Genomic DNA, 70,611 nt, shown 5'->3' on the forward strand with positions numbered 1-70,611 from the left:
CCTCATGTGCTGAAAGGCTGGGACTGCCTCACCAGGCTAGTCACACTGGCTAACATTTGGGATGATAGGGGCCCATGGCACTAGCTGAGGTACCTAAACTTAGATACAAGATGACAAGCCAGGCGTGGTGGCAACACACCTTTAATCCTAGCACTAGGGAGACAGAGGCAGACAGATTGCTGTGAGCTCCAGGCTAGCCTGGTCTACAAAGTGAGTCCAGGATAGCCAAGGCTACACAGGGAAACCCTGTCTCAAAAAAACCAAAAAAAGAAAAAAGAAAAAAAAAGAAAAGAAAAAAATGACAGTCACCAGATTCCCAGGATCACAACACAAGCACGTTTTTTAAATTTTGTGTGTGTGTGTGTGTGTGTGTGTGTGTGTGTGTGTGTGTGTACAAAGAGGTCAGAGGACAACTTTGCAGATGTCTGTTCTCCCTTTCCACTATGCCCTGGGGAATCTACCTCAGCCATCATATTTGGTAGCAAGCATTTCTCCCTTCTGAGCCACGTCACTGGCTTGATTTGTGGTTTGGTTGGTATTGGTTTAGAGACAGGGTCTCATTAGAAAGCCCAAGCTGGCCGCATCCCTCTACCTCCAGAGTATTGAGTACTGGGTTTTCAGGAATACGACTCCACACCTGACCAAGCACAGGTACTTACATCTTGTTTTGTTTTTTCATTTTGGTTTTACTGAGACAGGGTTTCTCTGTGTAGCCTTGGCTGTCCTGGACTCACTTTGTAGACCAGGCTGGCCTCGAACTCACAGAGATCCGCCTGCCTCTGCCTCCCGAGGGCTGGGATTAAAGGCGTGCGCCACCACCGCCCAGCTTGTTTTGCTTTTTTGAGACAGGGTTTCTCTGTATAGCCCTGGTTATCCTGAAACTCGCTCTGCAGACCAGGTTGGCCCTGAACTCTGAGGTCTGCCTGCCTCTAGGATTAAAGGAGCGCACCACCACTGCCCAGCTGCGCAGGAATCTTTCAATCCTCTGCTTTTATGGCTTGTTTATAATGACTCACCTGTCAAAGCAGGTTTTGTAGATGAGTCCGAATTCAAAGCTGGAGAAGCCGACTTTGTCTCTTAGGCTATGAAGATACCTGGGTTCTGCCATTCCCCCCACATTAGAACTAGGTCTCTTTGTTATATGACTCCCCAGTTAATGGCTTCAAACAATTAACACTTATTGTCTCACACTTTCTGGGTCAAATGGTGTGGCTTCCTTGGGTGGCTTCTGACCTGGGGTCTCTCAGATGCCTAAAGTCTCCTAAAGGTCCAAGGGGGAGGACTCAGAGGTAAGGGCAGATTTATGCACGCCGGGCTTCCTTGCCGTGTGGACCCATGATATGACAATAACTGGCTATCACCAGAGCAAGTGACCTCAGACAAGTAGAAACCACAGTGTCCTTTACAAACTAACCTTAGCCATCACATGCTGTCAGGTCTGCCGTGTCCCATGGTTCCATGGGGCAGGCGTGTTCATTCAGTGTGTGAGTAAACTGTATCATAAAGGAGACAGAGCTCTTCAGAGGCTGGCTGCCGTACAGTCACACATGATGCGTGCTGCAGAAGATACCTCTACTTTATTGGCATGTGGGACCAGTTATTTGGCTGTGGATGAATTCTTTCAAACTATTTTTTAAAGGTTTATTTATTATGTTGTATATAGTGCTCTGCCTGCATGTACACTTGCAGGCCAGAAGAGGGCGTCAGATCACATTATAGATGGTTGTGAGCCACCATGTGGTTGCTGGGAATTGAATTCAGGACCTCTGGAGGAGCAGTCAGTGTCCTTAACCTCTGAGCCATCTCTCCAGCCCCACCTTTCAAACTGTTGAGGAAACACAATATCATTCACTCTCCTACTTCTCTATGCATTCTAGATCATTTGGGGGAGGATTGAGGTAAGGTTTCTCTGTGTTGTCCTGGCTGTCCTGGACTAGCTTTGTAGACCAGGCTGGCCTCGAACTCACAGAAATTCACCTGCTTCTGTCTCCCCGAGTGCTAGGATTACAGGCATGTGCCACTATGCCTGCCTCTAGCTTGTTTTTTTTTGGGGGGGGGGGTTTGGTTTTTCGAGACAGGGTTTCTCTGTGTAGCCTTGACCGTCCTGGACTCACTTTGTAGACCAGGCTGGCTCGAACTCACAGCGATCCGCCTGCCTCTGCCTCCCAAGTGCTGGGATTAAAGGCGTGCGCCACCACGCCCGGCTCTAGCTTGTTTTTATTTTTATTTTTTTAATCCTGTAATAAAAACCGTGACCAAAAGCAACTGAAGTAGGTTAAGGGTTAATATGGAACTTTGGATAATTCCACTCTATATGGCTCCCCTCCCCCATGTAGCCTCATATGGTTGAACGTTTGGTCCCCTGTTGGAGGAAGAAGTTTTTGAGGATTAGGAGGTGTGGCCTTGTTTGAGGAGATGCGTCACTGGGGCAGGGCTTGGAGATTTAAAAAACCCATTGCCCATTCCTAGTAAGCTTTCTCAGCCTAACGTCTGTGGATCAAGATGTGAGCTACCAGCCACTGCTCCAGCACCATGCCTGCCTGCTGCCACGCTCCCATAAGTTGCCTTCTTCATGGTGTCTTATCACAGCAATAGAAAAGCAACTAAGACCCTTGTCATCACTCTTGCCAGTTAAGAGTGTCTAGAGCAGGCCAGGTGTAGTGGTGCACACATTTAATCCCGCACTCGGGAGGCAGAGGCAGGTGGATCGCTGTGAGTTCGAGGCCAGCCTGGTCTACAAAGCGAGTCCAGGACAGCCAAGGCTAACACAGAGACCCTGTTTCAAAAAAACAAAAACAAAAACAGAAAAAGTGTCTAGAGCAGTCACTCATGACGTTTATTTATTTATGGAGGCAACACTACTGTGTATGTGTGGGCTCAGAGGACAATGGACAAACTGCTCAACTTGGTTTCTCCCACGCGGTCCCCAGGTACCAAACTCAAGTTATCAGTCTTGGCAGCAAACCCTTTATCTGCTGAGCCATCTCATCGGCACAAGTGGGAATTATTAAAGACTTTAGGACTAGCCCTGGGGTGGGTAGGAAATGTTTCCAGGCTTTTTCTTTCTCCCATTCCCAGGCTCCTCTGTAAACGTTTCCATCCTTCAGGGACAGCCAAGTTTATGTGCATCTTTCTCTTCTCAGGGAAGCTAAATAATGGGAGCTGTATTGTTTTTTCTTTTTCTTTTTCTTTAAGATTTATTTATTTATTATTATGTATAATGTTGTGCTTGCATGTACACCTGCAGGCCAGAAGAGGGCACCAAATCTCATTAGAGATGATCATGAGCTCAGGACCTTTGGAACAGTCATCAGTGCTCTTAACCACTGAGCCATCTCTCTCCAGCAGCAACCCCACCCCCCCCTCTTTTTATTTATTTATTTGTTTGTTTGTTTGTTTTGGTTTTTCGAGACAGGGTTTCTCTGTGTAGCCTTGGCCATCCTGGACTCACTTTGTAGACCAGGCTGGCCTCGAACTCACAGCGATCCACCTGCCTCTGCCTCCCGAGTGCTGGGATTAAAGGCGTGCGCCACCACACCCGGCCCTCTTTTTATTTATTTATTTATTTATTTGAGACAGGGTTTCTCTGTGTAGCCTTGACTGTCCTGGACTCACTTTGTAGACCAAGCTGGCCTCGAACTCACAGCAATCTGCCTGCCTCTGCCTCCCGAGGGCTGGGATTAAAGGTATGGGTCACCACCAGCAGCATTTATTTATTTATTTATTTGGATGGTTTTTCTATGTAGCTTTCACTGTCCTGGACTCACTTTATAGACCAGGCTGGCCTCGAACTCTCATCAGTCCGCCTGCCTCTGCCTCCCCATTGTTGGGATTAAAGGTGTGTGCTACCACGTTCAGCTTTACATTTTAAATTTTTTGCTGAGCATGGAGGCACACACGTATAATTCCAGCACTCTAGGAGGCAGAGGCAGGCGGTTCTATGTGAGTTCAAGGCCAGCCTGGTCTGACAGTTCTGACCCTTTGCCTTGCAGGCAAGAGCTACAGCACTATTTGTGGCAAACTCAACTGAGTAGTTCTCAAATATTTGATTTTTAAAAATTTTAGATATGGTGTCATGTAACCCAGGCTGGTCTGAACTCATACTCCTCAGCCTTCAGAGAGCTGGGGTCACAAGCTTGCATTTCTCTCTTTATACACAGAATATCCTCTCGACAAAGCTGAAGCTGTCATGACCTAGTTACCTCCAAATGCCCTGCCTCCTAATGCCATCACGTTGGATTTTAGGATTTCAACATCAGAATTGGTGGGGGAGGGGAAGAGGACACATTCAGGACAAAACCCTTCTGTTGCTTTTTGTTTTTTAATTTATTCTCTCAAATATTACATTTTGACCACAGTCTCCTCTCCCTCCACCCTCACCTTCTCCATCCCCTGCCTCCTCCCTCTCCATCCACTCCTGTTTCTCCTCAGACAAGGGCAGGTCTCCCAGGGAAACCAACCAAACATAGCATATGGAGTCACAGGAAGAGTAGGCTGGACAAGGCAACCCAGTAGGAGGACAAGGGTTCCAATAGCGGGGAAAAATATCAGAAACATCTCCCCCACTCCCTCCGATAGGAGTCCCACAAAAACACCAAGAACACAACCATAACATACATACAAAGGGCCTAGGTTAGACCCATGCAGGCCCCCTGATTGTCAGTTCAGTCCTGGCTGTTGCTTTTTATGTTTTGTTTTTTGAGACAGGGTTTCTCTGTGTAGCCTTGGCTGTCCTAGACTCACTTTGTAGACCAGGCTGGCCTTGAACTCACAGCGGTCTGCCTGCCTCTGCTTCCCCAAGTGCTGAGATTAAAGGCATGTGCTACCACGCTTGGCTTTTTTTTTTTTTTTTTTTTTTTTTTTTTTAATCTGCACTCTGGGTACAAAACATGTAAACATGTGTGAGTAGTTTTGGGTGGATTTGAAACTTGGATGCCTGAAACTTTGTTAGTTTTTGGAGAACATTCAGACAATAGTTGTCACAGAAAGGTAGGTCCAAGCCGGGCAGTGGTGGCACATGTGTTTAATCCCAGCACTTGGGAGGCAGAGGCAGGTGGATTGCTGTGAGTTCCAGTCCAGCCTGGTTTACAAAGCAGTCCGGGCAGCCAGGGAGACTGGTGGAAAAGAGAAATGCTGAGATGACAGGCGTCTGCCAGGTGCCAAGTCACATAGGGGATTCTGTCATGTATCAGGTCCGTGTAGCAGACAGAAATTCTCAGTAATGACTGTGGCCTTGAGGCTTCATTCTGAAACCACTGGCTGAGTTGTGCCTGCGATTGAGGAAGTTCACATCATGAGAACAGGGGCTTTGCAGTCACGCAAACACAGCACTATTGCCCATGACAAACTCTAGGGACTCAGGCTCCATCCCAACCTAACCTCTCCATAGACATGGCACTTGGAATTCCAGCACTTGCAGAGAGGAGGATAGGCGGGGCAAAGACAGGTACCTAACCTAGCTCAAGGCTCATGAGAGACCCCATGGCAAGGGGACACAATGGACTGGGATAAAGCAAGGGCATCTGAGATCCTCTTCTGGCCTCCATGAGCACATACAGCCTTGGCTGTCCTGGATTCGCTTGGTAGACCAGGCTGGCCTTGAACTCGCAGAGATCCACCTGCCTCTGCCTCCCGAGTGCTTGGATTAAAGGCCTACGCCACCACACCCCTTGAAAAAAAAAAATCTTAAGTACAGAAACGCCTATTGCTTTCTTTGGGACAGGGACAGTAGGGCTGAGTACATATGCCTAGACTTGCTTTTGTAGACCAGGCTGGCCTGGAACTCACAGCGATCCACCTGCCTCTGCCTCCCAAGTGCTGGGATTAAAGGCGTGTGCCACCACACCCGGCACTTTAATGCTTTTTTAAAAATATTTTTTTATTTTATTAATTTATTCATATTACATCTCAATTGTTAGCCCATCCCTTGTATCCTCCTATTCCTCCCTCCCTCCCGCTTCCCCCCTACTCCCCTCCCCTGTCTGTGACTGAGGGGAACCTCCTCCCCCTATATAGCTCTTAGGGTATCGAGTCTCTTCTTGGTAACTTGCTATCCTTCCTCTGAGTGCCACCAGGCCTCCCCATCCAGGGGACGTGGTTAGATATTGGGCACCAGAGTTCGTGTGAAAGTCAGATCTCATTCTCCACTCAACGGTGGAGAATGTCCTGTCCATTGGCTAGTCTGGGTAGGGGTTCAAAGTTTACTGCCTGTATTTTCCTTGGCTGGTGCCATAGTTTGAGGAGGACCCCAGGACCCAGATCCGCCTGTCATAAAGTTCCTCTTGTAGGTTTCCAGGACCCTCTGGATCCTCCTATTTCCCCATTCTTCCATGCTTCTCTCACCTAAAGTCTCAATAGGATGTCCTCCCCTCTGACCCACTTTCCTGGTAAGTAAAGTTTTTCATGGGACGTACCCCTTGGACTAGTGTCTCGATATAAGTGAGTATATACCATTTAACTCTTTTTGCTTCTGGGTGAACTCATACTTTTTAACACTTACTATGTTGTTACAATGAAAGAAAATCCTAAATCATTCAATTATACCAATGAAGATTCAGGAGCCAGATGCTGGGGTGAGAAGCTGCTAGCTCAGAGCGGCAGAGAAAGCGCTCAGCTGACCTTCATACTCCTGTCCCAGAGGAAAAAGCCAAAAGCTCAAAGCTCAAAGCCAAAGGCCTGCTATCTCAGCCAATAGCCTAGGAAGAAAAAGCCAAAAAGCTTTCTTATCCGCGTTGTCTTAAATACTCCCAAAGTCCTTCCTTTCTCCTACTTCATCCCTGTCAGCTGGCGTCTTGTGCCTTGTCTTGACCTAGGGTTGACTGTATTACATCCTTTATACAGATAGCTCTTGGATTAAAGATGTGTGCTAGGGCTGGCTGAGCCACAGTTTTTGGATTAAAGGTGTGTTAGGGCTCAACCACACCAAACAAAAAACAGGTTTTTACAGTTCACAATCTCGGGGATCACTATCAGATAAAATGTCCCGCAAAATTATTATAAATCCAACAGGCTTCTGTGCTTTTTATTTGGAAAATGGCTGGTTTATGAATAACTGCCACTGTAATAATTTCCTATACTAATATATAATTAATTAATTCGTTCTACAAGGAGGAGAGGGCTAACAGAACTGGGTGGCTGTGAGCTAATGGCCTGAAATGGGGTCTGACCCAGCAGATGTATACAGAAGTAGTTCCTCTAGCAAAGGCTGAAACTTGTGTGGCTTAACCAGAAGCAGCAGGGCAGGCTCTTACCAAGTCCTCTAAGATCTCAGGATGATAAAGTTAGATTGAGACTTACCTGGCTGGGCCCTCCACACCTGCAAGGAGAGCCCAAGAGACAGTGGGGGCTCAAATGTGGCCCAGCAACCTGAGCCTCAACATCTTTCATTTCTGCCTCTTGTAGCTATTCCCAACATGGCGATAGTACCCCACTTCTGAGTCACAGTTCCTAACAGTACAATGGGGTTACTACCTGGGCCCCAGGCCTTCTGAGTATCACATCAGACAGCAGCGGCCCTCAACAACTGCTCTTTAAACACAAGTCCCCTTTTTGGTTGTTGTCTCTGAAACTTCCTTCTGGTCCTGCCTCCCCAAATCCTTTAAGGCTAGGGCCTGAGTGAATGTATATTGTTTGACATGGACAAAGCCATGTCAAGGACCCTAATGCATCAGATCATGGAAATGACAAAGTCTCCCCAGGTGAGGCTCAGAGGATGGCAGGCTTCCTTTGTGTGAATGTTGACGGTATACAGAAAATGTCCATCTTAGATCCATCTCCACCTCACTCCACACCCAGATGTTTGCTACCTCAAGACTGCTCCCTTGCTGAGCAACACGGCACAGGTTTGTAGTCCCAGCACTCGGGAGGCAGAGGCAGGCAGAGACGAGTTCGAAGCTGCCTGGTCTATAAAACAAGTCCAGGTTAGCCAAGGCTACATAGAGAAATCCTGTCTTGAAAAACAAAAAGGAAAACAAAACAAAAAAAGATTGTTCCTACTGAGCTAAAATATACTGACCTTCCAGGGTGCCTTAGCAGCTCCATCAGTGAGAACACAGCCCCCGAGGTTAAGGAAGCAGGCATCTTGTAACTGATAACTCTTCCCTTACACAATGAGGAAGAAAGGCTCAGCAGGCACTTTTTTTTTTTTTTTTTTTTTTGCTTTTTATTTAGATGTGGGATTTTTCCTTTTTGTATAACTTATCTAATTAAAATATTCATCTTGTAGTTACCACAAAAAAGTAACATAGAAAATTGTATTTACATTTTGGGACCAAAATACAAATGCAGAGCAGGACGGTGCTCACGCCTGCCCCTCCTGCCTCCACAACAGAGAAAGCAAGCCCCTGAGAACCCCTTGTAACACCGAGGATCGCAAAGGACTACTCCATCGTTTGTGATCTGTATGTAGTGTAGCACAGAAAGAAATTGCACAAGTTTTCACAAATGTGACCAAGAGTTGGACATCACCGTGTGTCTGCTTTGTGGCCACTGTGCACGTTGGTGAGGGGCTGTGGAGACAGTTGGCTTCCTGGGCCCCTCACTGTTCTCACCAATTATATCCCTGATGCAGACACTCTTGACGGGGTGGAGGATCTGGCTCTAAGCAAACTGGCTGCATCAGAAATCTTTTTTTGTGCCAAACCGGATGCTGACACTGGGATGGACAAATGTGTGTCCTTTTTTCCCCTAGGCCTACAAAATCCTAAGAAGGGGAATTAGATCATACACAACTGAATCTGCAACAGGAAAAATGGCAAAGGAAAGACTTGGAAACACAGCTAAGGCATAAATCTGAAGTGGTCAACCCCTGGAAGGGGCTGTTGTAGGTAGCAAGGGTCTGGCTCCTAGTGCAAACGTCCCCTTGACTTTAGGTAAGAGACCTGATGGTAGATTGAGAGGTCAGGCTAAGAGAGAGGCGGTATGGTGAAACAAGCAATCAAGAGAAACAATGCTTTCCTCAATCCCAGAATACAAATTAAAATCTCAGCAATACTTGTGTCCTGTGGCAACAGGTGCTGTGAGCAGTGCCCAGTAAGGTGGGCCCAGCTGTGGCTGCGCAGGCTGCCTGTGGGGCATTGGCATCTTCATTAGCCTGAGGTCTCCAGGTTGATTTTATTAAAAAGTTTAGATAGGAGGAATGGCCCAGTTTAGCGACTGTCTGTCCCCTCAAGTTCACAGCATCTTTCACTTGGCTCATAACCAAGTGAGTCCTCCCAGCTCCATGTTTTCTGACCACAAGGAAGGAGCTGGCACTGCCCTCCTAGGTCTGATCTTGTCCCCACATCAATTGGGAAGAGCAAGCCTTCCTCAAAAACTGGCTGACTGGGACCTGGCTTCCCATCCTGGGGTACAGCCCACTGCCCCCAACGGTGGCCCTTTCCTCCTAACTCTGGCTTCCCATCCTGGGGTACAGCCCACTGCCCCCCCCCCAATGGTGGCCCTTTCCTCCTAACTCTGCCCCACACTCAGAGTGGAGGGCTTCAGCAGCAAGTTCTCTGCCAGACCCAGCAAGCTAGTGTGCTCTTCCAGTCACATGATCTCTCCCTTCAAACAAAAGCAATTTCCAACAGGACACCACAATGTTTTTAAATCATTCACTCCTAGTAGTAATTCATAGGGAACAAGAGATTAAAGTGCTGGCTTTTCAAACCCCCAAAATCACATTCAGAGCTACAAAAGCTCTGCCATGCCTGTGTTTCCCCGTGGTGTGGGGAAAGGAAAAGTAAGGGGCAGGGTGTGTGTGTAAAATACTGAACCAGAAACTAGAAACTATAAAACTGCTGAGGTCCTTCACAGATTGATCTCTTAAGGTTCTGCCTTCTAGTGAGCCTTAAAACAGGGACGAGGAGTGTGACGTGAAGATACAGGAAGGACTCTAGACTTTGCAAACAGCTTTCCGTAACAAATACTACTGACAGATTAGGAAGAAAGGTGCCTGCCCAGGAACTCTGAGGGGCTCAGAGGGAGGCCCTCAAAACCGTGGCCATGCCAAGGCTCTCCTGGAGGACAGGCATTCTGGCACTCACTCACTCCTGGCCCCATATGTGGGTTCGAGTGACACATGGGCTCTGGGAGACCAGTGTCTATGCAGAAGAGCGGACCTAGAGAAGAATGGCTTTTGCTAGGCTCATCTGACGGTAATAAAGGACCTGGAAATAAAAGGCTAAGTATACAGTAGAGGACAAAAAGAAAAAGAGAAAGAAAAAAAAAAAAAGGAAAAACAAAACCAAAACCCTGGGGGTATTATAAATACATCTGGGGACAATATTGATTAATTAAAACTATCTCTTATAGTTTACAAAGATGCTAATTAGCAACAAAAGTATGACTGATCTTAAAGTCCTCAGTAAGACTGAGGTGCATACTGTCTTCAGAAATCTGAAGTGTGCTCCAGGCAGGGGTGCAGGGTCCAGGTGCACAGACAGGGAGACACCTGCAATTGTGCAGGAAACAGAGGCCAAAAGTTCCATAAGCAAAAAATATGGTTCTTCTGTAGACATCCTCTTCTCCTGTTTCTACTGTGCCTGTATTCCTGTTCCCCAGACTCCACCTCCAAGGCAAGCCCTGCTTATCGTCGGGAGAATCTGTTCTTGAATGCTTTAATTGTCTTGGCCATCATCGGGGCAATTTCTGTGAAGAAACAGGAGGCAGTTGTTTCAGATGGGTGACAGCACAGATGTACACCACAGTCGTTTATAGCAGAAAGCAGGCTGAGTTTGCTCCCCCTGGCTGTGTACCCTCCTGCCCCCGCCCCCACAATGGACTAACTAGCAGGAACTATCTGCTAAAGCTGCCAGAGAACCTAGCATGAGGCAGACCCTTGCAGACGCCGCAGGTGCAGAACCAGCATCCGACACCACAGCTTTTGAAGACTGGCTGCTGTGCGCACAGATGGTGTGCGCGGCAAATCAGAAGTCTTTGCTGACTCTCAACATACACATTCAAAGCAGTAAATAGTCCTCCCAGTCTCCCAGATAAGCTAAGCACAAAACACATGAGGAGGGCCAGCCTGCCCTTGGCTTGTGACCTATGCTCAGTTGACACCAGTGTGAGGCTCGCCAGCCACCCCCAGCCCTTGGTCCCACTAAAAGTGCTTACTTTTCACAGCTGGTTTCCTGGGGTCATAGGAAACGGAACTGCTGGCCACTGGAGCGGAGTGGGCACTGCTGGTACTGGGCCCATCGTAGGCTGGCTCCTCGGGGCTGGAATGGAAGCTGCTGCTGTTGTTGCTGGCAGGAACATGGCTGCTTCCTGTTGTATATGGTGCTGGCTTAATCCTGCAATACACAACAAAGCTGACCATTAGCTGGCAGCACACAATCTGAACAGAGCTGCTGCCGCGTGACCCTGCTGTGGCTCTGCGCATGGGCCTGGCACATTGGGCTCTGGAGAACACTCAGGGGCAGCTGTTAACCCTTAGTGAGAATGAACTTTGCCTGTTAAGATGTCAATCTTCAGGATTGCAGAAAAGAAACAAAAACATGAGCGGAGAGACAAATATGAGCGTTTCAAAATATATCTCCATTCAGCTCTCAAAAAAAAAAAAATGTCAGTCTATAATTTGAAAATGCTCATGTAGCCTAGAAAAATCTAGTCACCCTGGAAATTTGTTATTTTTGTATGTGTGTATACACAGATGTGGGTCCCAGGGCACATGTTCAAATGGAGGCCAGAAGTCAACTTGAGTGTGATTCCTCAGGAGCCACCTAGTTATGAGGGGCTCTCTCACAGAGGCCCAGAGCCCACTGCATTGACAGCGGGTCACCCACCTCCCCAGCACAAGGATCACAAGTGCACATCACCCCATCTGCCCGTTAAGGTACATGCTGAGGAGCAAACTAGGTCCTCAAGCACTCTATTGGCTGAACTGCATCTTCAACCTTAGAAACAGTGTTGGTGTTTAAGTGAGGAAGTGAAAGCAGAAAGGTACTCTCTTCAGCCAGGCCCTTTTCCACATAATTGACCTGGGTCCCTGACCAGGAAGCAGCCTCAGGGGCAGAGAGGGAAAGCGCAGGTCCAGGAAGCACTCAAGAGCACACAGTGCTTGCCTCTGCCCTAAAATAAGTCACTTCCTGGCCCCTGGCTCTGCTTCAGGGTAAACCACGAGGCAGCAGAGATCTTGCCTGACTCTCTCGGGGACAGCTGCTCCTCCTGTTCCAAACTTCTCCTGCCTCCGCCGGACATCACGAGGTGGTTTGGCCACAGAGTTGACAAACGCCATCTTTGCTTGTCGCCCTGAGGAGAAATACAAACATCAAGATTTACCTTCTTAAGAAGTTACTACAGCCAATTAATAGTCTAGAGTAGTGCGGGCATAGTGGCGCCCACCTTTACTCCCAACACTCAGGAGGGCAGAGGCAGGCGGATCGCTGTGAGTTGGAGGCCAGCCTGGTCTACAAAGTGAGTCCAGGACAGTCAAGGCTACACAGAGAAACCCTGTCTGGAAAAACAAACAAACAAACAAACAGTCTAGAGTAGTGGGTCTCAACCTTCCTGATGTGTCCACCCTTTAATGCAGTTCCTCATGGTGTGCTGACCCGGAACCATAAGATTATCTTTGCTGCTACTTCACAACTGTAATTTTGCTACTGTTCTGAACCATAATGTAAATATTTTTTGGTTTGTGTTTTCCAATAGTCCTAAGCCCTTAAAAGGGGGTCACAATCCATAGAACCACTGGTCTAAAGCTTTCAAAAGCAACAGACAAGGGCTCATCGGGGCCCATAAACCCACTCTCTGGGAATAGCCTGGGAAAAGAAAAACTACCCCTGTCTGTGTGTAAAGAGACAGAGGACAATGGCCTGATTCCACCAGACCACTGAGACTTGGCGGCTGACTACAGCACCCACCTGGCTGCCCCTGCCCAGCCCCCCTTCCTTTACCTTTTGGCTTGTTGGCGTGTGCAGACCGGATGTTGTTTGTTAGCAGGCGAAGCCGCTGCTCTCTGGCATCCTGAAGCCTCAGGTACATCTCCCTCCAGGACTCATACTCTTCTGGTCTTTCTTCCTTAAAGTCCCGGTGACAGTGAACTTTCCACAGCTGATCTGTGTCCTCAATTAATACCTGAAACCAGGACCAGGACATCACTTTTGTTTTGTTTTTTGATTTTTCAAGACAGGGTCTCTCTGTGTAGCCTTGACTGTCCTGGGCTCACTTTGTAGACCAGGCTGGCCTCAGGACATTACGTCTATACAAGCTCTCCTACGTATCTCCCTTCTACCTAGGCATGACCCACTGCCTATAGTATGGGGCAGGGGCCTACGTAGTACTATTACAGTACCACAATACTAGGAGGAAGGCAAATCACTAGGAAGAAAAAAAAAGATAGCTGACAGGGGTGGTTCACGCCTTTAATTCCAGTACTTGAGGGGCAGAGGCCAACTTCCTCTACAGAGCAGTTTCCAGGACAGCCAGGGTTACAGAGAGAACCCTTATCTCAACAAACAAACATGGCCAGGTGGTGGCAGTGTACTCCTTTAATACCAGCCATGGAAAGAGGGCTACTTCAGGAGGTCCTGCACAGTGTGATCAGATGAATGTATCTGCCTTAAAGGAGGGATTCTGGAAGGCTCCAAACATCTGGAATGTGCTGTCATTTTAATTAGATACCCAAGAGTCAGCACTAGACACATCTCCCTGGATCCCAGAAACTTTGTTGCCAAATCAGGGAGACCTTGAAAGTCCTTTTCCCTGTATTTAAATCCTAGCCTACTGCTTAAGATCCCAGGAGAAAGCTGGCAAGACAGTTCAGCTAGTAAAGGAACTTGCCACACAGCAAACCTGTTGACCTGAGTTTGGCCCTGGAACAAGAGAAGCAGCTCCACAAAGGCTGTCCACTGACCTCTGTGCACAGGGAACACCCACAATGCAACACACGCATGCCTCTATATGTGCACATATGAAAAAAAAAATTTAAAGCACCATAGTGGCGTACATGCCTTTATCCCAGCACTCGGGAGGCAGAGACAGGAGAATCTCTGGGTTTGAGGCCAGCCTGGTCTACAGAGTGAGTTCCAGGACAGCCAGATCCTGTCTCGAAAAACCAAAAACCAGCTAAAACAAAGAAGGAGCCCAGGAGCGGGCACAAAAAATATGCTTGTTTGCAGGCCCAGATGCAAAGCAAACATGCCCGGATCAGTGATCTAGCTTTCAGCACAGCAGATCCAGAGACAGCAGAGCCAGGAAGCTGCACTGTTCCCATGGAGGACACTCACGTGATTGCACTCCTCTATTCGGTAGAGCTGATCAGGGGTGCACCTCTCCAAGACAGGCTCAAGAACAGAATAGGGGACTCCTCCCACTTCAAAGATGGCTGCAGAGAAACCAGAGGTGAGAAGGTGAGTGCTGAATGGCAGCTAAGAGCCCCAGTGACGAAGTCCCCGCGTAGCAATGTGCTTGAGAGGTTGGGGACTCACAGTCAATATTGTTCTTAAGCACCCGAAGACACTGCTGCTGCAAGGTCATCATTTTGGGGAGATAGGCACACTTGGAACCTGAATACACCTGCATCTTAGAATTCATTCTGCGTCCTGTGAATCCCGCTTCTTCTTCTTCCTGGGATGAAGAGAATGCTGTAGGAAGAAAAACCAGCCAGTCACAACAGGTCACAAAAGGCAGCACATGGCTGCCCACCATGTTCTGTAACTCCAGTCCCAAGGGCTCCAACTTCCTCTTCTAGCTCCTTGGGCCACACATGGGGCACAGGCATATATGCAGGCAAAATTCACACAGGTAAGATAAGAAAGTATTAGCCAGGCACAGTGGTGCACGCCTATAATCCCAACACTCAGGGAGGTAGAGGCAGACAGATCTCTGTGAGGTCGAAAGATAGCCTGGCCTACAAAGCACATCCAGAAATAGCCAGGGCTACACAGAAAAACCCTGTTTTGAAAGCAACAAAATAAATATACACATTTCTATATATTTATGTAACCTTTAATCTTAGCACTTGGGAGGCAGAGACAGGTGAATCTGAGTTTAAAGTCAGCAAGGTCTACAAAGTGAGTTCCAGGCTAGCCAAGGCTACACAATGAGACCATATTTCAACAATAAAAATAAATAAATAAAAAAAAATAAGCGAAAAGATGTCCAAATTACCTTTTCTCTTTGGCTGGAAGGAGGAAATCAAATCGAGGGAAGGAAGTGGACGGTAGTTGCCGTGTATGGCAGGTAAGGGGATGTCTGGCAATGCTGGCAGCACATCAGGAAGGACCTGCAAGAGACAGAGTGCAGAACCCATCCTTAAACACAGCGTTCCTCCCTGCAGTTGAGTTAACCAAGCATACTTCACAAGCAGATAGATCCAGGCTAGATGGGCATAGAAGTCATGAATGACACCATCCAGGTAAAAAAATAAACACGGACAGGGCAAAAGCAATGCTTTGGGGAAATATTTTTGAGGTAAATCTAGGGTCTCATACACTCTCAGTGAGCACTGTGCTACTGAGCTACCTCTCTAGCCCAGAATAATTTTATCCTGGGTCTACCCATGCTAGCCACTAGTGAGGCTCAGAGAATATTACTAATATTCAAAACTCAACCGGTTGTACTACGCACGCCAAGCAGCAAGGCAGGTGGGCTGTGTGCGCTCAGCAAGCCGGACGCTGAGTGCAGAGCTTACCTTTCGAGGCTTGGTGGGTTCGGCTCCAGCGGGCTGCAACTTCTCTGATTTGTTTTCATTCACCTTGGGTAATTTCTGAACTGAGTTCAAGTTTTTACTAGTGCTTTTAGAATCCTTTTTTTTAAGTCCTTTTTCTCCAAGTGCAGTGCCTGTAGTTTTCACAACCTTCTTCTTTTTCTTCCGAGGCTGGTCATAGCTGAGGTATGACTCAAAGGACATGGTGGGCTGCTCAAACTCGTCATCCATGTCCGTCTCCTCTACTTTAGGGAGAGAGCCTGGTGACTTTCGATCTGAGTTAGTTCTTACTCTCCCTTCCTGAGCCTTCAGGTGGTTGGGAACTTTGTCTTTTGCTTTGGGCAACAGGTCTCCTGTCCCTCGCCCCGAGTCTAAGCCATCTACACTCTGCTTGTTTTTGTCAGGTTTGGCTTTCTCAGAGTCCTTGTGTTTGGGCTTTCTAACGTGGTTGTCTGAAGCAACCTCCAAGGCAGGGGGAAACTTCTTGACACTGTTGCCCTCTCTGTCTTTCTCTTTCTTGACAACACTAGAGGGCGGCTTCTCCTTGGCACTGTTCCCTGAGAGTAGCCTTCGGCTTTCCTCTTTGGAAGAGGTCTTGTGTGACTTCTCTCTGCCCAGGGCAGAGGTCTGCTCATCCCCTCTTGCACCCACAGGGCGTTTCTCCTTGTGGGGAGACTTGTGCTGCTTGTTTTGGCTGACAGTCCCTTTCCCTTGGTGCTCACCCAGGTGTCGTTCTTGACCAACCCCTAGTCTGTCCTGAAAGGTATTACTGTGAACTTTAGCCAGCTTCTGGTGTGAAACGATGGGCTCATGGTCCTCCTCGGGGGACCTGTAGTGGTCTGTGTACAGTTGATGAGGACTGGAAGGTGGAGGGGATTGAACATGGCCATAGTCAGAAGACTCAGGATCTGAAGAATATGGTGGTGACACTCGGTGACACCGCTTCCTTTCATCCCTCCTCTCGTGACTGTGAGACACTTTGTGAGGCCTTTCAGGCTCGGAGAGTTTTTTGTGTTTTTTCTGTCTGTGCTCAGGGCTGTAGGAGCGGCTGCCAGAGGCTTTCCAGCTTTCCTGGTAGTCCCCCTCCATTTCCTCCTCCCTCTGAAGAGCATCTCGGGGACGCTTGCGGGAACTGTTCTTCTCGAAATCCTGATCCTCGGCCTCATTATTTCTAAAATAAAAGCAAAAGCAGAAGGAGATCTGAGCAAAGACCTCTTCAGACAAAGTCCCAGACCCTGATCTCAGGCATGGAGGGTACAGCTGCAATCTCAACACTTGGAAGGTGGGTAAGGAGGACCAGAAGTTCAAGGCCACCCTCTGCTACAAAGCAAGTTCAATGTCAATAGGCTACAGGAGACCCCCCCTCACCACAGAACAAAACAAGCAACAACAGAGCCCAGGTCAAGAGTGGCGGCTCACACCTGTAATCCCGGTACCAAGGAGACTAAGGGAGGACTGTTGAGGGATCAGATGCTCAAGGCGCTACACTGCATGCTCAAAGCCAGATCGAGCCACAGAATGAGAGCCTGTCTGAAGAAGAGATTAAGGCCAACATGATGGCTCAATAGGTAAACACACTTGACACGCAAGCCTGAAGACCTGAGTCCAGTCTCATGGTGGCAAAAGAAAACTGAATCTCAAAATCTATCCTCTGACCTCTGAGCACCACCAGCCCCCCAAAATAATAAAGAAAGAGAGAACAATCAGAAAGGCAATTCAGTGGTGAAATATGTGCTTACTATTTGACAAACTGTGGGCTCAACCCTCAGCATCAAGCCAAACAAAACAAAAAACACCCAACAAAATGTTACCCCAGCACCAGGTGGCCCATTTCATTAATTCCAGCATTCACAGGCAGATGGAAGGAGAGAAGAAGGAAGGGAGAGGGAAAGAGAGGGAAAGAGAGGGAAAGAGATGGAGAAGGAGAGGGAGAGGGAGGGAGGGAAGGAGGGAGGGAGGGAGAGAGAGAGAGAGAGAGAGAGAGAGAGAGAGAGAGAGAGAGAGAAACAGAGACAGAGACCCTGTCTCAAAAAAAAAAAAAACCAGCATGCCTGTGCACATTTGGAGGTCAGAAGACAGCCTTTGGGAGCCAGATCTCTCCTTTCACCACATAGGTTCCAAGAATCGAGGTTTTCAAGCTTGGCAGCAGGTGCCTTCACCGGGCTATCTCCCTGGTCCCCTAAGAAAATATTATTTTCGAGACAGAGTTTCTCTCTGTAGCCTTGGCTGTCCTGGACTCACTTTGTAGACCAGGCTGGCCTTGAACTCTCAGAAATCTGCTTGCTTCTGCCTCCTGAGGGCAGGGATTAAAGGTGTGCACCACTGCACCCAGCGCTTGAAATTTTTTTTTTTTTTTTTTTTTTTTTTTTTTTTTTTTTTTTTTTTTGGTTTTTTTCGAGACAGGGTTTCTCTGTGTAGCCTTGGCCATCCTGGACTCACTTTGTAGACCAGGCTGGCCTCGAACTCACAGCGATCCGCCTGCCTCTGCCTCCCGAGTGCTGGGATTAAAGGCGTGCGCCACCACGCCCGGCTTGAAATTTTTATTCTTAATACTTTATCATATATTCTAATTATAGTTTAGTTTTATAATTGAAGCAACATAGTTATTTGACATAAGAAGCAGAACAAGCAAAGAAGAAACTGTTCTTACCTCTCTACTGGAACCAGCTTCTTCCACTGGGCCACCAGGTCTCTGGCAAAGTTTCCCACTTGCTCATGTTTCCGAAAGCTGTTTACTGTTTTCCCTACCCCAGTCTCCTACAAAGTTAAGAAAGGAATTAATTGAGGATCCTGAGACTAGGCAGAGTTTTCTGCAGAAACAAGGCTCCTGTTTGAAGAAAGCAACGAACACCTTCTCTACTCAGACAGCTGAGTATTATACTGAGTTATTTTGTTGCCTATGCCCAAGATATCTGACACAAAATCACAAAACTCACTGGATTAGATATGGGTATCATCAAACCACCTCAGAACCGTAACAATGTAACAAGGTGGGGTGGGGTTAGGCCCTGGGCTGAAGATCCTGACTCTCTCTGAGTCAGTGTTCATCCTAACCCTTGAGGAAGGAATCAGCCCAAAGCCATAGAAGCTAGCTGGGTTTGATTCCACCACCACCCCACCACCCCCCACCACCTCCCACCACCCCCCACTACCCCCCACCCCCCACCACCACCGAGACAGGGTTTCTCTTTGTCACCCTCACTGTCTTGGACAGTGACCAGGCTGTCCTGAAACTCACATCAATCCACCTGCCTCTGCCTCCCAAATTTTGGGATTAAAGGTGTTCAGGTACCACGCCTGGCTGATTTTCTTTTTGTTTTTAAGGACAGGGTTCACTATGTACACCAGGCTGGACTTGAACTCAGAGACTCACCTGCAAAGGCACACACAATCATGCCGACTAGAAGTTGGATTAAAATCTAGGAATAGCAGATGCCAAAGCCAATATTCTTTTCATGTACTAAAAATTTTAAAGTTGGCCTCAGAGGCCAATTAGAGTTAACAGGCAGTTGTGCGTTGCTTAGTGTGAGTGCTAAAAACTGAACAGTAAGCACTCTTTAAGCATTCACCTATCTCTTACGTACCTCATGGATTTAAAATTTGAACTGAGTTTAATCCTATCACTTGGAAGGCAGAGGCAGGTGGATCTCTGTGAGTTTGAGGCCAGCCTAGTCTACAAAGGGAGTCCAGGACAGCCAAGGCTACACTGAGAAACCTTGTCTCAAAAGAATACCTAAAAACCAAAAAATAAAATAAAAGTTGAACTGAGGGCTAAAGTGATGGCTTTGCACTTAAGAAGAATTACTGCCCTTGCAGAGGACCAAAATTCAATTCCCAGCACCCACAACACGAAGTTCCCAATGGCCTTAACTCCAGTTCCAGGGAATGTGAGGTCCTATGCCCTTTTGGGCATTTGAGAACTCATAAGTCACATAGGCACACACACATATACATAAAAGAATAAATCTTTAAATTTTGAACTAAAGTTTACATAACAGGGATTGGCATGTAATTCAGCTAAGGGCACTTGAATATCTTTGCTCCACAGCATGCCGGCGCACCTTGGCACATGACATAAATTCACAGTCTTACATAGTGATTTCTAGAACATTCTTTTTAAGAATTACCACCACCTAATTCCAGAACATAAAAAGAAGCCCTGTTCCTTCCAATTTCCCCAGGCACTAGAACCACCACACATCTCTACTTCCTGTCTACAGCTTTCCCTATTCTGGACATTGCATATAAACAGAACCCTACAGTATGCAGTGTTTTGTGTCTGGCTTCTTTGGCTTATAAAGCCTATCCTCTAGGTCTCCCTCTACCCTCTGTCTAGTGGGAAACATTTGCAATACAGTCACATAATATTTACAGTTTAAAAAGTTCGGGGCTAGGGAGATAGGAGATAGCTTAGAGGTTAAGAGTACTGGCTGTTCTTCCAAAGGTCCTGAATTCAATTCCCAGGAACCACATGGAGGCTCACAACCATCTATAATGAGATCTGGTGCCCTCTTCTGGCATGCAGTCACACATAGGGGTAGAATACTGTATAAATAATAAATAAATCTTTAAAAAAAAAAATCCTTACCACAAGAATGTCTACTGTGATAGGCAAGATGGAAAGTTTCTTCAAATATTTCAATAGCTGCAGAGAGAATGAGACAAATATTAATGTCTATAATCACAACCAGCTTCTCTGGAGCAGGTGAGACTATCTGATGATCAAGTGTTTGCTTGGTGCTATGCTTTTCATGCTAATGACTGTGAGCGCACTTATTTATTTAATTATTGGTTTTTCAAGGCAGGGTTTCTCTGTGCAGCCCTGGCTGTCCTGGAGCTCTCTCTGTAGACCAGGCTGGTCAGGTGAGGAGCAGTGATCAGCCTAGTCTAAATAGGGACCACCTCGTCTCAAAAACAATCACAGCCACACGTGGTGGTGGCAGGCCTTTAATCCCAGCACTCAAGAGGTAAAGGTAACTCTCTGTGAGTTTGAGGCTAGCCAGGTCTATAAAGAGAGGCCAGATTAGCACTACACACAGAGAGAAACCCTATCTCAAAAAACAAAAAACAAAACAAACAAAAACAAAAACAAAAAAACCACCACCACCACCAATCACAGCCCACCTCCTTTGATGCTCGGTCTAACACTGGCCTGGAGCTCACCAATTAGGCTAAGTTTACTGGCTCATGAATCCTAGGGCTGCCTCTGCATCTCCAACTCTGGAATTACAAGAGTTCAATGTCATGTCCAGCATTTTTACATGGGTACAGGGGATTGAACCCAGGCCCTAATGCTTCTGAAGTATGTTACCAAATGAGCTCTATCTTCCAAACCCTCTTTTGTTGTTTTTAGGCTTTTTGGGGGGGGGCGTTCAAGACAGAGTTTTCTCTGTGTAATAGCTCTGGCTGTCCTGAACTCACTTTGTAGACCAGGCTGGCCTCAAACTCACAGGCATCCGTTTAACTCTGCCTCCTAAGTGCTGGGAATAAAGGCAAAAAATTTTTTGTTTTTGTTTTTTGAGACAGGGCTTCTCTGTGTAGTCTTGGCTGTCCTAGAGATCACTTTGTAGATCAGGCTGCCCTCAAACTCATAGCAATCTGCCTGCCTCTGCCTCCTAAGTGCTGGGATTAAAGGTGTGCACTACCACGCCTGGGTTTTTTTTTTTTTTTTCTTCTCCCAATACTAGAGATTGAACCTATTTGGTGACCCATGCTGACAAGTGCTCTATCACCAAGCTTCTTTTTACTTTTAGAGACTGTCTCACTCACTTTCTCAGGCTTGGCCACTGGAACAGCAGGCCTACTGGACTGTGCCACTACCCTGGCTAGATTCTGTGGTTTCAACTGCTTTTCTTCTCCAAAAGGAAAGAAGAGACAGAGAAGTGAATTAAAACTCACTAAGTTGGGCTGGAGAAATGGCTCAGTGGTTGAGAGCATTGGCTACTCTTCCAGAGGATCTGGGTTTGATTCCCAACACTCACATGGTGGCCCAAATCATCCATTACTCTAGTTCCTGGGGATCCAATGTTCTCTTCTAGCCGCCCAGGGCACCAGGCATGCATGAAGTACATAGACACTCATGCAAGCAAAACAACCATATACAAGCTAAATAAATAAAATTTTAAAACCCTCACTAAACTGGCCTGGTATGGTGACTCATGCCTATAATCCCAGCTCTTAGGAAACTGAGACAGGAGGATCACTCGAGTTCAAAGGTTATCCGCATTTCAGAGAGAGAGAGAGAGAGAGAGAGAGAGAGAGCGCGCGAGAGAGAGAGTGCACCCCTGCCCCCTCCCCACAAAAACAAAACAAAAAAGAAAGCCACCAACAACTATCACTTTTCAGAGGACTGTGAAAGTTTAGGGAAATTCTCGACAGAGCTGACACAAGGAAAAGCAGAACAAGGACTCCATAGGAAGAGAATACCTACAAGCTTCCTCAAGGGCTACAGTGCTTAACAAGTGTTTTAAACACAAGTGGGAAGTCAAGACCAATCTGAGATGCTGGAGTCAGAGCTTTGGTGTTAATAATGATCAAACACGTCTGGGTAGATCAGAAAAATCTGGGTTCGCCCATTTCCTTTCTAAAGTCTCTAAAACTAGGTCAAAACAGGTAGAACACAGCTCAAGATGGAGTCTCAGACAGGTCATCTCAGTTTCTTGCCTGATCTTGTGCAAGTCAGTAACCTCTCTGAACCTTCCTACTTCATCTGCACATCAAAACTAGATTCTCCATTTGCTGCACAAGCTGTGAGGACTCACTGAGACAAACCACCTATAGTGCTCACTCACGGTGTCTGCAACACTATGAAAATTACACATGTTCCTTCATAATCATTTCATTCATCAGTCAACAGCTCTTTCCATGTCCTATCCCTGAACTGACCAGAAACTGCTCAGTCAATCCCTACTTAATTTCTTTCTTTTTTTTTTTTGGTTTTGGTTTTGGTTTTGGTTTTGGTTTTTCGAGACAGGGTTTCTCTGTGTAGTCTTGGCTGTTCTGGACTTGTTTTGTAGAGCAGGCTGGCCTCGATCTCACAGCAATACACCTGCCTCTGCCTCCCAAGTGCTGGGATTAAAAGCATACACCACCACGCCCGGCTCTTACTTAATTTCTAACAGAAGCCAGGATCGGCTAAGCCTTTTTCTAAGAATGGATATGTGCATAAACACTTTCCATACAGGGAGTGCAGTGAAGCACAGCAGTGTACAACAAGCAACTGAGCCAGCTATGGTAGTATACCCATTTAATCCAGCACTCAGAGTCTTGTGCCGGCCTGGGCTACATATTAAGTACCAGGCCATGGTACATGGCAAATCCTCACTCAAAAAACCAAAACATGGGACTTGAGAAATGGGTCAGTGGTTAAGAGCACATGTTCCTTGTCCAGAGAATCCAAGTTCAGTCCCCAGCACCATCTGGCACTTCACAGCCACCTGCTACTCCAGCTTCCGAGCACCTAATGCCCTCCGCTGGCTTCTGAGGGTGCCCACTAACATGCACACAGACATGTGCATTAGCAAGTGTAGTTTTTAAAAAGCCAAAACAGAGATCAAGAGATGGTCCAGTGGCTAAGAGCACTGGCTACTCTTGCAGAAGACCTGAGCTCAGTTTCCAGAACCCATCTGGTAGCTCACAATTGTCTGTCTCCAGTTCTACAGGACCCAATGCCCTCTCCTGGCCTTCATGGCCATCAGGCATGCATTTGGTGCACATACATATAAGCAGGTAAAACGCACACACATAAAAAACAAAAATAAACATACATTTATTTATTTATTTATTTATTTATTTATTTATGGTTTTTTGAGGTAGGGTTTCTCTGTGTAACAGCTCTGGCTGTCCTGCACTCACTCTATAGACCAGGCTGGCCTCAAACTCACAGCAATGCACCTGCCTCTGCCTCCCAAGTGCTGGGATTAAAGGCGTGCACCACCATGCCCAGCTAAATATTTTTTAATAGCTATAAGAAAATAAAATAGATAACTGGCTGCCTTTACATTTAAATATTAGACATCAAGACTTGTTCTCTCTTCATTGTAGCTTAGGCTATAAGTGGTATGTTACATTACTACAAGGTGGAGCAACAGGTATGTTTTTCTGGTCATTCTACTTCCATAATTACTTAACATGGTCTCTAGGCAGAGCAATTGGATCACAGGTGACAATCTTGTTTGACTGGGAATTAGAGGCCCAGTGGTGTATCTAGGGAATATGAAAATTAATGGAGTAAAAATTGTACTTAAACTCCACTTCCTCTATTATCCAACTCAGGAAATACTCTGTCACATAGGCTAGAAGCGAAAAGGCTAATGCCAATAACATTTTCTGAAAGGGAAATCTGGAATTATTGGAAAGAGTTAAAATGAGTAGTTCAGCTCGGCAGTGGTGGCTCACACCTTTACTCCCAGCACTTGGGAGGCAGAGGCAGGCAAATCTTTTTTTTTCCTCCAAGATAGGGTTTCTCTGTGTAGCCTTGGCTGTTCTGGACTTACTTTGTAGACCAGGCTGGCCTCAGAACTCACATCGATCCACCTGCCTCTGCCTCCCGAGTGCTGGGATTACAGGGGCAGGGGAATCAAGGGTAGCCTGGTCTACAGAGTGAGTTCCAGGACAGCCAACCTACACAGAGAAATCCTATTTGGGGGGGGGGGGGGAAGGTGGTTCTCCCCTAATGTGGAACCCCTAGAAGGGGAGATTTATATACCATCTACTATGTAAACTGTGTGCCTGGTATGGTAAGTCTCATTTGACCCTGTCTAGTGGGTATTATCATCCTATTTTACTGATATTGAACCTGGGTCCAATGAAGTTCCATAGCTTGCCTAAAAAGCCATAAAGACCTAACATAATTATCACTGTCCTTAAAAGGAAAGGAACATAGGCCTAGCTCATCTGCCCGGCACTTAGCAGAAAAGAAGACAGCAGGTACTTTCCCTCAGCACCATGCTACTTGCTTGACAGCTTACAATCCACGTGGCAAAGGAGGTCACAAGGACACAGAGTTACAGGATCTCTACACAGCCGACCTAGAAGGATGGAGTCAGAAGTCACCAAGGATGTGTTTATCCCAAGCTTAACACTAACTGGAAAAGTGACAGCTGCCTGTCGCTTACCTTTGGGCTGGCGTGCAAAATAAAATCTTGAGATTTCCAAGCTTATTTGGCCCAATATCAGAGAAAAATACTTCACCATCCCCAGTTTTCAGCAAATTCCAAGAAAGAATGAAGCAATAACAAGGAGTGAACACTATGGGCATCCTCAAGTAGATGGGCTCTTGTGTTATCAACCCAAAGCAGCATCTACAGAGCCAGCAAAAACTCACAGCAGGTGATTGAGAAATAAAGAATTTGCACAGTAGCATGCTTAAGACTCTCTGGCTCTCCTACCACTGCTTCTACCCTGAGAGCCAAATACACTCCCAACAGCGACCTCCTAGTTCTCCATCTCCATCAACCCACACGCGTCTGATTTCCACACTCAAACTAATAAGGGAATGTTCACTTTATCAGTCACAAAAATCATTTCCAACCCAATGGGAACAAAAGCTAAGTCATCCCCCAGTACCATCTCTAACAAGTGAGCCTAGAACTTGGACAGATGTAGAGTGGACACATGGTTAATTTACACTTAAAATACCAAAATCCAGCAGGGCGTGGTGGTGCACGCCTTTAATCCCAGCACTCTGGAGGCAGAGGCAGGCAGATTTCTGAGTTCTAGGCCAGCCTGCTCTACAAAGGAAGCCTTGGACAGCCAGTGCTGTTACACACAGAAACCCTTCCTCAAAAACCTAAAAAAACAAAACAAACAAAATCAATAGCAGGAATCTCAAAAACCCAGGTGTGGAATCAGGCTTTTGACTAATAATGGTCTGGAAGCAGGATTTGGTTGCACATTCAATACTGCTCTATAATCATCTTGCCATTTCAGGAACCTGTGAGAGCTTGCCGTGTTAAACGGAGGCTGGAAAGCCAGTGTGCCGGCTTGCAATTTTCCCTCTGCAGTCAGCTTGTTTCTGAATGTCAGCGCTGTGAAGCTCTTTGCAACGGGGTCGATTGACAGTCTCCTCACCGTCACCCTGCTCCCTTCACAACACAACCAGTTCTCCCTCCCTAGTGAGCAGCACAGGTAGCTGCTACTGAACTACACCTCCAGCCCCAAGGTAATTAATTTTCTATCTTTTTCTTTTCTTTCTTTCCCCCCCACCACCACCCAAGACATGGTTTCTCTGTGTTCCTTGGCTGTCCTGGACTCACTTTGTAAACCAGGATGGCCTTGAACTCAGGAAGATCGGTCTGCCTCTGCCTCCAGAGTGCTGGGATTAAAAGTGGTCTTAATTCCTTTAAGCTCGCCTTTAAGCACCCCACTTTCTAAGCACCACACTTTCTATCTTTTTTATCTAGGAAAAGAAAAGCCAAATACAGCTTTCAGTGGTAGAGTGCTTGCCTACTAGTGTTTGCATATGAGTCTCTGGGTTCAAATGCCAGTACCATAAGAACCAAACAACAATAAAAATACTAAATACTCTTTGAAAAAATTAGGAGTTAAAAAAAGAAGAAGAAGAAGAAGAAGAAGAAGAAGAAGCCGCCGCCTCCTTAAAACTTTCCTAACAACATTTCATGCACAACTAGACAGGCCATTTCAAAATTTAAATTCTAATGCGAGAAAAAAAAAACAACTCTATAGATGTTATCTTTAGGGTCAGTCACAAAGCAGGAAGACAAACTGGTACTTGTAAATAATGACCATTTATTAGGTACCACAAAGAGTCATTGTAAAAAGAAACTTGTAAATATGTCTATGAAGGGTTCCAAAGCCTCCATAGAAAGTTTAAAAAAAAAAAAAGACAATTAAAATATCTAAGTTCTCATGGATTTATAACACAACTTCTGAAGAAGTGTATCTCTGAGCTGAAGGAAGGGATTTAAAAAGTGGACTGGCGGTGAGAGGCAGTGTTCAACCTTCAAACTGAAAAAACCGCCTCTGTGACCCTTAGAACAAGAAGAGTGAATGGTGTCCTTAACTGGAAATGCTCGCCCCCGCCCCCAGAGCTGAGGACCGAAACCATGGCCTTGCGCTTTGCTAGCCAAGCGCTCCACCACTGAGCTAAATCCCCAACCCCTAACTGGAAATTCTTAAAGATGGCGATTAACACTTGGGTCCAGCTGGCATTTCGGGAAGAAACTAGAGAAGAGACAGGCTGAGCAAAGAACTCCCCCCAAGTCCAGAGCTGGTACTGGAAGGGAACCTAGACTGCCTCCCTCCACTACTTCCTCTTCCACTCAGCTCGCCCAAGACTTCACCTTTCAGGAACCACGCACCGGCCCAGGCTAGAATGCTGACAAGCAATATTCACACCCGTCGGTGTTTTCAGCCAGAGACTTCAATGAAAACGATTCACACTCCCATCGTACCCTCTCTCCCAGCCCACTGAGAAGCCGAGTCACCGGGAGGCCAGGAAGGGGAAACAAATATATTTAAAGGTAACAGTTTCTAATCGAAGCAACAAAATAGCTAAGTGCAACTAAACATGGTTCCTCACCGCCGTCGGGTCCCACCTTTCAGTAAGTCAGACCATGTAACACGCTCACGCCGTCGCCCAGGACCCGAGTTCCAGGAGCGGAGCTCGAAAACCCAAAGCTTTCCCCGTTTTCTCAGTTAAAGGGCAGGGGAAGTAGCGGGAGGTCCTCGAGCTGGTGAGCGGCGTTGGTACCGGACCCCAACCAGGCGGACAGAAGTCACTCGGCTGGGACGGGGAGAAACAGCTGGTGTGACTGCCCCGGGGGAAAGCAAAGAGGCCAGGCCGTCCGCGCCCCCCTAGGGTCCTCAGTACCCAGCCGTGACGCGCTCGCCAGCTGCGAACTCCTTGCTGCCCCGCGCCGCTCCGTGGGGCCTGACTCCGGGTCCGAGGAGGACCGGACCACAACCCGCCCCGCGACCGTTACGGGGCCCGCGCCGCGCCCAACGCCCGCCCGCGCAGCCCTCCCGCCCGCCGCTCACCTTCTTGGGGTCCGGGTTCGCGGCCAGGCGCGCCTGCAGCTTCTCCACAACTTGGAGCGCCGACTCCGCCGCCATCGCTGTCACTGGCGCGGCCTCCTCGCCGGAACTGGGCTCGCGTCGCGTCCTCGGGCCGCAACTCCGCCCTCCGTGCGGCCCCGGCGGAGACGGAAGCGCAAATGGTCCCTTCCGGGGCCTCCGCTGGGGGGCGTGTGGGATCGGTCTCAGGGCCCGCCCCCGCGCCAGACCACGCCCACAACAGCTCCGTGATCCGCCTTGCACCAGCAGCAGGCCACGCCCCCTGACACGCCTCGCCCAAAGCCACGAAGCCAGCCACGCCCCCAAGGCACTGTACCTACGTAAAGGCTCTGAAATCTGGGAGCAAAACTCGGCCTTCTTCTCCCACGCACCGTCTTCCCGGTCTCGCCACGGGCCACACCCTCATTTACCCTGACGGTGGCGTCAGTGCTTGGCTCCAGGGTCCGATAGCGGACCCAAAGACCATCCTGGGACCCTTAGACTGGAAGGAGAGAACTGACTCCTGTAAATTAGCTCACTTCCTCGTGCAAGCTGTGACACATACCCACACAATAAAGAAATCGTGTAATTTAAATTTTCTTCAAGTAACTTAACGGTATTGTAATTTTGGTAGCACAATCCAGCCTGTTTGGTGTCAAGGCAATTTGAAACGCTGGAAATAAAAATAACACATTGTCAACCATGTTGTTCTCAACAGCAGAGAGCAGCCCTCCTATTTATTTATTTATTTATTTATTTTTGGTTTTTCGAGACAAGGTTTCTCTGTGATAGCTTTGGCTGTCCTAGACTCACTTTGTAGACCAGGCTGGCCTCGAACTCACAGCGATCCGCCTGCCTCTGCCTCCCAAGTGCTGGGATTAAAGGCGTGCACCACCACGTCCAGCCGCAGCCCCCTTTTTTTAGACTGTTCAAGTGACATTCTTTTCAGCAGGGTTTCTCTGTATAACTGCCTTTCTTATTATTGTTATTAATATATTTATTTATTCACTTTACATTCTGGTTGTAGTCCCCCGTCCCTCCTCTCAGTCCCACCCTCCCTCTCTCTTCCCCATCCCCCTCCCCTATTCCTCAGAAAAAGGAACCCCCATTCCAATACACACACACACACCGCTCACCAAGTCACACCAGGACTGAGCCTGTCCTCTTCCTCTGTGGCATGGTAAGGCAGTTCTATTTGAGGGGGAGTGATCAAAAAGCTGGCAACAGAGTTCAAGTCAGGGACACGCCCCTCTCCCCTTCCTAGAGTACCCACATGAAGCCTGAGCTGCCCATTGGCTACATCTATGCAAGGGGCCTAGGTCCAGTCCATGCACGGTCCTTGGTTGGAGCTTCAGTCTCAGCAAGCCCCTCTGGACCCTGGCTAGTTGGCTCTGTTGGTCTTCTGTGGAGCTCCTGTCACCTCCAGGTCCTTTTCTCCTTCCCCCACTTTTCCACAAGACTCCCTAAGCATTGCCCAACGTCTGGCTATGAATCTCAGCATCTGTTTCCAACTGCTGCTGGGTGGAGCCTCTCAGAGGACGGCTCTGCTAGGCTCCTGTCTGCAAGCTTAGTAGAGTCTCGTTAACAGTGTCAGGGGTTGGCTGTCTCTCTCCCGTGGGGTGGGTCTTGGGTTGAGCCAGATATTGGTTGGACGTTCCCTCAATCTCTGTTCCAGCTGCTCTTTCTTTATTCCTGTGCATCTTGTAGGCAGGGTAAATTTGGGGTCAAGGATTTTGTGGGTGGGTTGCTGTTCCCCTCCCACTGCTAGGAGTCTTGTCTACTTAGAGGGTGTCTTCTTCTGTCTCCGTGGCCCCTGCTAATAGGCATCTCTGCTGGAGTCCCCTCATATTCTCTCCGAAGCCTACCCTGAATTAGGTCTCCAGTTTCTCACAGAGATGCCCACACACACACATACACACAGACACAGTGTTTCTCTTTTCTCTACAGGCCTTCTGTTCTCCTGTCACCCATCTTCCCAGGTCTAATCACCACCTTCGTATCTCTCTGGGCTCCCTCTCCTAACTGTGCCTTCTCTTCAACCGATACTCTGGCCTTAAACTCACAGAAACGCATCTGCCTCTGCCTCCATGGGTGCTGGGATTAAAGGCACTAGCCACCAAGTTCAGGTGTCTGAGCTGACAACTTCCATCATTGTTTCAAAGTTGGAAGTACACTTAGGGATGGCACCTTACTAAGGGTCAGGTTCATAGGCTCTTTGCTCTCCTCAATACACTAAGGTCAAGTTGAGATGGCTAACTCCAGTGAGTGGCATGTGGGACTCAAAATCTATACCTTTGTTTTGGTTTTTTGATGTTTGCTCCCTTTTTTTGTTTTCTTTTGGTTTGGTTTGGTTTGGTTTTTCGAGACAGAGTCTCTCTGTGTAGCCTTGGCTGTCCTGGACTTGCTTTGTAGACCGGGCTATAGACAGTGATCCGCCTGCCTCTGCTTCCTGAGTGCTGGGATTAAAGGCATGCACCACCATGCCCTGCAAGAAACGCTGTCTTAAAAACAAAACAAAAACTATGAAAATAGAAAAAAACATGGGAAGGCAGGGGCTTCAGCTCATTGATAAAATGTCTGTTTAGCTTGTAGCAGGCTCTGGCTTGGGTCCCCTGCTTCCAGCACACAAAGAATAACAAAACTAGCCAGGCGTGGTGGCGCACGCCTTTAATCCCAGCACTCGGGAGGCAGAGGCAGGCGGATAGCTGTGAGTTCGAAGCCAGCCTGGTCTACAAAGTGAGTCTAGGATGGCCAAGGCTACACAGAGAAACCCTGTCTCGAAAAACCAAAAAAAAAAAAAGAATAACAAAACTCAGCCGGGCATGGTGGTGCCCGCCTCTATAATCCCAGCACTCAGGAGGCAGAGGCCAGCCTGGACTACAGAGGGAGTTCCAGGACAGCCAGGACTACACAAAGAACCCTTGCCTTGAAAACAACAACAACAAGGGCTGGAGAGATAGCTCAGAGGTTAAGAGCACCGACTGCTCCTCCAAAGGTCCTGAGTTCAATTTCCAGGAACCACATGGTGGCTCACAAGCATCTATAATGTGATCTAATGTCCTCTTCTGGCCTGCAGGTGTACATGCACACAGAGCACCATATTCATAATAATAAATAAATCTTTAAAAAAAAAAAAAGAAAACAACAGCAACATGGCTGGAGAGATGGCTCAGAGATTAAGAGCACTGTCTGCTCTTCCAGAGGGCCTGAGTTCAATTCCCAGCAACCACATGGTGGTTCACAACTGTCTCTAATGTGACCTGAAGCTCTCTTCTGAGGTGTACATGCAGATAGAACAATCATCTACATAAAATATATACATAAATCTTTAAAAAAAAAAAAAAAAAGAACACTGACTACACCAGTGCGGTGTAGTGGCCTTTAATCCCAACACTCGGGAGGGAGGCAGAGCCAGGCGGATTGATGAGAGTTCGAGGCCAGCCTGGTCTACAAAGTGAGTCCAGAACAGCCAAGGCTACACAGAGAGACCCTGTCTCAAAAAAAAAAAAAATAAGCACTGCCTACTCTTCCAGAGGTCCTGAGTTCGATTCCCAGCAGCCGCATGGTGGCTCACAACCATCTATAATGTGGTCTGGTACCGTCTTCTGTCACACAGGCATTCAGGCAGAGCACTGTATACATAATAAATAAATAAATCTTAAAACAAAAAAGAAAACAACAAGAAAATTAAACCAAAGGTACACAAAGTGGCTTGGCTCTTTTTTTTTTTTTTTTTAAACTATGTAGTCTTGGCTATCCGAAATTTACCACGAAGTATACACTGGCCTCTTCTTTTCAGAAATCCTCCTGCCTCTGCCCCCTGGAATTACATGGAGTGCTGGACTTTGATCTTAAGCTACCTTGCCTCTTGTTGCCTGAGAAGCCATTTGGGAAAAAGCAATTCACCCATTCATCCATCCACTCATCCATCCATCCATCCATCTATCCATCCATCTATCCATCCATCCATCCATCCATCCACTCATCCATCCATCCATTCATCCATCCACTCATCCACTCATCCATCCATCCACTCATCCATCCATCCATTCATCCATCCACTCATCCACTCATCCATCCATCCACTCATCCATTCATCCATCCATCCACTCACTCATCCATCCATCCATCCATCCATCCACTCATCCATCCATCCATCCATCCATCCACTCATCCATCCATCCATCCATCCACTCATCCATCCATCCATCCACTCATCCATCCATCCATCCATCCATCCATCCATCCATCCACTCATCCATCCACCCATCCATCCATCCATCCACTCATCCATCCATCCATCCATCCATCCATCCATCCATCCACTCATCCATCCATCCATCCACTCATCCATCCATCCATCCATCCATCCACTCATCCATCCATCCATCCATCCATCCATCCATCCATCCACTCATCCATCCATCCATCCACTCATCCATCCATCCATCCATCCATCCATCCACCCATCCATCCATCCATCCATCCATCCATCCACCCATCCATCCATCCATCCATCCATCCATCCACTCATCCATCCATCCATCCACTCATCCATCCATCCATCCATCCACTCACTCATCCATCCATCCATCCACTCACTCATCATCCATTTCTGCGATGCCTCCCCGCCATCCCTAGGACTGAACAGGTTCAAGCTGTTACCCTTCTCTCCTCTGGTGATCCAGGAGCTGTGTGAGGGCCGGGACTGTGGCTTAGCGCTAGAGTGTTTCCCAAGAACTCGATGGGCAACGGGGGGAAAAAAATCACTAACTCGTGAGTGACTGGGTGAGTGAATGTGAACAAAGAAGGGAGCCTGCCTCTGCCTGGAGGTCAAGAGCGGAACCACTGGGAGTCGATCTTGAAGGAAAGAACTGTCCCAGAACTGTGAGTGTCAGGTTGCTCCAGGAGTGACAGCAGCAGGTACAGGAGGACAGGATGTGCGAGGCATTGGATGAGGGTGGTGGGAGGAAGGACATGGACCAAGCAAATGCTCCTGAATACCGAGAAGTTACTTCACAGGCAACCTTGCTCAGAATGGCCCCCGGGACTGATGAAACGCCCACAGACACTCCCAGATAACAAGTAGACGGTTGTGAGGCAGAGCCCTACCGTGACAACTCGGGCCAGGCCACCTGAGCACAGATGCAAATCAGTCACACGGAATAACCGTGTTCAAGCCAGCGTGACCATCCACAGCCCTCAAGGAACTTTCTTTCAAGAAATTACCAAAGCCGGGTGTGGTGGCACATGGCTTTAATCCCAACACTCGGGAGGCAGGGGCAGGTGGATCGCTGTGAGTTTGAGGCCAGCCTGGTCTACAAAGCGAGTCCAGGACAGCCAAGGCTACACAGAGAATCCCTGTCTCTGAAAAAAGAAGAAGAAGAAGAAGAAGAAAATAAAAGAAAAAGAAAAAGAAAAAAGAAAGGCATTACCTTGTACCCAAGAGGCCTATGGTTTTGGGGACAAGTGTAATGTCAGACCCCATCTCCCAGATAAGTGCCCCTCTGCCCTAGAATGCCAGAGGCCAGCCGGACAACACAACAAACCCAAATGAGAGATTCGACTCTTGGCAGCACTTTTTTTTTTTTTTTTTTTTTTGGTTTTTCGAGACAGGGTTTCTCTGTGTGGCCTTGGCTGTCCTGGACTCACTTTGTAGACCACGCTGGCCTCGAACTCACAGTGATCCGCCTGCCTCTGCCTCCTGAGTGCTGGGATTAAAGACGTGCGCCACCACGCCCGGCTTTGAGGCAGCACTTTAAATGTTGCTCCCTTCAAGAAGAACTTCGCATGGATAGCGCTGTCTTTATGTTACAGGAAGAGAAAACAAAGTCAGGCTGAGTCAGACGATGCGGATGCTTAGCTGAACAAGGCTTCTTCCCCTTTCACCTTGAAAGAGTTTCACATCCTGGCTGACTTCTTCAGGAGCCAGGCCCTCGGTCCTGTGGTTCCTGTGGTACCCTCTCAGCCTCCAATTAGGGCCGTTCAAGGCAATTGCTATCACGCGTCCAACAGCGGCTACCAGCTGCCTCCTTTCTACTTCCTGTTTTTGTTGTTGTGTTAAGCTTGAGGACAATTTTTTTTAAGTCTGAGAGGAAAACAACAAGGCAGGCAAGCTGTAGGTCTCCGGAGGTGGAAGATGGGGAAGATAGCCTGGCTTTCTGAATTAGGATCTGAGTCAGCGCGGGGTGCAATGGAGCGGCCTGGTGGAAGGGGAGGGAAACTTCAGAGAAACCACAGAGCTTCGCCAAGGGACTCCTGCTTAGGCTTTTGTCCAGTGTCTGGAAGAGACAGAAAGAGGGAAGAGGAAAGAAAAGAGGGCAGAGCAGTTGTGCTTCCTGCTTCTAACGAGGCAGGACAGGGGAAAAAAAGCGTCACAATGTTTTCTTATCTGAGTGCTGGAGCCATGGCTGGAGAATATGCCGAACCAATAAATACTTTTGGCAAGCCTGGCAACTAAAAGAACATTATGCTCCTTCATGCAAAAGGTTTTGTTTCTCTGTGTTTTACATTTTGAACCCAAAATGTCTCAAGAAGCTGGTTAAGCTCCCTTACCACTGAGCTACAATTTAGGCCTACCTACCAACTGAGATTTTGTTGTTGTTGTTGTTGTTTTGTTTTTCGAGATAGGATTTCTCTGTGTAGCTTTGGCTGTCCTGGACTCACTTTGTAGACCAGACTGGTCTCGAACTCACAGAGATCCACCTGCCTCTGACTCTGCCTCCCGAGTGCTGGGATTCCAACTGAACATTTTACTAGTTAGTAGAGATCTCACAAGTGCTTGATCTGTAATAAAGATAAAGATCACACCACAGATTTATTTATTTATTTAATTTTGGTTTTTCCGAGACAGGGTTTCTCTGTGCTTTGTTGGCTGTCCTGGACTTGCTTTGTAGACCAGGCTGGCTTCAAACTTACAGCAATTCGCCTGCCTCCTCCTCCCTGGGTGCTGGGATTAAAGATGCCAGATTTGTTGTTGTTGTTGTTTTGGTTTTTTGGTTTTTTTGTTTGTTTGGTTGGTTGGTTTTTCGAGACAAGGTTTCTCTGTAGCCTTGGCTGTCCTGGACTAACTCTGTAGACTAGGCTAGACTCGAACTTACAGCGATTCACCTGCCTCTGCCTCCCGAGTGCTGGGATTAAAGGTGTGCACCACCACCACCCGATCTGATAATTCTTTTTTTAAGATTTATTTGTTTATTATTTGTACAATATTCTGCCCCTATGTGTGCCTGCATTCCAGAAGAGGGCACCAGATCTCATTATAGATGGTTGTGAGCCACCATGCGGTTCCTGGGAATTGAACTCAGGACCTCTGGAAGAGCAGTCAGTGCTCTTAACCTCTGAGCCATCTCTCCAGCCCCTAAAGACAGATCTTACGGGAGCATTTTCTCAACTGATGTTCCCTCCTTTCATATAACTCTAGCTTGTATCGAGTTAACATATAATAGCAGCACAGTCCCTCACTCTGACTATGAAGAAGCTCTGTTCCTAAATTTCTGTTTATCCTTTCATTTATTTTAATTTTTTAAATAAATATACTATCTAAGTGCTCCACTACTAAGCCAGACCCCCCTGGCCCGTCCACACGTACTCTGTGTCCTGAGATGTGCAAACAGCCTGAACTTAAAAAAGGAGTTTCTTCCAGTGGATGTGATGTCAGGCAAGAGAAACACCCTGCCCTTCATCTGATAGTACCAGAGGAGGATCTAAAGACCTGAAACAAATGTTTTCTTGAGGGGCTGGGAATGTGGCTTGCTTGGTAGTGTTTGCCTGGCGTGCACACAGCTTGGACCAGTCTCCAGCTCGCCACAAAACTGGGCTAAGTGGTGCATGCCTTAGTGGTGATCCTAGAACTCACGAGGTAGAGGCAGAAGGATCAGAAACTTGAGGTCCATCCTTGGCTACATAATGAGTTTGGGTCAGCCTGGACTACCAGAGATTCTGTCTCAAAAAGAAAAAAGAAAAAAGTCTGCTGGGGAAGAAGAAAGGGTTTCTAAAATGTATGTTTTTTTTCTTTTTTTTATTTAATTCTATTTTATTTTTGGTTTTTCGAGACAGGGTTTCTCTGTGTAGCCTTGGCTGTCCTAGACTCACTTTATAGACCAGGCTGGCCTCGAACTCACAGCGATCCGCCTGCCTCTGCCTCCCGAGTGCTGGGATTAAAGGCATGTGCCACCATGCCTGGCATGTATTTCTTTTAAATCATGTATTTTGTATGTGCGTGTTGTGTGTGTTTGGGGGTTGCCTGGTGCCCTGAAGAAGGCCTGTAAGTGGTTGTGAGCTCCCTGACATGGGTCTTCTTCCTCTGCAGAAACAGCTGGCTCTCTTAAGTACTGAGCCATCTCTCCAGCCCAAGAAGAAAGTTCTACAGATACAGACACTTACTCTCTGTGTTCCTGGGGGACATGAGTGACAAGCAGAGTGAGACACCAGGCCAACCTCAGCAGATTTGATTCAGTACTGACAGGACTGCCAAGCCAGCAGGCTTGCTGTCACAGAGCCATGGACGTGACTAGGACAGAAACAGCTACAGGCAGACCGGCACTTAGTAAATATTTTGCTCCGTCAAACACAGAAAGGCTGGAGCTGAGATTGCAGCTTGTAGGTTCAGTGTGGCCTGCTGGCTTGCTTTGTTTGTTCTCTCAGTGTGTATGAAATTGAACCAATCACTAGGTTTAAACCAGGAGCTGTCACAGCTGCCCTTGAAAGCCAGCCTTATCTAGCTGGGCTGGAGCTGCACACTTCCCCGCATAGCCTTCCCACAACAGTGGCTGCCTGACTCCAGGAGCGCCTACTCCTAGTCCTGTAAACCCACAGACATGGAAGTGTGTCCCTCTTGCACTGGGCATTCAGTGGAACGCACTCTCAATAAATCCAGAGACTCACATTAGCAGCTCTGCAGTGGGGTCAGGCATAGTCCGGTGCCCTGTTTTCTAACCCTGCAGGTCTGATGTCTCAGTCAACATTTTTTATTTAAGAAAGCAGGCTGGGGCAATAGCCTACTTGGTAAAGTGTCTGCCTTGCAAGCATGAGGACCAGAGTTTGATCTTTAACATGCACAGAAAAGGCTAGGTGTAATCCCAGCACTGGGGCAGCAGAGCCAGTGAATCGCGGGAGCTCCCTGGCCCCCCAGTATAGCACAACTAGTTCTAGTGAGAGACCTTTGTCTCAAACAGCGAGTTGGAAAGGCCCCAAGGAACAACACTCAAAGTTAACCTCTGGCTTCCACATGTATGTTCACACATATCCACATGAACACATGAGTGTACACACAGAGACAGAGACAGAGAGACACACACAGGGAGAGAGACAGAGAGACAGAGAGCCTGAATGCAGACGTCTCCAATACAGCTATATATTGCTTGGGCACATTATACTAATTAACAATTAATTTTCTGCAAGCCCAGAGACAGGAACACCTCCTTCTGCCACTTAACCTGTGAAGAAGCACAGGCCTAGAAGGTGAATGATATTCACAGGTCACAGAAGACCTGGGGTTCGAACCCAGGACTCTCACGGCAGAGCCTGAATCCCAGCTACCAGCCCACCAGACTCATGGCCTGCTGCCTCTCCTTCCTGCTTCCCACCCGGACCAGTTCACTGCCTTTCTTTCTCTGCTGAAGCATTTTCTTTTTCTTTTTCTTTTTTTTTTTTTTAAGATTTATTTATTTATTATTATGTATACAGTGCTCTGCTTGCATGTACTCCTGCAAGCCAGAAGAGGGCGCCATATGGTTATGAGCCACCATGTGGTTGCTGGGAATTGAACTCAGGAGCCATCTCTCCAGCCCCCTGCCAAAGCATTTTCAGTGTTTGCTTCCAATGCCAAGGCGAGGTGCCACCTGCTGTTCCTTCTCTTCAGAATGTGCCACTGAACACTCTCCGCACTAGCATTCGGTCCCACTCCAGACGGGACACAGCCATTCTCCGCTAACAAATGTGGAAGTTGTCTCCCTTCTTTTTCAACGGACAAACAAACAAGACACACAAATAAACAAAACAAGATGTGGAGAAATGGCTCAAGGCGTAAGAGTACGTACTGCTCTCCTAGAGGACCTGAGTTCAGTTCCCAGCACCTACATCAGGCATCTTACAGGCACCTGTCACCACAGCTCCTGGGGATCTGACAGCTCAGGCTTCCTCAAGTGCCTGCATCCACAGTACATAGAGTTATACACATAATTTAAAAAACATAATAGACATTATAAACCCAAACTGATCAGATATCTTCATTCAATAAATGTGTACACTTGAACACCGGTGTCTGTAGGATAATTCTAAGTAGAACTCTGGGATCCATGTCAGGATACACAAGACTTTGATGGGTCATCATGTCAAGATGTCCGTGGTGGCGCACGCCTGTAATCCCAGCACTCAAGGAGGCAGAGGCAGGCGGATCTCTGTGAGTTCGAGGCCGGCCTGGTCTACAAAGAGAGTCCAGGACAGCCAAGGTTACACAGAGAAACCCTGTCTCGAAAAATCAAAAAAGGAAGAAAGAAAGAAAGACCCTGTCTCAAAAAAACTACCTCTAGCAGGGCAGTGGTGGCGCACGCCTTTAGTCCCAGCACTTGGGAGGCAGAGGCAGGCGAATCTCTGGGAGTTCAAGGTCAGCCTGGTCTACAAAGCTAGTCCAGGACAGCCAGGGCTACACAGAGAAACCCTGTCTCGAAAACGTGGTACACATCTGTAGTCTGGCTACTAGAGACTCAAACAAGAGGATTGTTTGGGCCCAGGCTGACTAACATGGTGAGATTCCATCTGAAGGAAAGACTAAGGCAGTGTTCTGTGTACAGAGCACTGTCTTAGAGACAGCACAGTAGCTTCTGTGTGTGTGTGTGTGTGTGTGTGTGTGTGTGTGTGTGGTGTGAGCACAGTCCCTGCCTCACACAATGAATAGGAAGGGTCATAAAGAAGAAATGAAAGTAATGAAATTTCTCAGCACCTGCGGCGAAGAGCTTAGGGAAACCCTGGGCCAGTAGAGGGTCAGTAGAGACCCAGGCATGATTCACCAAGTTGCTCAAGTCAGAAGTTGGGACTGTCCTGGTCCCTACCCCCAACACACCTGCAGGCACCCAATCCTCTTGCCTCCCTAAGCCCCCTGGAAAGCCCCTGCCCCCTTCATACCCTTTCCTGGGCCTCTCATTCTCTCTGTTGGATCCATGTATCTATTCACCCTTAAGGCTGCCTTGACTCCCCCAACTCCCACCCCCTCTCCCTCCCCCCAACAGAGCTGTCAATTCAGACTGATTTTCTATGCAAATCAGAGCAGAACTCCTCAGGGGCCTCTGGGGCCTGTAGTCTCTGTTCTCTACCCAGGCTGCCCACAACAACCCTGGGAGCCTGGCCACTGCTCTCAGCATCTGCTCCTCAGCCTTAAGGCTCCCAATGAAGACTTTTCCAATTTTTGTTTTATTTTGTTTTTGAGACAGGGCTTTGTTTATTTATTTATTTACTATGTATACAGTGTTCTGCCTCCATGCACACCTGCAGACCAGAAGAAGGCATTAGATCACATTATAGATGCTTGTGAGCCACCATGTGGTTGCTGGGAATTGAACTCAGGACCTCTGGGGGGAGCAGCCAGTGCTCTTAACCTCTGAGCCATTTCTCCAGCCCCAGGACCTTATTTTTTTTAATTAATTGTGGTTTTTTTTTAATGTGCATTTAGGGTTTGGCCTACATGTCTGTGTGAGGGAGTCAGATCCCTTGGAACCTAAGTTACAGACAGAACCCAGGTTGTCTGGAAAAGCAGCCAAAGCTCTTTTATTTTTGTTTGTTTCTTTGGTTTTCCCAAGACAAGGTTTCTCTGTGTAACCCTAGCTGTCCTGGAACTCACTCCATAGACCAGGCTGGTTTCAAACTCTGAAAGATCTGCCTGCCCCTGCCTCCCAGAGTGCTGAGATTAAGATTAAAGGTGTGCACCACCACCATCTCGTCAAGTTAAAATGTGTGTGTGTGTGTGTGTGTGTGTGTGTGTGTGTGTGTGATATGTGGAAGACTATGCATGTGTATTTTTGTACACACATACATGTAGAGGCCAAAGGCAATACTGAATATCTTCAATAACTTTCCACATGATTTTGAGACAAGTTTCCTCCAGAACCTAGATCTTATCAATTTGCTCCAATGGCAGGCCTGTGAGCCCCAGGGATCCCCCTATCTCCCCCACCCCAATGTCCTTCCCTGGACCACTCAAACAGATTCTAGGGTTGTGGACATCATTTCTGGCTTCTTTTTTTGTTTGTTTGGTTTTGGTTTTGGGTTTTGTTGTTGTTGTTTTGGTTTGGTTTGGTTTTGAGACAGGGCCTCTCTGTGTAGCCTTGGCTGTCCTGGACTCACTTTGTAGACCAGGCTGGCCTCGAACTCACAGCGATCCGCCTGCCTCTGCCTCCCGAGTGCTGGGATTAAAGGTGTGCGCCACCACCGCCTGGCTAATTATTATTATTATTTTCATTTCTTTTGAGACAGGGTCTCTCTGTGTAGACGTGACTGTCCTGGACTCACTTTGTAGACCAGGCTGGCCTCGAACTCACAGCGATCCGCCTGCCTCTGCCTCCCGAGTGCTGGGATTAAAGGCGTGCGTCACCACCGCCTGGCGGTGCACATCTTTAATCTCAGCATTTAGGAAGCAGAAGTAGGTGGATCTCTGAATTCCCAGCCAGCCTGGTCTACAGCTTGAGTTCCAGGATAGCCAGGGCTACACAGAGAAACCTAATCTAAAAGAAAAAGCAAAATAAATAAATAAATAAGGGGGCTGGAGAGATGGCTCAGAGGTTAAGAGCACTGCCTGCTCTTCCAAAGATCCTGAGTTCAATTCCCAGCAAGCACATGGTGGCTCACAACCATCTATAATGAGGTCTGGTGCCCTCTTCTGGCGTACATGCCGGCAAAACACTACTTATATGATAAATAAATAAATATTTATTTAAAAGAATAAATAGATAGATAAATAAAAAGTAATTAATTAATTAGTTACAAAAAAAAAAAAAAAGAAATGGGTGAATTGGAGGAATAAGTGGTTTGTGGTGAAGAGCACTGGTTTATGCTTTCAGAGGACATGGATTCAAATCCAGCAGCCACGTGGCAGCTCACAACCATCCTGAATGATAGGGAGGACACGAGCGCTCCTAGCTATGGTTGAGGAGAAGGATACAAAGGAGAGTATAGCCAGAGGCATCTGGAAGAGTCCAGCGTGAACATGGCCAAAAGAACAGACCAGGCCGGACCGGGTGTGGTGGCGCACGCCTTTAATCTCAGCACTTGGGAGGCAGAGGCAGGTGTATCGCTGTGAATTCGAGGCCAGCCTGGTCTACAATGTGAATCTAGGACAGCTAAGGTGACACAGAGAAACCCTGTCTTGAAAAACCAAAAAAAAAAAAAAAGAATAGACCAGGCCATGAAAGGAGGAGGTGGGGGGAAAGTGAGAGAGGAAGAGAAAACATGGAGAAGGAGAAGAACTAAGAGGCTAAGGAAGCACCTGACCAAAATGTCTGGGTTATTCAGGAAAGAAAAGCTAGGAGAAGAGAACCCGGAGCCCAGGATGTGGAGACGTTTAGGGTAGGGGTGGGGTGCGAGGAGCAGAGAGGAAGCTGACTCTGTAACAGGTACTTGCAGTGATGGGAAAGCCTGGCAGCTTCGATGTGGTATTAGGCACCTCCGTTAGCCATCTGTTGGCTTTCTTTGGGACTAACACATCTGTAACAGCTCCAGAGGATTCAACTTTCTTTTCTTGCTGTGCCAGGGACAGGGCGCGCAAATGGTTTGCAGACACACATGTAGGCAAAATACTCCCACATATAAGATACATTAAAAAATCTTTTCAAGGGGATGGAGAGATGGCTTAGCGGTTAGGAGCACTAACTGCTCCTCCAGAGGACCCAGGTTCAAATCCCTGCACCCACATGGCAGCTCACATCTGTCTCTAACTCTATGATCTGACACCCTGAAGTAGACACATATGCAAACAAAACATAAAATAGAAATAAATAAAATTTAAAAAAATCTTTTCAAGGGCTGGAGAGATGGCTCAGAGGTTAAGAGCCCTGTCACCTCATCCAGAGGTCCTGAGTTCAATTCCCAGCCACCACATTATATACAGATGGTTGTGAGCCATCATGTGGTTAAACACTGCTCTGTTCCAGTCACTGTGACAGACTTGAACTTCCCTATAGTCTTGCCCTGCTGTAGCCTCAGGGTCTGTCAACCAGACTGATTCTAGTCTTGCCTTGTTAGACTCAGCTTGTATATCGCTTACTGTGAAGAGCTTTTGCTCAATTCTAGCCTCCTGTGGGCTCCCTGGGTTCAGGGACTGTGACTAAGTCTTCTTGGTAGCCATGGTAGAGGCACTAAACAAGTGTTTGGGGAATCCACAAATGAGCACGCTTAAGTAGGTCCAGGAAGGGTCTGTGCGGAGGCATACCTGCAAGGAACTAAGGAGTGTGGGAAAACCAGAGCCTCTGAAGGCTTAGGGGCCAACTCCTCAGGCTGAAGGCTTAGGGGCCAACTCCTCAGGAATGCGATTGTCCATGTAGAGGAGTGGCAGAACACTTGTCTAGCATGTAGGAGGGCCCTTAATTTGATCCCCTGCAGTACAGATGCAACACCCCCCACCCTGCCCCACCCCCACTCCCCCACTCTCCCCCAACCCCACTCCACCCCTGCCAGTTAGTCAGGAAGCTTCATAGCAAGCAAAGAGGCAGGCAGAGATACATAGTACCAAAACAGTAAGTGCTAACAGCCTGTTGCCTCCTTCCTGGACTCCGGTACCTGCTCCATGAACACAGCAGAAAGAGCAGATGCCTGTGTCCTAGAGTGTGGCCTTGGGTTAGGTCTACCCCTGACATGCAGGATCAAAGGCTGGAGTGCAGATAGAAGGCCACCTGTCATGTATCCAAATATTTACAAGTTATAAATTAAGCTAACAAGCTGATAAAGGCAAGAGAAGGTGCTGCTCATCTGAAATCCTGGCACACCAAAGCCTGAGGCAGGAAAGTTGGGAATTTGAGCCAGCCTGGTCTACTAGCAAGTTCCAGACCAACCAGAGCTGCCTAGTGGGGCCCTGGCCCCAGAAAGATGCTCCCAACTCTATTCCTTTTGTTCTGTTTTGGCTTGTGTTGGTTTGGTTTTTGGTTTTTGGTGGGTTTTTTTGTTTTGGTTTGTTTTGGTTTTTCAAGACAGGGTCTCTGTGTAGCCTTGGCTGACCTAGACTTACTTTGTAGGCCAGGCTGGCCTTGAACTCACAATGATCTACCTGCCTCTGTCTCCCAAGTGCTGAGAGAACCAGCACACCTGGCTTGTTGTTGGCTTTGAGACATGACCTGACCTCAAACTTATGCCAATTCTACCACATTGGCTTTCCAAGTGCTGTTAGCCACCATATTTGAATTCCTATTCTATTTTTTGTTTTGTTTTTTTTTTTGTTTGTTTGTTTTATTTTCTTTCTTTCTTTCTTTTTATTATTTATTTATTTATTTTAGTTTTTCAAGACAGGGTTTCTCTGTGTAGCCTTGGCTGTCCTGGACTCACTTTGTAGACCACGCTGGTCTCGAACTCACAGCTATCCACCTGCCTCTGCCTCCTAAGTGCTGGTATTAAAGATGTGCACCACCATGCCCAGCTGCCTGGCTCTAATTTTTGTTTTTTGAAGTTTTTTTGTTTTTCAAGACAGGGTTTCTATGTGTAATAGCCTCTGCATCCCAAGTGCTGGAATTAAATGCATGTACTACCACCCCCTAGTCTATTTTTTTTGTTTTGTTTTGTTTTTTAATGCACTCAGAGCTGGGCTTGATGGCACAGGCCTTTCATCCCAGCACTCAGGAGGTAGAGGCAGGTGGATCATTGTGAGTTCCAGCCAGCCAGGTCTACAAAGTGAGTCTAGGACAGCCAAGGCTACACAGAGAATTCTCAGACTTGCAGAGGTTCCTGGAGTTCTGGGAATGAGTTGCTAGAAGAGCTAGTCCTGATCCACACCTTCTTTTTGTTTTGTTTTGTTTTTCGAGACAGGGTTTCTCTGTGTAGCCTTCGCTGTCCTGGACTCATTTTGTAGACCAGGCTGACCTCGAACTCACAGTGATCCGCCAGCCTCTGTCTCCCAAATGCTGAGATTAAAGGTGTGTGCCACCATGCCTGGCTGATCGACACCTTGTTTTTCTGACTTTAGTGGCAGTGATGGTTTCCCAAGCCACGGACTCTGATCCTGGAACCTGGAAATATGCCACCTTACATGGTCAGATAGCTAATACACAACCTGACCGTGAGGAAATTATCCAGCCCTAGGAGGTGGGCACAGTGCCACCACCAGAGATCCTTCCACGTGAAAGAGGGAGGTGAACAGCTAAAGGTGTCATAATTACAGCTGGGCACAGCTGTAGTCCTGGTATCAGGAGGCAGAGGCAGACGGATGTCTGTGAGTTCCAGGACAGTTTGGTCTACAAGATGAATTCCAAATAGCCAGAATTCATACTACAGAGGGGGTTTCCAGAAAGAGCCAGGCAGCATACATACTTAGATAACTTGTGTCCACACACACTTCCTTCCAACCCTGCTCTAGCGCCTCTGGGCACACACTAGTATCTCCCCCTTATTTTTGGCAACTCTTTCCTTGGTTCTCAGTGTCTACAATGTGTTTGCTAGTTTCCATGCTAGGAGCGATGATACAGTTTCAGAGTTATTCAGTCTCCTGCCAGAGTGCAATGTCTGTGGTTGGGGGTGAATCTCTGGAGCAGGATGTTTGCCCTAAGTTTATATACAGCTCTTGACTTTGGCTTTACAATATGCAACCATAGGCCATGCTCCCAAGGAACTATAGGTCAGACTTTCTGCCATCCCACCAGAGAAGTGTCAGCATCATAATCCCATTGTGCCCTAGCAGTGCCCTAGTGCTGAGACCAAAAGCAACCCGGGAGTAAAGGGGCCTGTTTGTCTCACGTGTTTGGATCACAGCCCAGCACTGAGGAAGTCAGGACAGGAACTCAAAGTAGGCAAGGAAGCACTCCATCAAGGAGTGCCGCTTATTGGCTGAAGAAATTGAATATGTGGATGTGTGGAGGTCGGTCAGAGGACAGCCCTCATGCACATGAGCATGCAGAGATGTGTATACACACACACACACACACACACACACACACACACACACTCTTTCTCTCTAACAAAATGAGGTAGTCCCAGCACTCAGGAGCTAGTCTACAGAGTGAGTTCCAGAACAGCCAGGGGGCTACACAGTGAAACCCTGTCTCAAAAACACAAGTCAGGAATGGGTATTTATTCCTATTTATTAAAGATAGGAGATTCAGCCAGGAGGCAGAGGCAAAAAATTGTCAAGATGCCAAGGTTGTTACGAGTCTGAAACTCATTTCTGTCCCAGATCTCCCAGGTTCTGTAGCTTGTGCCCTCCCAGCTGGCCTTCCAGGTCAGCTCTGCTCTCTAGGTGTTTGGTCAAGCCTAAAGCCTGTGAGTTCTGTCACATGTCCGGTCACATCCACACCTTTCTCAATTCTCAACACTTTCTCTTGCATCCATCCATCCTTTCTTCCCTCCTTATTCTTTGATGTTTGAGACAGCTCCCTGCCTCTACCTCCCAAGGGCCAGAATTTCAGGTGTGTGCCTCTTGAGTGTCTGAGTTGGGGTATATGCCTATTGGTGCAGGTGCCAGAGATGTGGGATCTCCTGGAGCTGGACTTAGAGGGAGTGTGAGACTCCTGATGGAAGTTTGGGGAATTCTGTAAGAGCATTCTGTACACAACCACTGAGGCAGCGAATCTCCAGCCTTGGTATCCATATTTTAAATATTGCCATTACCTTTGGGGGGGTGTTGAAGCAGGGGGTCTCTATACAGCCCCAGCTGTCCTAAAATTCACTATGTAGACCAGGCTGGCCTTGAACTCACAGAGATCTGCCAGCCTCTGCCTCTCAAGTGCTGGGACTAAAAGTGCGCTCTACCATGCCAGGGATGTACAGTTCTTTCCTCAAAGTTTCTCCTTGCCTGATTCACAGACAATAATGCTAAGATTTAAATCAAATGAATCTTTTTTTCATCACCTTCCCTCATGCCCCAGTGCTCACAGAACAACCTAAAGCTGTCTGTCATCCATCACAGCCTCTCACTGCCGTTTCTGAAGTGTGGTATTATGGGCTAGGATTGCAGGCGTGTGTCACCTCGCCTGGCTTACAAATGGTATTTGTGTATGTTCATGTACACACGTTGTGCGTGGCTATGTGCACATGCCTCTGTGTGTGTGTGTGTGTGTGTGTGAAAGAGAGAGAGAGAGAGAGAGAGAGAGAGAGGGAGAAGAGACAAAGCAGAGAGACAGAGACAGAGACAGAAGTTGATGCCAGATGTCTTCACCTTTTTTTTCCCACCTTTTCTTTTTTAAGTTTTAAATTTAATTAATTAATTAATTAAATTTTTTTTTATTTTTTGAGACAGAGTTTCTCTGTGTAACAGTTCTAGTTGTCCTGGAACTTGCTCTGTAGACCAGGCTGGCATCAAACTCACAGAGATGCCCCTGCCTCTGCCTCCCAAGTGCTGAGATTAAAGACCTGTGCCACCACTGCCCGGCCTTAATTTTATTTTTAACTTATAGGTGTCTGGCCTGCAGGTGCATGTGTGTACCATGCTTACACAGTGCCCTCAGAAGCCAGATGAGGGCATCAGATCCTTTGGAATGGGAGTTACAGATGGTTGTTAGCCACCATAAGACCTGCTGGGAACTGAACCTAGGGCCTCTGTTAGAGCAGCAAGTGCTCTTAGCTGCTGAGCCATCTCTCCACCTTCTCCATCTTTGTTTTTGTTTTTTAATTTATTTTCATTTTAATGTTTCTCTTTACAGGTGTTTTTTATTTGTTTGTTTGGTTTTACAAGACTGGGTTTCTCTGTGTAATAGCCCTGGCTGTCCTGGGACTCTCTTTGTAGACCAGGCTGGCCTCGAACTCACAAAGATCCGCCTGCCTCTGCCTCCCGAGTGCTGGGATTACAGGTGTGCGCTACCACGCCCGGCTCTTCTATCTTAGTTTTTGAAAGAAGATCTCTGCTTGCCCTGTAGCTCATCAATTAGTTAGACCCAGGCACCAAAATTCTCCAGTCTCCACTTCCACAGCACTGGGTTTAAAGGGGGGGATGCTCCTGTGTCGAGTTTCCACATGGACTCTGGGACTGAACGAAGGTCCTCCTGTTTACTTGGTAAGTACTTTACCAAGCCACAGGTGATTTTAGATGGGCTCAGCATTACCTAACGTTGCTTCCCAGACTGCGATTGTTCTAGTTGCTGCAGTCTGACTGGGAGGAGGAAGGATAAAGAACATGAGTCTTAGACGCAGACCCTCTGCTGTGCCTCAGAGCTGCCTGACTCACCAGTGCTAGCTTCTGCAGATGCACTCTCCAGAGGATGGTACAAAGGGGGCTGGGGAGGGATCAGATGGGTTAACAGCAGCTGCCCCTTGGGAGGTAAAGGCTCAGGCGATGACCACTAGTGGAGTTCATTTTCGGGCTTCATAACTACAACTTACATCTAAATGCACCATCTGTAGGAAAGGCCTTGTCTTATGAAACTTTTCAGAGTTTGTGGACCTGTATGCAGACATAGGAAGTGGTGACAACTAACAAACAGTTTTCTGGGGGAGTGGGTGTGTAGTGTGCATGAGGTCCTGGGTCTAATTCTAGCACTTAAAACAAATACCTCTGAAACAAAAAACCTGGGCTGGTGAGAAGGCTCAGAGAGGGTAAGAGCTCTTGTCATGCAAGCCTGACCATTTGAGTCTGATTCCCAGAAGCCATGCAAATAAAAACAATAGTGAGGCTCTCTAATCCCAGCACTCCAGAGAAAGAAATTTGTAGCTGTGAGCGCGCTCCAAGCCAGCCAACCACTGCTAAAAGTAAGATTGTCTCAAAACTTTGTGTATGGGTGTTGAGAGGGCTGGAGGCATGTGTGAAGGCCAGAGAACAATTTTGCAGGTCATTTTTCTCTGTCTTTTTTTTTTTTCTTTTTCTTTTTGATTTTTCGAGGCAGGGTTACTCTGTGTAGCCTTGGCTGTCCTGGATTCGCTTTGTAGACCAGGCTGGCCTCGAACTTGCAGTGATCTGCTTGCCTCTGCCTCCCAAGTGCTGGGCCACCATGCTTGGCCACTTTTCCCATCTTTATATGGGCTCTGGGAGTGGGGCCTGCACACCAAGTGCCTTTACCTGCTAAGCTATCTCACAGGCCCTGAGTTAGTTTTTCCACTGTTTTAATATTAATTATTTTTGCTGGGCAGTGGTGGTGCATGTATGCGTTTAATCCCAGCACTCAGGAGGCAGAGGCAGGTGGATCTCTGTGAGTTTGAGGCCAGCCTGGTCTACAAAGCAAGTCCAGGACAGCCCTACACAGTTTTATGTGTATGGATGTTTTGCCTCCATGTGTGTGCCTGATGCCTGCAGAGCCAGAAGCGGGCATTGGATTCCCTGGAACTGGAGTTAGAAATAGTTGTGAGTCACCACACAAGTGCTATGAATTGAACCTGGATCCTGTTGAGTTCCCCGCCCCCTCCTGTCAGGGTTTTCTTGTGTAGCTTTGGCTGTCCCTGACTCATTTTGTAGACCAGGCTGACCTTGAACTCAGAGAGATTCGCCTGCCTCTGCCTCCCAGAGTGCTGGGATTATAGGCATGTGCCACAGAGCCCAACTAGAAGCTGGATCCTCTTGAGTTTTTTTTTTCCCTCAGAGACTGGATTTCTCTGTGTAACAGAGCCCTGTCTGGCATAGACTCACTCTGTAGACCAGGCTGGCCTTGAACTCAAAGAGATCCACTTGCCTCTGCTTCCCCAGTGTTGGGATCAAAGGTGTGCGCCACTATGCCCAGCTGATCTGTTTTAAACTCAGGATACCCCTGCCTCAGTCCTTAGCCTTCCAAGTGCCAGGACTTTCAACCATGTGCACATGCTAGATGCCTTTTCCTTTCTTCTCCTCCTCCTCCTTCTTTTTTGAGACAGGGTTTCTCTGTATCCCTGGCTGTCCTGGAACTTGCTCTGTAGACCAGACTGGCCTCAAACTCAGAGATCTGCCTTCCTCCTAGATTTACCTGAAGTTAACAATCACCGTAGGATTTCCTTTTAGCAACACTGGAAGGAGAGTAGGTGGCAGCCAGTGAGCTCCCTATAGGAGGAAATAAGCCTATGGTACCTGTCAGGGCCATGTTGATAACTTCACTCACGTGCCAGGGCCTCCAGATTTTTAAACTACCCATCTGCTTGTAGGACATACCACGTAGCATCTGAGCGGAACTAAAGAGTCAAGAAGCAAAAACAACATAAACATCACTGTATTTCTTGGAAGAGATGGTGGCTCATGTCTGTAACCCCTGCACTCAGGAGGCCAATGATGCAGGATCATTTTGAATTGTAGGCCCAGCCTGGACCACACTGATACTGTCTAAAAACAGTATTTTTGCAGGGGGGCAGGAGTGTTTTTTGAGACAGGGTTTCTCTGTGTAGCCCTGGCTGTCCTGGACTCACTTTGTAGACCAGGCTAGCCTCAAACTCACAGAAATCTGCCTGCCTCTGCCTCCCTGAGTGCTGCAACTAAAGGCCCTGGGGTATAAGATATTTTTAACTACCATACTTGATAAAGTCAGTAGCAGTTGAGTTGAGAGAAGCTGGAAGGCAGTCAACAGCTTACCCATGGAGGAAGTCACTTTTCCTCCCTGTTTTCCCAAACATTGCTTTGATAGCACAACTAAGGCAGGGCCAGGTTGCACAGGTCCTGGACAGGTACAAACACATCCTTTCTGCTCACTGGTCTGCAGTGGCAAGCCAGCTGCATCTTCAAGAGCCAAGTTCAGTCCTTGTGGTGCCCCAGGCACCTGGGCTGGATTCCCCTCTGACAACCACTCTATGGTTTCCATAACAAGTGCTCTCCAAGTAGCTCTATACCCCCAGGCAGCACCAGGTCTCCAGTGGCTGGCAGCTTAAAACTGTAGGTAGTTTCTGTGCCCTTAACTCTTTAGGACTCAGGCCCCTTTGGCAGGTGCCTTTGCTGTCACCTAATGGTTGCCTGGAGCGCCTCAGCAGTAGGTTAAGATGAAGCCAGGGTGACAGGAAAAGGCCAAACCCTCTGCAGCGGGTCCCAGAGGCTTGCCTGCAGTCTTCCTGCTAGCAGGGAAGCAGGGTCAACCAGATGTACTACATTTAAAAACAAACCCCAAAACACTATGTTAACAGTCTTGCGTTGCTAAGAGTAGTGGGTGTTAACGTCAGAGCTCAGGAAACGAGGACAGAAGCTACACCCTTTGGTCTACACAGTGAATTCATGTCTCAAAAAAGCCCCACAAAAAGCCTAGAGGGTAGCAGCTGTATTTCTTAGTCTCCTCATCGAGGAAAGAGACCCTACTGTCACTTAATACTATGACAATGATGTCTCAACTGTTAATCTAGCACAGCGACTCATTATTTTTGCTTTAGTTTCAACTCCCCTTTTTTTTCTTTTTCTGTGTAGCCTTGGCTGTCCTGAACTCAATTTTTAGTCAAGGCTGGCCTCGAACACTTGAGTGCTGGGATTACAGGAATGCACCTCGGCACCAGGCCTTTTCATTTTGTGTCTGAGTGCCCTTCTGCATGTACACCTGCAGGCCAGAGGAGGGCATCATATCACATTATAGATGGTTGTGAGGCACCATGGGAGCTGGGAATTGAACTGAGGGTCTTTGGAAGAGTAGCTGGTGCTCTTAACCACTGAGCCATCTTTCCAGCCACCCTGCCCCCTTTACTTGTTTGCTTTTTTTGTTTTTGTTTTTCGAGACAGGATTTCTCTGGGTAGCCTTGACTGTCCTGGACTCACTTTGTAGACCAGGCTGGCCTTGAACTCACAGCGATCCACTTGCCTCTGCCTCCCAAGTGCTCGGATTAAAGGTGTGGGCTACTACCGCCTAGCTACTTGGTTGGTTTTTCAAGAAGGGTTTCTCTGTGCAGCCTTGGACTCACTTTGTATACCAGGCTGGCCTCAAACTCAGAGATCTGCTGCCTCTGCCTCCCAAGTGCTGGGACTACAGGTGTGCACCATCATGCCCGGCTCATTTTTCACATCTCTTATGGAGCTATTTGGATAGGGCCAACAATGGGTCAATGGGTAAAGGTGCTTGCACAGCAGGCCTGATTCCACTCCTGGAACCCAGAGATGGGAAAGAAACAAGACAGCTGGTGTTCTGACTGCCTCAGAGGCATCCCCCACCCCTGCCCTGTTCATAATTAAAAGATCCCCTGACAGCTCCTACCTTAACTCTCTTGCCCTTCGGCCTTCTTGTCGGATATAAAAATACCAGTGCCACAAAACAGTTACCTCACTGGTTTCCAGGCTTCTGAGGCAGTCAAAGCCCAAAGGTAGACAGACTGCTTTGCTTCCTGTGGACTATTCCTACTAGCCTCACTGTCCCCACCTTCCTAGCTTAGACCCTGTTCTCTTACATTGCTGTGTCCTATCACACACTACTTGACCTCCTTAGCACTGCATAGCCTAGGCTACATGGCTTTCGCCTTGATGGCAGCACAGCAGATTGTGCTCACAAACAGAAAAAGAGGCAGAGTGGGCATGCAGCCTAGCTGCAAAGGCACTAACCAGCCTGGTATGCTCAAGTCCCTCAGCAGAGGAGCCTGGCATTGGAGTCTGCTGCCTGGCCAGGCAGTGCTCAGCTCCCAAATCTTTATGACTAAGAGCTGAAGAAAATTAACCACACAGGGAGTCACAAAACTAAGTTTATTAGCAAGTGTCCTTACGCACTCACTACTCCACACTGCTCTGGCATCACGATGTGGGCAGACCATAGAGCTCATACAAACTCCCAGGTGACTGTCTGTCCACTCACTGTCTAGCCACTGACTGCTACACTCTGATTAGGAAAATGTTGATAATTGTTCCACTCCCCTGGATGGTCAACGACACTCCAATCTAGTTTCACCTCTCCCCCCACCCCAAGGTTTATTCATTTATTAAGTACACAGTATTCTGCCTGCGTGTGAGCCTGCAGGCCAGAAGAGGGCACCAGATCTTATTATAGATGGTTGTGAGTGACCGGTTGCTTGGAATTGAACTCAGGACCTTGGGAAGAACAGCCCGTGCTCTTAACCTCTGAGCCATCTCTCCAGCCCTAGTTTCACCGCTTAACTCCAACACTGCTTCCACAGGCAGCTTTACACTTTCAATAAAGTTAGCTCAAGGCTGGAGACTTTTTTGTTTTGAGACATAATTTCTCTGTGTACACCTGGCTGTCCTGGAGTCAATTTGTAGACCAGGCTGGCCTTGAACTCAAGATCCGACTGGCTCTGCCTCCCGAGTGCTGGGATTAAAGGCATGTGCCACCACTGCCCAGCAAGAACAGGCCTATTCTGCCAGGGGACTCCGGTTCAATTCCCAGAAGTTATTAGGTGGTTGCCGAACAGCTGTGAAACCTCTGCAGAAACATAGCTAAAAAATAACATATGTAGGGCTGGAGAGACAGCTCAGCGGTTAAGAGGACTGGCTGCTCTTCTGGGGGTCCTGAGTTCAATTCCCAGCAACCACATGGTGGCTCACAACCATCTACGATGTGATCTGATGCCCCCTTCTGGCCTGCAAATGTACACACAGGCAGAGCACTGTATAATAATTTTAAAAGTCTTAAAAAAAAAAAAGTTCTTAAAGCCATCTCAACTGCACACAACCCAACTAGAGAACAGATAGATCTGGTCTTCAAAGAAATCCTTGTCTTGAAAAACAAAAAAACTGAGGGCTGGAGAGATGGCTCAGAGTTTAAGAGCACTGTTTGTTCTTTCAAAGGTCCTGAGTTCAAATCCCAGCAACCACATGATGACTATGAGATTTGGTAACCTCTTTTGGCCTACAGCATACGTGTGGGCAGAATACTGCATAAATAATAAATGAAATCTTTTAAAAAAAAATGAAGAGGCAGATGCAGTTTGACCTCTAGTTCAAACACTGGCCTAATGTATAGTGAGTCTCAGGGCAGCTAAGACATAGTGACTGTCTCTAAAAACAACCCCTTCACTTTGTACACAAATCCTCTATTACAAACACCAAGGAAACATGCTAAGCAAGTCTAATGGTCCTAGAACAGTGGTTTCTCAACCTTCCTAATGCTACCACCAGTTCATGTTGTGAGCAAGCATAAAAGGATCTTTGCTGCAACCTCCTAAGCGTTGTTTTGCTACTGTTACAGGGTTTATGTAACCCACAAAGGGGTCAGAACCCATAGGGTGAGAACCACTGGTAGCCAAGGTTGTCTTACACTTCCTAGCTCCTGGAATTTTTATTTTTAAAGATTTATTTGTACAGTTTTCTGCCCACAAGAAGGCACCAGATCTCATTACAGGTGGTTGCTGGGAATTGAATTTGGACCTTCGGAAGAACAGATGGTGCTCTTAACCCGTGAGCCATCTCTCCAGCCCTCCTGGAATGTTTAAAATGTGTTCCTTTCTCTACAACACATACTGCCACTGCTGTTTATCTATCACCAAGCCAGTTTCACTGTTTCCAAGCATGTTTACTCAAGTTTCAATTACTTCAGAGTAGCTGCGGCCACAGTTGTAGCCTGGCAGACTGCTTGCCTGGCACGGTGTAAACTGGGTGTTGGTGGCACACTCTAATCCCAGCACCTGGGGGGGGGGGGGGGGACACGGACACACCAGTCAGACAGCAAGGTGCAATCCACTCTAGTTACAGGAGGCCCTGGCTTAACTAAGGCAGGGGAAAATAACAAGTATAAGTAACCACACCTCCTGGCCTACTGAGCAAACATGAGGCTGGAGATCAGCTCAGCAGCTAACAGCACTGTGTAGACGACAGGTGTGATCCCCAACATCCATGGGACAGTTCACAACTGTGTCAGATGCCTCTGGCCTTCACTGGTACCAAGCACACGTGATACAGACCTATATTCATGTAGGTGGAACACCCATGCACATAACAAAAAAAAGGGGGGGGGGATCTAAATCTAAGAGTCAAGGGCGGCAGTGTTTGCCTTTTTCCCAGCACTGAGCTGTCAAGCAGGTGGAAGATTTTGTGGCCTGGTCTGAATATGAGCTCAGACACCTTGTCTCAGAGAAAAACATTTAAGTCACAGATGGAAAATTAAATAAATGGTGGTTGTGGCTGTGTGCTTCCATGGGAGCATCTCTCCTCAGGCCCTGGTGTTTCCCCCACCCCATTAGGCTAGGCTAGCTGGCCTGCACCCCTGACAACTGCCTGGCTTTTTTTCTCTGTGTAGCCTTGGCTGTCCTGGACTTGCTTTGTAGACCAGGCTGGCCTCAAACTCACATGAATCCTCCTGCCTCTGCCTTCCAAGTGCTGGAATTACTGGGGTACACCACCATGCCCGACTCTTGGGGTTTTTTTTTGTTTGTTTGTTTCTCTTGGCTGTCCTGAACTTGCTTTGTAGAACAGGCTGGCTTGAACTCTGAAGGTCTACCTGCCTCTGCCTCCCGGGATTAAAGGTGTGCACCACCACCTGGCCTCCTAATGCATTAATTTAGGCAGCACTTCACCCCCAGCCCCCACTAGCGGCTGTCAATCACTAGTTGCAGGTTATCTTCACACCAAGATGCCAGACCTTTAGAGAGTTGTTTCCATGTACAAAATACACACTGGCTGGGCGTGGTCACAGGGCATGCAAGTACGATGTTTGGTTCTGAGCTGTAGGCAAACAGTGGAGTCCAGGATGCAGGGAGCCAGCAGCAATTCTCAAGGCTGTAAGTGCTTGAGGTCCCAGGATTTGAATGTGGCCGGACTCCTTTCACAAACACAACAGTAACATGCATTTCTGAGAAATTTTTATTGGCCATTTGGATAAAATTTATTTGCCAGGAAGGATGATCCCATCGTACTGAAAGAGAAGAAAATGTATGTTTTCAGAACAGGAGGCAACAGCAAGAACTGCAGCAAAGAATTTTGATGCCAGCTGTCTGCTCAGACTTGGGGCTTTTCTTGGGCCTCGCACCCACCCTGGAAGTAATTTACCAGACAGCACTGTATTGCCAGAGCCCCCGACCCCCTCAGTCACCAACACCACCAGCTGTTCACTTGACAATAGGCTTTACCTTCTGCTGGAACCAGCGCATGGCCTCCTCTTTGCTGATCCTGTGCTTGGCCCCAATGCAGCCTGTCCTGCGCTTCTTGTCTGCGATGCTGAAACCTGGCCTACCCAGCACCTGTGCCAGGGACAACAACAGTCACCTAGTCAGCTTAGTGCAAGGACAAGAGTCACACACCAGCCAACTCCAAGTCATCGAGAAACTCAACGGATTCTGAAGTAGACCTGGCACTTCAGTGTTTGTTTGGCGGAACTGTCATTAGCTTCCCAGACCCACACACTGCCACCACCTTTGTCCTTCCCCACAACTGGCCCCAATCTTATAATTCCAGTCTCAAGAGGGATCTAGGCCAGGCAAGGTGACACATCTTTAATCTCAGCACTGGGGGAGGGGGCGGGGGTAGTGGCAGGTGGATTATCTGTGTGTTCGAAGCCAGCCTGGTCTACAAATGGAGTCCAAGACAGCCAAGGCTACACAGAGAAACCTTGTCTAGAAAGAAAAGATAAGAAAAGGAAAGAAAGGAGGCATCTGATTCCCTTGCCCTCTTTTGCTCTCCATGGTGCAGACATGCATACAGGTGAAAGCGTGCATGTGTGTAAATGGGAGAGCACCCAGATCCGTGTGCCAGGAGAGCCAAGAATCTCAACACAGAAGACCAAGGGAGTTCAAGGCCAGCTTGGGCTACAAACCAAGACCTTGACTCAAAACAAAAGCCTATGACACATGCAATGTGGCAATCTTTAAGTCCTAAAAGGTACAAAGAAACACCCATCCCACGCGTGGTGGTGCCCACCTTTAATCCCAGCACTCGGGAGGCAGAGGGATCACTTTGAGTTCGAGGCCAGCCTGGTCTATAATGTGAGTTCAGGACAGCCAAGGCTACACAGAGAAACCTTGTCTTGAAAAACCAAGAAAAGAGAAGCATCCACTCCCTTGCTCAAAAGCACATCTGTCCCAAAGCTCTGCTGCCCTAAGCAGGAGCTCTCAACCTCACGCTCTTACTTTCGGCTCTTTACTCTCACCAAAGGCAAGCACTGTGGGGACAGTGTTATTTCCACAGAGACTCCGATTTGAGCAGGTTTGCACCACCCACATCTGTTTCTGTCTTCCCCATGGAAGGCATGTGTCCCTAAGGCTAAGGGAGAGTGGAGACACCTAGCAAGAGCAGCAGGGACCCTTTGACCTTGTGTGGCACTGAACCTTTCCCCCAAGGTTCATTCAACCTGGCTCTCCACCCCAACAAGACAGCACCCATGGTTGACTGAGGAGCAGCAGACCCCTCTCCTCACAAGCAGCTCTGGAGTAAGAAACACGTTAAAAAGAGCCATAAGGTGGCGCACGCCTGTAATCCCAGCACTCAGGAGGCAGAGGCAGGAGGATCTCTGTGAGTTCTAGGCCAACCTGGTCTACAGAGTCCAGGACAGCCAAGGCTACACAAAGAAACCCTGTCTCCAAAAATCAAACAAAACAAAACAAAAAAGCCATACCACATAGAAGTCCAGGCCGTAGATGCCAATGCTTGGGTCATATTTGATGCCCAGGTCAATGTGTTCTTGAATGCCAAAACCAAAGTTTCCAGTATCTGAGAAGTTATTTTTCCGTAGTTCATACTCCCGCACCTGAGGAGAGAAAACGCAGCAATCTTATTAGTCCGCATGTTCAAATACCCAATAGGAGCTCATACAAACACAGAGTAAAACCAAAACTGCAACCTGGCTAGGGGCACAGGCTACCCTACCCTAAAACAAACCATCCCTCACCTACAGATTCCATCATACGACCCCAACCTCCAAAGGCAGAGAAAATGCAGGACCACACAGGCTGAGTGTAAACCCAATCTCTGACATTAGCAGCTGCCCACACAGAGCAGCCTCACCTTCAGGCCTTTCTCCAGAATTTCTTCTGCCTTGGCTCCACGCACTGTACAGTGCACAGCGATCTTTTCATTTCTCCTGATGCCAAAGGACCTGACGGTGTACCTGGCTGCAGGTCAGGGACAGAGAGGCAGGTTAGTCACCCCCACTGCACTCACCTCTTGCCCAAACAGCAGCTCTGTGATTTAACATCCACTCACAGGTGAGTTGGTTAACACGTCTATACAGAATAGACTTAACACGTCTGTAGCAGAAAACAGAGCTTTCCAGCTGCTCTACCCAGCCTCACTCCAGTAACTAAGAGCCTGAAATGACACAGACCTCTTCAGGGGCCCTATGGAGCCCAGGCTAGCCTTCAACTGGCAGCAATCCTGCTACAGCCTGGGCCCTGGGATTACAAACGTGGGCTATCACGCCCAGCGGATCATCACGTTCTAAAGAAAACGAGGCTCTAACACGCAGGGGCGAGGAAGGGACAAATGAACGGGAGACTAAAACCGAGAAAACCTAATTTACTCTTGTCGGCACTGTCACCCCACGGTCACCCTGTCACCTTTGGAAAACACAGGCGTCTGGCCCGTGAGCTGCTCCAACACCTTGGCTGCCCGGGTCAGCCTGTCTCCGCTCTCCCCCACGCAGATATTGAGGCAGAGCTTGCGGATCCGGAGCTCCCGCATGGGGTTCTCCTTCTCACCCTGATCTTGCTGCTGCGGGAAGAGGAAACAAGAGCACTCAAAAACACCCTCACGGACCGTCCAGGTCGGGACTAAAAAATGAAAATAGAGCCGGGCGTGGTGGCGCACGCCTTTAATCCCAGCATTCGGGAGGCAGAGGCAGGCGGATCGCTGTGAGTTCAAGGCCAGCCTGGTCTACAGAGTGAGTCCAGGATGGCCAAGGCTACACAGAGAAACCCTGTCTCGAAAAACCAAAATAAAGAAAAAAAAGAAAAAAAGAAAATAGAAATAAAGAGGTTTGCGGAGTTAAGGCAGGACGGCTCGGCAGCGCGTCCTCCTCCTCCACGCAACGGGGCGGACTAGCGCACTGAGAGTTAAAGCCTGAACCCTAAAAGTGGCCAACATGTAGGGTTAACAGACCTGCAGCTTGTACAAAGCCCATCTGATAGGAGGTCAATGTGACCCTAAAAGCCAATAAAGCCACACCGGGGACCACGCGCCTGGGCGACATCGCCTCCCCCGTCCCGCAGCTGTCTGCACGCCAGCACCACCCCACTGCGGAGCGGGGCGACCTGCAGAAGCTCCCCAGCACCCAACAATTTTTGGGGTGTCCCCCCACCCGCCCGCCCCCCTCCGCAGGCCTGAGACCACGGCCACGGAGCGTGACGCTCGCACTCCCTACGGGACCCCCCCCGCGCCCGGAACACCCCGCGTCTGGGCCCACCCGGGGCCGCTGACCTGAGCCCCCTTTCTCTAGGCTGGGCGGCGACGTGACGCGGGAGGCCTGCGCTCGCACGGCCCCGCCGGTCCTACCGTCGCCACCGGCATCGCGGCCTCCGTCGTCCTCCTGCCACCGGCGGAAACAAGGCCCCGTGGGCTCCGCCGGCCGCGATGGAGACGGATGGGAGGGACGCAGAGCCAGCTCTAGGCCTACTCACCGCCATGATGGAGAACAGGAAGAGAGAGCCGGGCTTCCGGCCCCGTGGGCTTATGGGTCAGGAGGCGGGCCTATCTTGGCTAGGTTGACCAACGATGTGCGGGTGAAGAAGAGAGGCACGGCCGTCATAGCGCAGCGCCCTCTAGTGGACTCTCCTGGAAACTGCGGTCATCTTTGGCTGAAGACCAAGTCTTGAGTTGTGCAATGCTTTTGAAACTAGGGGGGGGGCTGGGGGGGGGGGGGCGGAAAAAACTAGGTAGCAGGATATGTCCTTGAGCTCAAGACCACGGACAGTCTCAGAACCTGGGGTTCTTGAGTAATGGGTATCACTGCCCAAAGTTTGTTAAACCACTTGTGCACTGAGCTACAGAGAAGGCTCAACAGTTAAGAACATTGCTGGACTTGCAGAGGACTTTGGTTTGGTTTCCAGCAACTAGCGGTAACTCTAGTTCCAGGGGGACAGATCCCTCTTCTGGTATCTACAGGCACCAGGCCCGCATGTGGTGCACATACATACACACAGGCAAAACAGACACATGCAAAAAAAAAAAAAAAAAAAAAAGAGCAAAAAATTAAAAGTAAATTGTACTAGGTATAGTCAATTTTGTGTTGTAATTGTTTTGTTTTGTTTTTGTTTTTCGAGACAGGGTTTCTCTGTGTAGTCCTGGCTGTCCTGGACTCGCTTTGTAGACCAGGCTGGCCTCGAACTCACAGCGGTCCACCTGCCTCTGCCTCCGGAGTGCTGGGATTAAACGCATAAAATGTCACTACCGCCATGGCAATTTGTTTTGTTACAATGTTAACACAGATTTTATACAAATCAGAGGAGTAGTTTGAATCCTGAGCTGTTGGCACTGGAGAAAAGGCTCAGATTACATGTTTACACGGAGGATCTTGGCTTGATTTCCAGGAACATGTGGCGGGTCACAACTGCTGCACCTCCAGAACCAGTGGACCTGGTACCCTCTTCTTCCAACCAGGCACACACTTGGTTCAAAGACGTATGTAAGGAAAAGCTTCCATATACACAAACCAATAACTAATAACTAATAACATTTGAAAATAGAGACCTCAGCTCTGACACAGGCAGGTGTGGTTTTTGTTTCAGCCAGCTAGTTACTAATTAAAATTCTTTCAGCCTCAGTTTTTGTGGGTTTTGTTTTCTTTTGTTTTGTTTGTTTGTTTGTTTGTTTTGTTGGTTTTTCGAGACAGGGTCTCTCTGTGTTAGCCTTGGCTTTCCTGGAGTCACTTTGTAGACCAGGCTGGCCTTGAACTCACAGTGATCCGCCTATGTCTGCCTCCTGAGTGCTGGGATTAAAGGTAGGCGCCACCATGCCCAGCCCCATTTTTGTATTTTGTTTTTGTTATTTTTCGAGATAGGGTTTCTCTGTGTAGTTTTGACTGTCCTAGACTCACTTTGTAGACCAGGCTGGCCTCGAACTCACAGCGATCCGCCTGCCTCTGCCTCTGGAGTGCTGTTGGCCCAGTTCCCCCTTGTGTAAAAGAGTTGCTTCTATGTCATGGTTACTGTGAAAATTCAGTAAAGTGTTACTTTTTACAAATAATACAAACCTACTACATGCAAGCAACAGCCACCTCCTGAAAGACTTTTAGACGTGGTGGGTAAAAGGGAAAGTGCATCGGAGAAAGCAGGAACACATGGGCAAAGAAGAACATATGTGGCTTCAGTAGAAAAAGAGCCAAGCCTCCCCCCCCCCCCCCCCCCCCCCCCCCGTCTGCTGCGCAGTCCCCTTTTCTAACCTACACAGAGGGGACAGAAGCCTCCCAGCCGTTTTTATGTTCTATCCTGGGAGTGAAGAGGCCTCTTCTGGGAAGCTGGGGCAGGGAGGGGGGATTCTGGTGGGGGGAGTGATGAAGAGAACTCCGCTGAGCCTCTTTGGTCCAGGGGTTTCGGTTAGACACTCTCCTCCTGTGAATGGCAAAGCCGAGGGAGGTGCTTCTTCAAAGCTTGGAGTCAGGCTGGCAAGATGGCTCAGCAGGTAAAGCTGGTGACCTGAGTTTAATCCCAGAACCCATGTGGAAGGCGAGAATCAACCCCACAGAGCTGTCCTGTAACCTTCACACGCCTGTTGGTGGGGTGGTCTTGTGCGCTGTGTATTCAGATTCTGATTGCTTTCATTTCTTTCTTTCTTTCTTTCTTTACTTTGAGACAAGGTTTCACTGTGCAGCCTTGGCTGTCTTGGACTGGCTTTGTAGACCAGGCTGGCCTCGAACTCACAGAGATCTGTCTGCCTCTGCCTTCAGAGTGCTAGGATTAAAGGCTCGCGCCACCACCGCCCGACATCAGATTCTGATTTCTGTGCCCTGATATCGGTTGCAGTCCAGATGTGGGCATTGTCATTTCTTTGAAGACTTTTCCTGTCTCAATGCTCTCCAGTATCTTTGGTTAATTAAAAGCTGAGCAGCCAATGGGCAGAGGAGATAAGAAAGTTGGACTTCCATTCCCAGTTCTTATGTAGGAACCAGAGGAAGAAGAAGAAGGAGAGAGAGAGAGAGAGAGAGAGAGAGATGGAGCCATGAGCACAGAGATACAGCAGATGGCCAAGGCGAGACAAGATGGCAGTTAAAAGAACACATGGCTGGCACAATTGGTTAGAACAGTCGAATACCTGTCCAGTTATAGTGCTAACAACAAGTTAAAGCTTACTGAATAAACCTAATAGATCTCTGTGTCAATTACTTGGGAGCTAGGGCAGGTATTAGAAAAGTCCCCTAGCCGGAAGGTGGTGGCGCATGCCTTTAATCCCAGCACTTGGGACGCAGAGGCAGGCAGACTGCTGTGAGTTGGAGGCCAGCCTGGTCTAGAAAGTGAGTCCATAACAGCCAAGGCTACACAGAGAGACCCTGTCTCGAAAAACCAAAACAACAACAACAACAACAACAACAACAACAACAACAAAGAAAACACTGTAGAAGAGGGCACTGTTTGGACCCCATATAATTTTCATTTTGGCTGTTGGCGTAGAAATAGTTATATGTTCAGTAATGATTGTAGAGGAGTCTGAAAATTGCTGAAGGAAGACCCGGACTCAAACAGAATGTAAAAAGAAAGAGCATGAATTCTGCAGAAACAACCCCTTGCATGCAGGGTTCAACCATCCCATCATTACAAAATGACAGAGGCCCCAATGGCGAGCTCGCAGGCTCTTTCAAAGGCTCCTGGGGAATTCTGTCTGCAGCTACATGACTCTAACTGGGACTGGCCGGCGCCTGTGGAAGCTTCATGGTTCTAGCTATGCCCTTTCAGCAATGTCTGGTTCTCACATTCCCCGCTCAAGTATTGTTCCATCTCAAATCATTGAAACCATTGAATGAGGATTTCCCCTCCCCCAGGTGTGTACCTAGGCTTTATTTCATCCATACAGAAGTGTGTGTATACAGATAGTGATAGATCCAGAAAATTACCAGCTGCCAGGTTAAAAGGCTTAGAAGAAGAAGAGACAGGATGATGGAAAGGGGACAGTGCACAGTCATAACAGCAGGAACATAATAGATCTGAGTGACATCACAGGTGACAGAGGGACGCATGATTCGTAACACCTTCGACTGCTGTGCTCAAGGCTTGGAGAACATTTATGAAAAGTCCCCAATCTCTTTGTATTTGGGCAAGTACTAAGTGATTTTGGTTCTTCTGTAGTGCAAAGGGCAGTCTCTATTGATGTATTACTCCGTGTAATGATGCTGTCCAGCTCAATAAGGCATCTCTCACAAAACATCTTTGATGAAAATCCAAACAGACGCTTGACCCTCAGCTTCAAACATAGCGAACAACCAGGCACATGTTCAGGAAACCTGAGCCCAATCGTACCCCGATTCCGTTGCCGATGCTGAGGATGGACAGCTTAGAAACCATGTCAACGCCATCTGACTTTTTTCAAGATCTTGGTTGAAGAATTAAGGATACGTGCAGGAAAGTATCTGGCTTTTCCAAAAAGACAAACACTGCAATCGGATGACTCCCAGGGCAGCTTCTGCTCTCTCAGTCTGTTCCTACAGCCACGTGCTCAGCGCCATTTAGCCGTATAGCAACCCCAGTATTGGGATTTTAACACCAGGAGTTGAACAGTAGAGATCCGATAAGGCTCACGCTGGCCCTTCAATTACAGTTCTATATACACTCTATTTTTGTTGTTGTTCTGTTTTTGTTTTTTGTTTTTTGTTTTGTTTTGTTTTCAAGACAGGATTTTTTTGTATCCTTGGCTTGTCCTGGACTCACTTTGTAGACCAGGTTGGTCTTGAACTCATGGTGATCCGCCTGCCTCTGCCCCTCTCAGATGCTAGGATTAAAGGCATGTGCTACTATCGCCTGGTTTACATCCTCTTTTTATTTTTTAAAAAGATTTACTTATTATGTATATAGTCTTTTGCTTGCATGCACAACTGTACACCAGAAGAGGGCACTAGATCTCATTATAGATGGTTGTGAACCATCATGTGCTTGCTGGGAATTGAATTCAGGACCTTTGGAAGAACAGACAGTACTCTTAATCTCTCTCTCTCTCTTTTTTTTTTGTTTTTCAAGACAGGGTTTCTCTGTGTACCCTTGGTTTTCCTGGACTCACTTTGTAGACCAGGCTGGTCTTGAACTCACGGACTCACGGCGATCTGCCTGCCTCTACTCCTCCCAAATGCTGGGATTAAAGGCGTATGCCACCACCACCTGATTTATATTCTCTTTTTAAAAGATAAAAATAAGGCTGGGTGGTGGTGGTGCATGCCTTTAATCCCAGCACTTGGGAGGTGGAAGCAGGCAGATCGCTGTGAGTTTGAAGCCAGCCTGGTCTACAAGGAGAGTTCCAGGACAGGGTTTCTCTGTGTAGCCTTGGCTATCCTGAACTCGCTTTGTAGACTAGGCTGGCCTCAAACTCAAAGTGATCGCCTGCCTCTGCCTCCGCCTCCCAAGTGCTGGGGTTAAATGCGTGCTCCACCATGCCAGGCTAATGAAAATCTTGACGGCAGACATCAAGGAAGAAATCAACAACAACAAAAACAGGTAACACACATTGCCAATTCCTCTACATGGGAGCATCTCTGAGACTGGCTGAGACGTGAGAAAGTGTCTCTGCATAGCCAATAATAAAATTTGTTGGCTATAGAGTCCTCAGGACTTACATGCCATCCCTTCTTATGGCAAAGATGAAAATCTATATCACACTTTGTTTTTACAGTCCAAACTGACTTATAAAGAAAGACAGATGCAGCCAGGCATGGTGGTGCATGCCTGTAACCCCAGCATGTGGGAGGCAGAGGCAGGCAGTTCACTGTGAGTTCGAGTCCAGGACAGTTAAGATAACACAGAGAAACCCTGTCTCAAAAAACCAAAATAAAGACGGGCGTGGTGGCGCATGCCTTTAATCCCAGCACTCGGGAGGCAGAGGCAGGCGGATCGCTGTGAGTTCGAGGCCAGCCTGGTCTACAAAGTGAGTCCAGGATGGCCAAGGCTACACAGAGAAACCCTGTCTCGAAAAACCAAAAAACAAAACAAACAAACAAAAAAAAAAAAACCCAAAATAAAAAAAAAAGAAGAAGAAGAAGAAAAGAAAGAAAGAAAGACAGATGTCTTTGACCTGCTCAAAGAGCAGAGAATCATCTTTAGCTGAACTGTTAATACAAAAATGCCTTTAATGGGGCTGGAAAGATGGCGTAGTGGATAAGAGCACTATCTGCTCTTCCAGGGGTCCTGAGTTCAATTCCCAGCAGCCACATGGTGGCTCACAACAACCATCTATAATAAGACATGGTGCCCTCTTCTAGTGTGCAGGCACACATGCAGGCAGAACACTGTATATGTAATAAATAAATAAATAATTTTAAAAATGCTTTTAATATACAAACCAAAAGGATCAAACAGCAAAGAAGATCGAACAAATAAGTAGACCAGGTGAGGGGCTGGAGAGATAGCTCAACGGTTAAGAGCACTGGCTGCTCTTCCAGAGGTCCTAAGTTCAATTTCCAGCAACCACATGGCAGCTCACAACCATCTATAATGAGCTCTAGTGCCCTCTTCTGGTCTTCAGGTGTACATGCAAGGCAGAGCACTGTATATGTAATAAATAAATCTTAAAAAAAAAAAAAAAAAAAAAGTAGACCAGGTGATTCAGCCTCAATAGCTGTTTCCTTAAAAAAATCTCAGAGGTTAAAAAACAAAACAAAACAAAACAAAACAAAAAAAAACCTCAGAGGTTAAAAGCACTGTCTGTTCTTTCAAAGGTCCTGAGTTCAGTCCCCAGCAAGCACATGCTGGCTCACAACCATCTACAGTGAGATCTGGTACCCTCTTCTGGCGCAGGCACACATGTAGCCAGAACCCTGTATAAATAATAAATAAAAGATAAAATTTAAAATATCTGCATCCAGAAGAACTTCAAAAAGGGTAGCTAAGGTGGCTCAGCCTCAGACTGTTCCAGCCAGGACTTCAGCTGAGTCCTGTACTTTCCCGTCACACAGAGACTGGACAACAAACAATACAGCTAGCTCTCCCAGTACTTGGCCTTTATCCCAATTTTCTTAGGGTCCCCAAAGTTAATGCTGCCCCAAGACAGCAGGAAGCGTTTTTTAAAACAGGGTTTCTCTGTGTAGCCTTGGCTGTCCTGGACTCACTTTGTAGACCAGGCTGGCCTCGAACTCACAGAGATCTGCCTGCCTCTGCCTTCCAAGTGCTGGGATTAAAGGCGTGTGCTACCATGCCTGGCTTTTGTTTTCTTTCTTTCTTTTTCTTTTTTCTTTTTGCAGGAAGCAATTTTAAGGGAATGACGCTCTATTTCCAGAAAGTAGGATGGGTGGATTTTAGTCATTCGGTGGGTAATGGATGTTTGTCATGTTGGTTGCAACTTGTTAATGGTCCTGGTCAGGGAGGAAACAAATTAAAGGAGGTTAGATTCAGAGAGTTCGAGTCTACTACCTAGTGACTGGCTGAGTCTACTGCCTAGTGACTGATTAAGTGTCAAGGCAGAAGATGATAATGCAACCAACGTTTCCGAGCCAAAGCCCAGCCTTCCCACTGTGCTCGCCCTGAGGGTGGGGTCAAGATGGACTCCTTCAGCTGGACAATGAACTTGGAACTCACTTACTCCTCTGCTACATCATGGACCTGCTCCAGCCTAAGAGGTCAGCACCGTCTACATCCTAAGGATGGAAAAGTGAGGTCTCTCACGTCACAGGAACTTCTTTGGAGTGGGGCCTGAACCCTGACATCCCTTAACAATGTCTGAAACTAACGTGTTGTGTTCTTTTAACCTCTAGGACTTAATGGATACTTTATAACTGTTCGAGGCATGAGAACAGGTTCCTGCCCACCCCCCCCCCCCCCCCCCCCCCGCCCCTGTTTTTTTGAGACTGGGTTTTATGCATCCTAGGCTGACTTTGGATTCTCTATGGAATCTAGGATGATCTTGACTTCTGACCTCTACTTCAAGAATACTGGGAGTAGAGGTATGCACTCCCGTGCTTGGTTTACCCAGTGTGGTAGATGAAAGCCAGGACCTGGTTCATGCTAGGTGAGCACTCCAGCAGCTGAGATGCAGCCCTGGCCAAAAGCCAATTAGTCGTCAGGAATCGAGATGCACACTTTTAACCCAAGCACTCAGGGAGCAGAGGTAGGAGATCTCTGCGAGTTCAAGGCCAGCCTTGCAGGGGTGGGGTAGGGGGGGTCCCTGCAGGCTTTAGGGTCAGCAGGGAAACAATTTGGATGAGCTAAGGGTGAAACTCAGTTCAGTTAGACTTAGTATCCATCCCTGGTTCAAAATTCAAGAGTCTGACAGCAGTTCATTTATTTTAGCCGTATTTAGGCACAGCATAATTTTGAGGATATTTTATTACACTGTAAACTCCGAGATAGTGTTATTTACTGGAGGGAAAATAATCCTGTTTTCAGTTGTGGTGTGGCTCAGTCTTAGCACACACATTTGATCCCAGAGCTTTCTGCTGGAAGGGTGTAAACAGAATTAAATAAAGTCAACCATAGGTCAAGAGATGGAGCGAGCAACCAGTTGACAGGAAGTGAACATAAGAAAAAAAAAAAAAACAGAGAAAGAGGAAATCAGGAGGACAGATAGACATACAGGAAGTAGAAGGGAGGGACATTCAATTTGGAGGAGGTTGGTAGAGAGTGTGGGAGAAGGAGGCATTGCTTTTGGGACTTTGCCTTTAGAAGAAGCTCAGCTGAGTGCTTTCTCTTTCTCTGCCTCTCTGAGCTAGTAGGATTTCAAGCCAGCATCTGGCTCCCAAGTCTTTATTGGTAAAATCAAAAGATTGGGATTTTTAAATAAACAACAAGTTATCTTTTACTTATTTAATTTTTCTCTGTGTAGCCTTGACTGTCCTGGACTCAAGTTGGTGTTTGTTTGTTTGTTTGTTTGTTTGTTTAGACCAGGCTGGCTTTAAACTCACAGAGATTCATCTGCCTCTGCCTCCCAAGTTCTGGGACTAAGGGCAAGAGCCACCACACCCAGCCCTGAACTCACTTTGTAGATCAGGCTAGCCTCGAACTCACAGAGATCCACCGCCTTCTGCCTTCCTGAGTCCTGAGATTAAAGGCATGCGCCACTGTGCCCAGCTAACAAGTTATAATAATTTACCAAATGTGCAACAATTTTAAGATGTGTTTTCTTTCTTTCTTTTTTCTTTTTCTTTTCTCTTCTTTCTTTCTTTCTTTTCTTTTCTTTTTTCTTTTTTTTTTTCTGAGACAGGGCTTCTCTGTGTAGTCTTGGCTGTCCTGGACTTGCTTTGTAGACCAGGCTGGCCTCGAACTCACAGCAATTCGCCTGCCTCTGCCTCTGGAGTGCTGGGATTAAAGGCATGTGCCACCACTCCTAGCCATAATGTTATTTTATTGTTACTTTGAAACTAACTTTGCTACTGTTATAAATCATATTGTAAATATCTGTTATACAAGGTGTCTGATAGGGACCCTTGTGGAAGGGTTGGGACCCAGATGCTGAGAATTCCTGGTCTAAACAGGGTTTGGATTTGCTCTCCTTTCTCTTCTTCTTCCTTCCTTCCTTCCTTCCTTTCTTTATCTTCCTTCCTTCCCCCTCTCTTTCTTTCCTGATTTCTTAGTAGGCTAGACAGAAAAAGAACTTAAGAGCCAGGCACGGCGGCATGCATCTGTGATCCCAGCACTCAGAGAGGCAGAGGCAGGCGGATCGCTGTGAGTTCGAGGCCAGCCTGGTCTACAGAGTGAGTCCGGGACAACCAAGGCTATGCAGAGAGACCCTATCTTAAAACAAAACAAAACACACCAAACCCATGAATGACCCATCTGCTTTCCCCTCTGTTTCTGCTTCCTTCAGCGTATTTAGAGCCCTCTCCCGTCCTGAGTCCTGAGTGACAAGTGAGGTGTTTGCTCCATTCTGCAACTCTCTGGTCCACGCTGTGGTTTTGTCTACTGACACTTCTGTAAGATAGTCTCATGCTCCCTTATCCCTCCCAAAGACACCGCGGGCGACACCCGCCCCTCAGCACCAAGGACAGTGCTCTGCCGAGCGAACCTCACGCGGTGACTTAACAAACTTGCTATTGGCTGCTGTTCTAGATCTTCCCCAAGGCCACCGGACAGTGTGCATCAGAAAACTCAAAAATAATTGTTTCGTTAGGAATTTATTCTTTTGTTGTTGTTGGTTTGGTTTGGCTGTTCAAGACAGGCTTTCTCTGTGTAGCCCTGGCCGCCCTGGACTCCCTTTGTAGACCAGGCTGGCCTCAAACTCTCAGAGAGCCGCCTGCCTCTGCCTCCCGAGTGAGTGCTGGGATTAAAGGTGTGCGCCACCAAGCTTGGCTTAGTGGCTTTCTTATAGAACCCAGGAGCACCTCCCAGGGGTGGCTCCTTCTTCAACAAGCAAGGAAATGTTCACAAGGCTCGCCCACAGGCCAGGCTGGCGGGGGGCATTTGCACAATTGAAGTTTCCTTTTCCAAAAATGACTCTACATTGTATCAAGCTGACATAAAATCAGTCAGCACGATCCTATTCCAGCTCATCTGTCACTATCGCTGTGGTCCAGGTTAGTCCAGGGAACTCCCTAGTTCCCCAGCGTTGCTGACACTAGGTCCTTTAAAATATCTAACACAAGGTAGAAACACATGGGACGCTCTCATCACAAAAGAGAAAAGTGTGCTTACAACTAGGGAAATTCATAAGTGGGGAGGTCTTGAGGGGGGACTGGTATAGCAGCATTCCTTCTGTTTGTTGACAAGGAATTATGTAGCCCAGGCTATCTTACATACTATATTGCCTAGGATTACCTTGGACTCCACTTTCTGAGTACTGAGATGACAGGCATGGTGGCAACATGTGGTGTTAGGGATGGAGCACTCTACAAACTGAGTTCCACCCTCCTTTGCAAGATCTAGTGGCCTCTTCTCTGCAGCCCCAGCCTCCCCACTCTCAGCCCTAAGCACCATACCTTCTGATGAACCAACTCTCCCCTCCCCAACCCAGTATGGAATACTCCAGCAGCCAACTGGGGGGCAATCCTGAGGTTCCCCATTGTCTCCCCTGACCCCCGCCCCCACCAGAGTTGCTGTCCTGCAAGCTGGAGTCTGCCATCAGAAAGCCATCATGTCCTGTGTCTCCCCAGCCTTTTCAGCTGTGTCATCAGGAGAGTCCATTTGGCTGCTTGTCACTCCATCTTGGGCTGGAAATAGAAACAGAAATGTCACACATAGATTTCTCTTTTCTCCTTCCATCTTTCTTTCTTTTCTTTCCTTCTTTCTTTCTTTCTTTCTTTTTAGGTGTTGTTTTGTTTTGTTTTTGTTTTTGTTTTTGTTTTTTTGAGACAGGGTTTCTCTGTGTAGCCTTAACTGTCCTGGACTTGCTTTGTAGACCAGGCTGGCCTTGAACTCACAGAGATCTGCCTGCCTCTGCCTTCTGAGTGCTGGGATTAAAGGCGTGCACCACCAACACCTGGCTTTTTTTTTTTTTTTTAACGTTTCCATGGGTATATATGGGCTCCTGTGTGCACACATGTGTACAGATGTTTATGAAGGCCAGAGACAATGTCAGGTGTTTTTCTCAGTTGTTCCTCGCCTTACTTCCTGAGACAGGTGCTCACTGACTTCTTAGACCAGCAATCTCCAGGGATCCTGGTCTCTGCCTTCCCAGGACTAGAATCAGTTATAGGCCCAGGTGCAGCTTTTTACATGGATGCTGGTGTTCTGACGTCAGACGTCAGATCCCTGTGCCTGTGTGGCAAGCACTTTACCAACTGACCCAACCCCTCTGTCCCTCTGACAAGTCTTGCTAAAATCTAAATTTGTTTGTTGCTGTGTATGCCTGAAGAAGTGGAGGACAGCTTGCAGAAGTGTGGGTACTGGGGATCGAACTGAGGTCATCGGCCTTGGCGGCAAGTACCTTTACCTGGTGAGTAACAATTGTTTTTTTTTTGGTTTTTTCAAAAGATTTATTTATTTATTATATACAGTGTTTTTGTCCGCATGTATGTCTGTGCGCCAGAAGAGGGCACCAGATCCCATTATAGATGGTTGTGAGCCACCATGTGGTTGCTGGGAACTGAACTCAGGACCTCTGGAAGAGAAGACAGTGCTCTTAACCTCTGAGCCATCTCTCCAGCCCCAACAATTGTTTTTGTTTGTTTTTTTTCCATGTTTATTCTGTGTATATGGGTATTTTGCTGTGTGAATGTGTGCGTCATGCTCTTGAGGTGCTGGAGGAGGAGGCCAGAAGAGGGTGTTCGAGCCTCTGAAGTGCCGGATGGTTGTGAGCCACCATGTGGGTGCTGGAAATTGAATCCAGGTCCTGTAGGAGAACAGCCAGGGTTCTTAACCACAGAACCATCTCTCTAAGCCCATTCTAACAACGTTCTTTTGTTGTTGTTGCTGCTGCTGCTGCTGCTGCTGCTGATGGACTTTTGGGTTTTTTTGAGACAGGGTCTCTCTGTGTAGCCCTGGCTGTCCTGGAACTCACTCTATAGATCAGGCTGGTCTCGAAACTCCACCTGTCTCTGCCTCCCAGGGTGCTGGGATTACAGACATGCACTACCACGCATGGCCTCTTTAACAACTACTAACTGACTGCTTAAAGTCTGTTTTTTCAGGATTGTCATAGCCCACTTGACCTTCTCTTGCAAAAGCCCATATGCTGAGGGGCTTGTGAACACTGGGAGTGCGTCCTTCACGGTTCTGGAGCCTGAGGCGCTGAAGATCAAGGTGCTGGCAGAGGTGTCTGGTGAAAACCTGCTTCCTGGTTCATGAGTGACCTTCTCACTGTGTCTCATGGTGGGAGGGACAGGGGGGCGTCCCCCGGGGCCTCTTCCAAGCTCTAACCCAAGGACTTCATCACTTTTCAGAGGCCTCATCTCAGTTGGACATGGTGGCAGTGTTGTCCTTAATGCCAGCATTTAGGAAGCTAAGGCATGAGAATTGCCACAAATTTAAGGCTAGCCTGGGCTACGTAGTAA

General features: G+C 47.7%; 2 protein-coding genes across 2 annotated transcripts; both read right to left on the bottom strand.

Moving 5' to 3' along the window:
• Positions 1-9,425: 9,425 nt before the first annotated feature.
• On the bottom strand, positions 9,426-27,799 carry Eloa (elongin A). The gene is made up of 11 exons (XM_051172104.1): positions 27,635-27,799; positions 20,223-20,279; positions 18,285-18,391; positions 15,620-16,805; positions 15,097-15,211; positions 14,415-14,570; positions 14,214-14,311; positions 12,882-13,062; positions 12,123-12,234; positions 11,098-11,276; positions 9,426-10,629 (listed from the first exon to the last, which is right to left on the bottom strand). Exons 1-11 carry the CDS (start codon positions 27,707-27,709, stop codon positions 10,568-10,570), a joined length of 2,328 nt encoding a protein of 775 aa, XP_051028061.1. The 5' UTR covers positions 27,710-27,799; the 3' UTR covers positions 9,426-10,567.
• Positions 27,800-54,370: 26,571 nt separating this feature from the next.
• On the bottom strand, positions 54,371-57,275 carry Rpl11 (ribosomal protein L11). Its single transcript, XM_051172117.1, has 5 exons — positions 57,122-57,275; positions 56,571-56,677; positions 56,182-56,313; positions 54,701-54,811; positions 54,371-54,486 (listed from the first exon to the last, which is right to left on the bottom strand). Exons 1-5 carry the CDS (start codon positions 57,243-57,245, stop codon positions 54,457-54,459), a joined length of 504 nt encoding a protein of 167 aa, XP_051028074.1. The 5' UTR covers positions 57,246-57,275; the 3' UTR covers positions 54,371-54,456.
• Between the last annotated feature and the right edge of the window lie 13,336 nt (positions 57,276-70,611).

The sequence above is a fragment of the Acomys russatus genome, chromosome 29, assembly GCF_903995435.1.
Source record: "Acomys russatus chromosome 29, mAcoRus1.1, whole genome shotgun sequence".
Taxonomy (NCBI): Eukaryota; Metazoa; Chordata; class Mammalia; order Rodentia; family Muridae; genus Acomys; species Acomys russatus.

Bases quoted from the DNA above. Each gene is read 5' to 3' on its own strand.
- Rpl11 (XM_051172117.1), bottom strand. From the start codon at position 57,245: ATGCGGGAGCTCCGGATCCGCAAGCTCTGCCTCAATATCTGCGTGGGG. The intron at 56,314-56,570 runs GTGAGGCTGCTC...TTCTCTCCTCAG, and splicing joins TTCTGGAGAAAGGCCTGAAG to GTGCGGGAGTATGAACTACG. The intron at 54,812-56,181 runs GTATGGCTTTTT...TCCCTGGCACAG, and splicing joins ACGGCCTGGACTTCTATGTG to GTGCTGGGTAGGCCAGGTTT.
- Eloa (XM_051172104.1), bottom strand. From the start codon at position 27,709: ATGGCGGCGGAGTCGGCGCTCCAAGTTGTGGAGAAGCTGCAGGCGCGC. The intron at 14,571-15,096 runs GTAATTTGGACA...TTCTTCCTACAG, and splicing joins CTTCCAGCCAAAGAGAAAAG to CATTCTCTTCATCCCAGGAA. The intron at 11,277-12,122 runs GCAAGATCTCTG...TGTGTATTGCAG, and splicing joins GCTGTCCCCGAGAGAGTCAG to GATTAAGCCAGCACCATATA.